A 72,089-nucleotide genomic window follows, 5' to 3' on the forward strand; every position below is an offset into this window, starting at 1 on the left:
GGTCTGGGATACTCACATGATCCTGAGACCCCGACCAGGCTATGTGACCAAGGTTCCCACGACCCCATTTAGGGATCAGATGGTGAACCTACAAGTGCTGCCCCGGGAGGAGACAGACCTAGCCTTGGTGTTGCTGTGTCCAGTGCGTGCTTTACGCATCTATTTGGATCGCACGCAGAGCTTTAGAAGTTCCGAGCAGCTCTTTGTCTGCTTTGGCGGACAGCGGAAAGGGAGCGCTGTCTCCAAACAGAGGATCGCCCACTGGGTCATTGACGCCATCGTGATGGCATATCATGCTCAGGACATGCCGCCCCCTGTGGGGCTACGAGCCCACTCTACTAGGAGTGTGGCAGCCTCCTGGGCCCTGACCAATGGCGCCTCTTTGGTAGACATCTGCAGAGCAGCGGGTTGGGCAACACCCAACTCCTTTGCGAGGTTCTATAATCTCCGGGTTGAGCCGGTCTCATCCCGTGTGGTACGAGCAGGTAAGTTCCGGGACAGCTGGCCAGGTGTACCGCTTGCGCATAGTGCCTTTCCCCTCACATGAGGTGAAGACGTGCGCTTTTGACTCCCAGTCATGTTCACAAGTTGTGATCCCTGGATGATTTTCCTCCTTAGCCCTGTGGCAGACGAGTTTGCGGAGAAACTCGCTGCCGGCCCAGTACATGTGCTAACTAAGCCCTGTACTGGGGTAGGTGCTCCACATGCGCTGTTTCCCTATAGGTGACCCCATGTGATATATCTTCTGCTAAATCGTTATCCTGTTGGTAAACTGTGTCTTCCTTGGGCAGAGGTTCCTCTGCCCCCAGTCACCGTGTTTGTAGAGCTCCTCCCCCTTTGGGTAGGACCTACCATGGGACTTCTCCACATGACATACTTCTGACAAGTAAGACCATGTGACGTATTTCCACTCAAAATCACCCCCCCCCCCCGGGCGGGTTGTCTTCCCCTTGGGAGTGACACCCCCCCGACGTAGACACTTATGGCCCCCAGCCGGTAAACAAAATTCCACTCTTTTTGGGGAGAAAAAAGAGGAAAAGAGGCCACGGCTGGGCTAGCCTGTCCCTATTTGTTGGGCAAGTTGACTTGTTCCCAAAGGACCATTAGACGCTCATAAGAGCGTTGGGGGAGGTTACGTGATGGCCTGGTGCGCTGGCTACGAGGCACACAGAGGTCTGCCCGTCTTGCACCGCCAGTCCACGTAACACAGTTCAGCTTATTGTGGCATTTCGTATAGGGACCCCTAGTGACACTACATCGACACAACGTCGAGTGAGTGACAGATAGGGAACGTCCTGGTTACTTTTGTAACCTCCGTTCCCTGATGGAGGGAACGAGACGTTGTGTCCCTCTTGCCACAATACTGAACTACCTGCTGAAATGTCCGGGACCTTGTCTCGACTCCTCAGCACAAAACCTGAATGAGTGGTTGTGAGCCAGCTCCTTTTATACCCGTATGTCCGGGGGGAGTGGCATGCAAATTCCACTCGCCAATTCCCATTGGCCTTTTTTCAAAATCAGAGGTGTTTGGGGCTACCAAGAGTGACCCCTAGTGTCACTACATCGACACAACGTCTTGTTCCCTCCATCAGGGAACGGAGGTTATGAAAGTAACCAGGATGATTTTTCTAAATGCTGTCCTCCAAACAAATACCCCAAAATCATCATATACTTTTGTAATAGCTGTTGGGTAAACAAGTGAGTGTAATAAAACCACGCTGGCATTCAGTACATTAAGGCAAGTTTTAGCTATTTTATGAAGGAATGTGTTATGAAAATGTGATGGCCAGCCCGGTCTCCACCATAAAACTGTAGCAAGAAATGTTTCTGGGCTGACGTTCAGAAATTTTTCTTTGCTTCAAACTTCTAATGTCAACTGTTTAATCATACTTTAACTTCACTGTGTGTTTTAAGTCATTTTAAGTCAGTTTTATTTTATTTTGGTAACACTTTGCAATAAGGTTTCATTTGTTAACATTAGCTAGCTAAATTAGTTTACATGAACTAACAATAAACAATACTTTTACCACACTTTTACATCTTGGTACATTTTACATATCTTTTACATCTCCAGCATAAACTAATAGATTGTTAAAATCAAAAGTTGTATATATTAAAATTAGTTAATGCACTATGAACTAACAAAGATTTTAACAAAAAATTTTATTTTTGTAAACTAACATAAACATAAATTTATAAAGATTAATAAATGGTATATATTGTTCATTGTTAGTTCATGATACCTAATACATGAATTAATGTTAATGAATGAAACCTTATTGTAAAGTGTTAACTTTATTTATTTATTTTTCGTAGAGCTATATTGCATATTTTAGCAGTCAAGGTTCCATATTAAGCAAATAAGGGGATGCAAATGTAGTATTTATTTTCAAAATCTATCTCCCCCATTATTTTGCAGTTTGTTTTAGGAAAAGCATTTATAATGCTTTTTTATAAATGAATAATTATTACAAAAATCTGCATGTCAGATGGATGAGAAGATACAAATATGCAAAAATATAATTTTACTGCAATCAAGTTTATCTATATTTACAACTCATTATGAACATCCTTGGAAATATTAAACTATTTCTGAGGGTTTTATTACTTGTTATGGTGTTTTTGAAATCTAATAATCTGTTCGAAGTCCCCCCTTTCTATATAAACAAAACAGAATGGTGCTTTATTTGCACAGTGTCTGTGATGAAGACATACAGTATCACACAGTTGTGAGAACACAGACCAGACCTTATTAAGGCATTAGGAAATGGTGTTTTCTTAAGTGAAAAACATTAAATTGCTTCCTCCGCTGGCAAATAGTAGAAACATGGAAGCATTAAATCCCTAATCCTGTGAATGATGTCCAGTTCTAGCTGTGTAGTAACTGTCACATACAGATGCAATGAAGAAAAGAGAGAAGCACTCATGTCTCACTCACCTGCAGTGGAAATTCAGCACTCAAAAACATGTGTCTCCGACACATCCCCTCAGCTAATTCTTTTCTTGAAACCTGCCCCTTGCTTTATTTATTGTTTTCTTTACACTGAAAACCCTAATGAGTTGACTTTACTCAGCTGATTGAGTAAACTCGTTCCCTCAGTTGAATTGAGTAATGGCGTCTCCAAAACTTGTGTAAATAAGTTTACCTAACTTGGTGTTCATATAGAATGAACTTAACTATTTACGTTAAGGTAACTAGATGCAAGTAGACTAAACCAGAGATTATTTAGCAGAGATAGGCCATTTCTATTAAAATGAATGGGAGAAAATGGAACACCCATAGGCAGCCAACGGTCAACGGATGTAGAAAGAAAGTCCCGCCTTAAAGGTAAAAGAGCTAATCACATTTTAGATACAGACATTGCCTGTCAATAAACTCGACAACACGCATGTGCATTAGCTATACAAGCAGAGTTTTATTGCGTAATCTGAGGTAAAAAAGTACAATTTAGGATACTAGCTGTGTCAGATTTTACAGCTGATTTGAAATATGCTCTTTGATTGTAATCTTGACCGACCATTTTGGAGATTTCAGTGTTCCTCCATTCAAGTAGATAGGAGCTGCACTTTCATGACTGGAAATAGCCTCCCGAGAGCGTCCCAAAGATGGCCGACAGTGGACTGACTCGCTAGACAGACTTTAACTAAACTCAGATTTTCTATTTAAATGTTGTTGTTTATACTTAACAATTTTAATTGAATTGGCTTAGATTTAGGTCATACAATAACACAGCTTAAATAATGAAGAATATAACTGATTTCAGGTAAATCATCAAATTAATTTATTTCTCCACTGAAATGCATAGACACCTGTTCTTCAGTTGCACATGTACAAGAAAAACTGAGATAGTGTTAACAGGGTCCAACTTGACCAAAAGGGACACAGATGGTGACATTACATGAAACAACCAGTTACAACAAAATAACATAAATAATACTGCAAAAGAGCTAAAACCTCAATGAAGTCTTTATAATATTTAAATGTTTCCATAAGTTCCCTTTGACCAAGGAAACATAATTAAATTGTTCAAGCACAAGGGATTATGGTTGTTCCCTACAGCCTCAATTTAGTAAAATCCTAAGTCTATGGATTTTTAAGAAAAATAAGTTAAAGGAACTTAGATATTTGAGTTATGAGCCCAAAACTTGACATTTTAAGTAATTTTTAGTTAAGACAATATAATTTGACCAGTAATGACAACATCAGGGTTTACAGTGAGCAGTGGTTTTGTATTCTGGTCTTAAATTAGAATTTTTTGGTGAAATACTCCAGTATCATCATATTTTGTAATTGCAATTGGACAAACAAGTGAACACAATAAAACCACACTGGCATACTTTATGATGGGGGTCAACAATGTAAAAAAGGTTGATTTTAACTGAAAGACTGATATGTGTTCTCAGGACAAGGGTATTTTAGCATTAAATTAGGCAATAACATTGATATATATCAGTGGGCAATAACCATTTCTTTTAAATATTCTCATCCAGATATACATTTTTTATGGCTTGAAAAGCTGATAACTCTCACATTCTTCTCAAATATCATACATCACAATATCAACTTTAAAATATTTCAAGATTAATGTTATTGATTTCTTCTCATGGTAATATGTTTTCTGAATTAATTACTTATGACATTTTAGTACATTCGATCAATAACTGCTGAATGCTAATGCAATTGTTTAGAATGCAATTAAACAGCACTTTGGAAAAATCAGTTTCTGCAAAGCTCACTCAATACTAAGTTAAAAACAATAAATAAAAATGTATAAAACAGTATGTCATAATGCCACTATTAACTGTTTATTGGAGTCTAGCCTTTGACCAAAAAAACAAAAAAAAAAACAAAAAAAAAAGAGGGCCAAGCACTCCATTTCAATGCCGCAAACATATCTGTGAAGAACAATTAGACCACCAAAAGAAACAGTCTGTTATCTTGACCCCTCTCCTGACTACCGGTGTTCTCCTCTTCTGGATGTTCTTCAAGCCTCAGTACACAGAAGGGGTCCAAAACTCTCCTTCAAAACAGGGTGCTTGGAGAGCCCAAACAGCTCTAGTCCTCAGTTTCAGGAAACTGGGTGCTGGACCAGCCTGAGATTCTTAAAGGAAGAGTACAAGATGATGAAAATGAGGTAGGCCTACTTAGTGGACTCGTAAGAATAGTACTTGAGGAGATTAACTGAGCAATTCATTCATACCATAAATGAAGCATGTTGTCTATTTCTTCTTTCCACCTAAAGACATGCTCTCTGTTTTCTTTTTGTGCACCTGAGGGCAAAACCTCAAATTAACCCAAGGCACAAAATAATAAAAGGCAGAAAAGTATTTTGGTTGATTTGCATTCTTGATACATAAAGTACAAGTATATCATGATTGCAGATGACATAGTTCATATATACAGTTACTTATTCACTTTAATGTTTTCATATTAGTTGCATGTGTAAAGCCCCAGGATGTGCTATGAATGGTAAGGCTGATTACCTCTGACATGGCATCATCCATCTGCTTTAGCTCTTCATAATGATCACGAGAGTCCCTCAAAGGCTGAACCATGATCTCCTCGATCTGAGGAAAGAGCTGAACACAGACAAGGGTCTTGATGTTTGATTGCATATTCAAACTCCAATTTAAAATACACAAATGGGTCTGTATTACAGGAATACATACCTTCATGACAGTCTCAAACATTGGGATGAGGATGAATTTAATGAAGCCAATCTGTGCCGTTGGTTTGGTGACTTTGTCACGATCCATAAATGGAGCAACAGGAAGACCTTCCGACTTTTCTTGATCACTCTGCCATATGAATCCAGCAGTCAAAATATGATTGACAGTACATTACATTATATATTCATGCACATACAACTCCATCTTCAAAGTTCTTACTAAATCTGTCATCATTTACCATTTACTTACCCTCATGTCATTCAGAATGGTGCTGTGTCAAGCTCTAAAAATAAGCAAAAAGTACCATAACAGTAGTCCATACAACTTGTCTTCTGAAACGATATGTAAGCGATTTAAATATGCATACACTCAAATAAATAAAAAATAAAATAAAAAATCACGATTTATGCATTTCAATTTCATAACAAAATTCCATCAAATTGAACTGGGTAATCTTTAACAAAAATAAAATTTTTGCAAAAAAATTACACAATTCAATTAGATGAAATTTAGTTTTTGAAATGGGTAAATCTTAAAAATAGGCTCAAATAACAAAATAATCAATGACGTTTGGCATCAATAGCTTCATTTACATGTACAACAATACTTTGATTATTGCAATAATCAGAGTATAAGAAATAATTAGATAAAGTTTACATGATTTGGGCAAACCTCTTCAATCCTGTTTACATGCAGCTTGCAAATACTCTGATTATTCGCTGAGATATGTGATGTTTTAATGCTTTTTTATAAATGAATAATTATTACAAAAAGCATCTTGTTGAAAATACGTATCTTTAAATACTCGCCATTGGGAAAATTAGTCCGTTTGTGAGTCTTTTTGAACGATTTATTAGAAGAACCGGTTTTTAAGTCATTTTAGAGTACACTGGTTGCTCTCTCTCTCTGTTTTTGATTCACTAAAATTAATACGTTAATTAGAGTCATTTGTTTTTCGAACTACACTGGTTGCTCTCTGTCTGTTTTTGATGCATGTGGACAGATGATTTTCTTTATTTTATACTTTGCCTATATTATATTATCCTTGGAATCAGTTATAATCAGCCAAGAAGTTATATTCATATATGCACATAAATGTAATCATTTATCTATTCTTTCATGTCATCAATGTACTTGATAATATCCAAAATGTATGCAGGGATATTAAGTATTTATTTTTATATAATGTTCAGTGACTATATTTTGTTACTCATAATACCTACATAAGCGCTAGAATTAGTTATGGTTATGATAAAAAAAACAATAAAAAAAAAAAAAACAGTTTTGTCTTAAATAGTACTGTTCGCACAGTTTTAGGCCTTGAATGTCATCAAGACTGTCAGATTTCTGTCAGGCCAAAAACATTGAGATGTTCAGTGTTCGTTATAATTTATTTTATTTCATTAATCAAATTTTACCAATAAAAAATGTTATTCCTTCTACAAACCATCTGATTTATTAAAGTTATTTCCATCTGTTGGATCATTTTGAATCAGTTTTGATACACTAAAAAGAATCGTTCATAAGAGTCATTTGTTTGTGAATCGAAATAAACGCACTGGATGTTGTTGTGTTCTGCCCATGAGGACAAGCTCATTAGAAAGACGTGTTTCCTTGCCATAATTTTGCGGTATATGGTATTTTTATCTCACCAACATTCAACTCAGAATGCAATCAGACATTCACAACTCAGGAAATATTTTTATTTATTTATTTATTTTTGCCGGGGGGGCTGTAGATTCTGCAGCAGGTGACCACCACTGCTGGAAAACAGTGCAAGAAACTGCTGTTTCACGTGAAGCCGAGAAGTGCAGCTTCTCCTGTTTCTTGATGTTTTCAAACCTATACTTGAGCGTAACATCATCCGTCTGCAGCACTGGCGCAAGCACACTTTGGTCAGAGTGGAAAAAATGCGATTAAAGCGTTTACATGCTTGTATAAAGTGATTAAGATAGGAGTACTACACATATCTTACTGCGATTATCATTACTCTGATTATTTGCATTCGTAATATTGTAATTGCATTATTCTGTTTATATGAGCTAAAGTTTAATCACAGTATTGCCTTAATCACACTGTTATCGCATTATGAGGGTGCATGTAAACGGAGCCAATGATGTTAAACCTGCACAAACAAACGTGAATGAGATTTGAGTGCTATAGCGGAGGAGAAGATTATTAACGAATAACAGGTACATTTTGGTCTTTTTTCAATCAAACCTATTGTATGACTTCAAAAGACTTTGAATACAGCGCACAAACCATATGGACTACTTTTATGGTGCGTTTTGTCATTTCTGGAGCTTGACAATCCCTGGTCACCATTCACTCACATTGTATAGTACAGAGCAGCATCAACATTCTGCTAAACATCTCCTTTTGTGTTCCACAGAAGATTGTTCTTCTTATGGATTTTGAACAGCATTTTTGGGTGAATCATCCCTTTAACACATTAATTTTCAATGCACTAGCATGAAATGAATTATTTCGCTCTGGAGATACCTGCATAAAGTACTCCTCCAGTAGACAGTCCACCCATGGCTCTGCCACATCAGTAGGTCTGACCTCATTGGAGATGTCACAACACTTGATCAAGACCATCTTCAGCTGCAAAGACATAGAATTGTGTATACAGTAAAGAGCCAGCATTTAAAACAGTAATAGTTGTTAAACCAGAGGAAAAAGCTAGGAAATGCATACACATTTGACATGCTCCTCATTGGTAAAGTCAAAGTTGTCCACTCTCTGTTTGAAGGAGTCCAGTATCTCTCCATGTCTGGCCATATCCGTCGCCAAAATAAGAGTAATAATTGCCTAAAGGAGACACAAAAATATTTCCATGCTTTTTATGGATCTTGTTTCATACAAGCAACTGTCCAAAATATTTTCCTGTTTAAAACTTACGGTAAGAGGTTTAGTTAAAATTCCTAACCCAAAGCATGAGCAATTGCAATAGCGATGCTTGCCTAAGCAACCACCACTACCAACAATGAAATCTTCTGAAAGACCTGTGGAAACCGCTTCGCACAAACATCTGGTGGATGGGTGGTGGATCTGAGGTATACCTGTCGTATCTGTTTGAAGGTGTCTGGCTCTACGTTGGCGAATATGTTGCACTCGGGCATTGAGAGGATCTGGAAGGCCACAGCACAATGATGGTTCTCCAGTGGAGAGATGTCATTATAGCGCACTGCCAGGTTAGTGCGAGCATTGATCTGGTACCTGATTGTTGAATGACAGGGAGCAGAAGACTTTTCTCAGATACAGTGATTGGTGTCTCGACAGTACAAACAATGTTTTAAAACGCACTTACAGCAGTCCCAGTAGTATTTGGACACAAATGTATGAATCTCATTGCATTAGATTACAATATATAATTTTATATATATAAATAGATTATATATATATATAAACAAATGATGCTAAACCTAACATCACCTTTTTTAAACATTTTTGCAGTTCCGTTTATTAACATGTCGGACAATCAAAAAATGTCTAAATACTTTTTGTCTTAATTTTAAATCTAATATTTTAGCATTTTAAACCTAACAAATGTCTTATTGTGAAAGTTTTTGCTTAAAAAAAAAGCAAAGCTTGTGTTATCTTTTAAATAAATGCTGCTTGGTTTGATTTTTTTGTTATCTAAATCATGATATGCAAACTTTTTAAAGTGTGTCCAAACACTTTTTAGGGCCATTGTATATTGCTCCAGCCAGTGGCAAAACAATGTGATAAAACATTAAGTGTTATAAGTGGTGATCTCTGGAAGGGGTTATATGTCAGTGACATACGTGTTGTTGTATCCCGGGTGATCCAGGTCATGACACACTGCTGCAGTCATCAGAACACACATGTCTGTCACAGTCAGCCTCTCCTAGAGAACAAAAGCAAGTAACATGTTAATCTGACAAACGCACACAAGAGCACACTCTCCGCAACACTTAATAATAAATGTTTCACAATGACCTCACCTGAAGGTTACACAAATGAATCATTCCGTACATCATCTGGCTTACACAGAAGCAATGGCGGAAGTTGTGGAAAGGGTTGTTGCGGTAATTTTCTTGAATTCCCAGCTATTAATTATCAAACGACACAATGGATCAGTTTAGAAATACTTCAGAGATTTATTTTTCAGAAATCCACTATCTTATGTAGATCAAGAATTTTCCAGAGAAAGGTCATCTTACCAGCCATCTTTTGAGAGTTATGGGGTTAATGTTGAACTCCTTAACCAGTCCAAGGTCATGATACATATACTCCAAACAGCTAAGCATCTGTAAACAACATTAAATCCATAAACAATCTTTATAACATGATATGACATTTATAGCTGGCATGTCAACTAGTGTACTGATAACCATAACCTAATTGTAATTGTACACACTCTGGTCATATACTTCAACTTAAAAAACAAAACAAACAAACAAACAAACAAACAAACAAACAAATAATGAATGTCAAAACATATCTTAACAGAAGTATTATTGTAAGATGACAAACCTCATTGTGTTCCCAATGCCAAACATCAAAGGTGGGCTTTTTCAGAGCCTCTATAGTTTCCTGAGAAAGTGTGTACTGCACGTAGACATAGGAGAATGACAAAACACAGCATTACATAATGGTTTAATTTGACTTTGTGTATTTAAAACAAAAGTAGTACCAATATTTTTTTTGTACCTTTGGGTAGCTTGGAACATCTCGCCTGGGAGACTGTTTTTTATCATCATCGGTAAAGTTGTATTTGCAGTTGCAGTTCACTCTATTTATAAAATATACCAACATAACCAATTAAAACAGGGCATATAGACAATGTCAATATATAGAACACTTTGTTCAAGGATAGAAGAAAGAGAGGCCAGGATTTTGTTCAGTAAAGTAAAGTAAAATAAAATAAAATAAAATAAAAATAATAAAATAAAATAAAATAAATTTAACCTTTAATTAAAAAATGAATAAAGAAAATTACACTTTGTTTAAGGACAGAAGACAGAGAGGCCAGGATTTTGTTCTATAAAAAAAATAAAATAAAATAAAATACAATTTTAACCTTTAATTTAAATTAAATTTAAAAAATCAGTTAATACATTTTTTTAAAAGCAAAAACAAACAAAAAAATAATAATTTTTTTTAAAGGACCAGTGTGATGTTAATACCTCACTCTTGCTCTAGAAGAAATTTCATCACTTAGTTTCTTCAGATCATTTTTACACTTCTCAATCTCCACAACTTTCAGCCCCTCCACTGTTTTAATACAATGATTCAGACTATTAGCTCACAACAACTTCAAGTAGCAGTCAAAACATGCATCATATAATAGCTCCACTCACATTCCACTCTCCTCTCCAGCTTGGCCAATCTCGTGGTCACCTCCATCTTCAGCCCATTAATCCTGAAGGCCCTGAAACATAGGTCACATTCATTAACATGCACACACAATGTAATAAGAGCATCCACACACTGATCTAAATCACAGCATTTTTATTTTCAAGAAATGCACACTCATTGTGACAGGATATGACACACGTCTCACCTGCTGAATTGCTCAGCCACTTGTGACAGAACGTTCTGAAACATGTCTTCCTTCTCTTTTGAGGGGAAGAAAAGGTGTTTATTGATAGAGTACAATGCTGTCCGTTGCTGTATTTTCTATTTATTTAAACAATTTTTACATGGCACACAAAAATGAAATTTCTTTAAAATTTTCTTTTGAAATAACGTTTTGAGGACCATAAAAGCAGTCCATATGACTTGTGTGCTATATTGCAAATCTTCTGAAGCCATAAGATAGCTTTGTGTCATATGGACTACTTTTATGATGCATTTATGATTCATTTTTGTCTAGGAAAATCTCCTTTTGAGTTCCACGGAAGAAAATAATTTGGGTTTGGAACGACATGAGGGTGAGTAAATGATGACAGAATTTTCATTTTTGGGTGAACTATCCCTTTATGCAAGTAAAATTTGTTGAGTACAAACTCTTTCCATACCTCCTCCTTGGCTTGTGCAATGGGGCACAACCTTATACAAGTTGCTAGAAATAAAGACAAAGAAGGTAGTGCAATTACTGCTTCTGGATTATTCATTAATAATAACAACTAAACTAGAACACATTTTTTTTAGTCATTGTAATTATGTAAAAATCCTTACTTTGGAGTGTTTGTAGGCATGGTAGGGTCGATAGATATCAGTGCTCCTTCCATGTCAACCAAAAGTATGGCAGTGTTTCTAGAGATAAGAGCACAACAAATTGGAGTCATTTGGGGAACAAATAACTTAAAATCAGATTAAGGTATAATTTATCTAAATTCATATATGAGAAGATGCTGACCTGGCAATACTGCATGATGAACAAAGAAGTTCTCTGATGTCACATGGGCTACAGTGTCGACTGAAAATTACCTGAAACCATCAGAAGTCACAAAGTATTATATAATAATGCATAATAAAATTAAATATTAAACGATATTTACATAATGAGATGGAAAAGATTAAGAAATATCAAACCATCCAATTTATACACCTTTAAAAATGAAGAGCACATTATCCCTTGAGACTTACCTTGCTAGGAAACACCAGTGAGGTGATTACTGAAGCATAATACTGGCATAAAAATGTGTGGGTGAGATCTGTATAGATCATATTGCTTCTGAAGATATTGATTTAACTACTGGAGTCTTATGGATAACTTTTATGCTGCCTTTATGTGCTTTTTGGAGCTTCACAATTTTGGTCACCATTCACTTCCATTGTATATACTTACTGAGAGCTGAGATATTCTTCTAAAAAATTGTTGTCTGTGTTCAGCAGAAGAAAGAAATTCATAAACATCTGTGATAACATGAGGTTGAGTAAATTATGAGAGAATTTTAATTTTGGGGTGAACTATCCCCTTAAGTGGAAAGATGTGAATTTGCCCTTGGCAGGTGTCACATGTACTTGTTTGTGTCAAAGGCACCTGACACTCACAATGGCTCTCAATGTATTTTTAACACAAGTAGTTATCCTTAAAAAGGTACATGTTGACCTTTGTGAAGGGAAGTGATCACCCTTCTATGTGGTTAATCTCCTGTTTTCAGTTACAGCCCTATACAGGTTTCATAGACCACACTAGACCGGTTTGTCCACATTTTACAACAGTGGCCTTGAAAAGTATTTGGACATTAAATATGTATGAATGTCATTGCATTAGATAACAAAATATCAAACTAAGTGGCATCTATAAATAAATGATACCAGAGCTTTTCTCAGATCTAACTTCACTTTTCTGAGCTATTTTTGCAATTACTTTTAATCAGCTTGCCCCAAGTTGATTTTGAGAGGATGTATGAAATCAGTTCCTCTCAAGTTTACACAGGTGTCCTAACAGGTGTAGTTCATCACATGAACTATGGGCATATCTACGTTCAACAACCAGAAAGTGTCCAAATACTTTATTAACTTAATTTTGAACAGTATGTCTATTGTTTTATTACTTTAAACCTAACAAATTTATTTTAGTGAACACGTTTTGCTTGAAAAGTGTGCTTGTGCTATCTTTCTTTAAAATAAATGCCACTTGATTTGATTTATTGTTTTCTAATGCAATGACATTCATTCATACAATTTTAAGTGTATCTTAAAGGGATAGTTCACCCAAAAGTGAAAATTCTCTCATCATTTACTCACCCTCATGCCATCCCAGATGTGTATGACTTTCTTTCTTCTGCTAAACAAAAATGAAGATTTTTAGAAGAATATTTCAGCTCTGTAGGTTCATACATTCTCCACTTTCATATTCTGAAAGTAAAAGTGAAGATTTATAGTAAAATAAGGTCTTTAATATTGATCTGTTTCTCACCCACACTTATCATATCACTTCTGAAGACATGGATTAAACCACTGGAGTCGTATGGATTACATTTATGCTGCCTTTGTGTGATTTTTTTTTAAGATTCAAAGTTCTGGCTACTTTTAAATTGTATTATATGGACCTACAGAACTGAAATATTTTTCTAAAAATCTTCATTTGTGTTCAGCAGAAGAAAGAAAGTCATACACATCTGGGATGGCATGAGGGTGAGTAAATGATGAGAGAATTTTCAGTTTTGGGTGAACTATCCCTTTAAGTGTCCAAATACTTTTTGGGACCACTATATCTTATAAATTCTTCAACATATCAGCAATTAGAATGCATGTTGTATTGGTACAATATCACCTAACCTTCCTATTACCTGTGGTTAATTCTTAAACAAACAGCCTTTTAGTTTTGTAATTTTGAGACTCACCTTTTGAACCTTTCCATCTGCATCCAGATAAAGAGTTTTAGGGGCATAAGATGATGGGCTGGACCCCATGATGTCTTCTGATGTTGATGATGGTTTAGGACCAGATCCTCAGTCTATAGCTACTTCCTTCTTGGGACCAGCAAAGAGCACTTTAAAAAGACAAAAATTATACAAACTTACTACAGTGGGGTAAACACATTGAAAGTCTTTTTTTTATTATTATTATTTAAACCTGAAAATGAACAGACAGTATTAGGATTTTGACACATTTAAAACAGAGAAGTTAAGATAGAAAATTAAGAAATATTTCAGATTCTGCACTATATGTGACATTAACCATGTTAACTCCTTTGTACAAAATGTCAGATTTTCTTGTTTCCATTGAATCACACAAGATGCTCTTTGAAACATTGACAGTTCATGCTGGATAAAATGGACCATCAGGTTTTACACAAACTTGTGCAGCTCGAGTGCATTCTGTTAATATAATTCTTCTTTTCACTCAACTTGTAATTATATGTTTCATATTAAAATGTAAAACAGAAGCATTTTCACTAGTGTTCTCAATTTTTTAAGCCCCATTTAATATTTTGCTTATAGTTACATAGGACATACCATATGCAAGAGCTGATTGTATTACATTAACTTGGCAGATGCTTTAATTCAGAGCGACTTATGGAGCTAATGGATCCATGGCACTATAACAGACATTTGTAGAACAATAATTGATACTGACAGCACATAAATAAAAACTGTTGACGTACCTGAGCATGTGCCATTCAGTCTGTCTGTGTGTTCACTCAGAGCTGCTGCTGGAGGTGCTGGATGCAGCAGGAGTCACTGTGCTGCTCTTTAAGTAGGAATTACTCCTCCCCTGCTCTCCAGCGTTGCCAAGGAACTGTTACAGCAGACAGCTGACTGTGCATTTGATGTCATCTACTGCTTATCCATTATAACACTGTTCCTTGTCAAGACACTTGGAATAACTATCCAAACTTACTTTATAAATAAAATGGCCAGGATATATGTAAAATTGTTATACAATTCGCCCAGGGGTCATAGTTGATGTGTTGTATTTATAGTGATTATAGTGATATAATGTATTCAAATACAGATCAAAGAACAATTCATGAAATAAAATGTTTATAGGTTAAATAGTGAGACACTGAACTAAACTGAAAGCACTGAAATCTGACAACAGACAAGTAATGTGATGCGCATATCTGTATATACAATAAAATATTTAATATGAACACCATTAAATCATGACATCTTTATTTTTTTTAAAGGCGGTGGGATTTCCTATCAAAAAGACAGAGCATATATAGACACTAACCAAAGTGTACTGTGTGAAATTTGTAATATCTAGGGAATATTTGTAAAAACCACTGGTGTGAACTGAAGGCTACGTGTCAAGAACGCATGTTACTATAAGGCTAATATCAATCAGGTATACAATAAAAATGTAAAAAGTCAGAGGCCACTAGTAAAAATGCATCTATTTAGATGTTTGTTTTTTTTTTTTTTCTAATTTGATTTTAAAAAATCATCAGAAATTATATTGGCATAAAAATGTGTTTAATTGAAGCTGAATTGACAAAATAGCACACATATAACCTGGTTTGTCCTATGTAATTATATAAGCAAAATATACACTGGGGTCCAAATGTCTGAGACCACTAGTGAAAATTTGTTCATTTTTGCATTCCCCGCCCCCCAATTTTTTATAAATTACATTTGCATTAAAAATGATAAATTATCTTTAAAAATGTAAGTAAAAAGTTTAATTAAACTATATAAGCAAAATATACAGCGGGGTCCAAAAGTCTGAGACCACTTGTGAAAATGTGAAAGTTACACTTTCTATGAAGCTCATATTTATAATGCATTAGTAATGTCTCATAATACACCTTATAATATGTTATAACTTCTCATAAATAATTGTAACGACAATTATTATACATTATAATACTTACCTATTCATAGTTATACCTTAGAGTATAATGCATTATAACACAAGCAACATCCAGTTTTATCTGCAGAAGGTATAATGTACTATACTGTATATATTTGTAATATAATTGATATGCTTTAAGTAAAATTACAAAATAAATGCCTTCTTATAAACATCCAAAATATATTTTTAAGTGTTTATAAGACATTACAAGTCATGCTGGAAGTTATATACATTACACATGCACAAAATACAAAATAACACACATTCAATGTACATTTTGAGATATTACGAAAAAACACTCGTAAAGATACAAGTTTAAAACATATCGGAAACTCTCTCTTGAGAAACAAAATATGTATGTTGATCACATATGTAGCCAGTCTTCTTGGGTGTAAACACAGATAAGAATAATAATAATAATAAAAATTCTATACTGGACTCTATACAATAAACTTTAATGTTTGTGCATCTTATTTGGAGACTCATTTTATAAATAACTTCCACTGTATAAGTTTGACTTTTAATGTATTGTATGTTTCAAGTTTATGTTATGGCTGTTTATAAGAAGATATTGCTTTTGTAACTTTGCTTAAAGCAGGCAAAGACCACTTATAATATAATCACGTCATAAAGCCTTACTTACATAATTAACTATATTAGCTTCTGCTGCATTAAAATTGGATGTTGCTTGTGTTATAATGCATTATACTGTAAAGTATAACTATGAATAAGGGAAGTCTTATAATGCATTATAACTGTAGTTATAACTATTTATGAGAAGTTATAACTTATTATAATCTATGAGACATTATGAATGCATGTATAATGCCTTTACAATGCATTATAATTATGGGCTTCATAGAAAGTGTTACCAATGTTTCTATTTTGCATTTCTCCCCTTAATTTAATAATAATAATAATAATAAAAAATGTACAAAATTCTAATTTATATTTGCATATGAATTATATTTAAATATATAAGTAAAACGATTAATTGAAGATACAGCATGCATATAACCTGATTTATCATATGTAAGGATATAAGCAAAATATATACAATAATGTCCAAAAGTCTGTGACCATCTGTAAAAAAAGCTTATTTTTTTGCATTTAAATACTAAATATTTAATGATAAAATTATATTACCAGCATAACATTTATAAAAAAATAAAAAAATAAATAAAAATAATAATAAAAAAAAAAACTGGCAGCTGTAGTTGCCAGAATAATTATGTAAAAAATACAGTAAAATGTAAACAACTTTACAGAACCTGTACATTTTACAGTTTGTTGTAATTTACATAAAAAAAAAAAAAAAAAAAAAAAAAAGATACACTTGATATTAACCTTCTGAAACTGTAAAAATCTGCTTTTTACTTTAAAATGTACTGTTATTCACCGTAGTAATTGCAAAAGGGCACATGATGACATCAAGTTCACCAATAACGGCCCTTCCAAGAGCAATGACCAATACACAGGTAGAGACAGTGCTCAGTGTCACTCACACAAACAATTAACACCATCAGGGTCACACATGTGAAATTAAAATAAAACAATAAACATTAAATAAACTACATCAAATATAACACAGAACACTCCAAAGTACATAACTGATATTTAAAATAAGAAGAAACATAACTATTCCAATAAAATATAATGAAATGTGATGGTTCATGCAGGGAATTGTGGGAATGCCCGATTATTGTTTTTTACTGTAATTTGAACAATTTACTGTAAAAAGTTAATATACTCTCTTGTTAAACAATGTAATTTTTACCATTAATTATACAGGAAAATCATACTTTTTACATCTAAAAAATTTCATTTTTACTACATTTTATTGTAAAAACTACTGTATTGTCTTAAACTATATAAAAAATGTTACTGTATATTTTACAGTTAATATTCGTTAATCAATTAATGTTTTATTTCTGTAGCATTTTTACAGTCTTTTACCGTTAAAATTACAGACATTTTTTAGTGTTTGTTTATTTCCAGGTTTAAATTACATTTTGAATTCCAGAATTTCAATGTGGTCTCAGACTTTCAGGACTCCTCTGTATATTTTTACATTTATACACATAATACTATAAAATACGTATTTTTATTTCAAAATATATACTTTTTTGTAACATTATTTTGAATACACAGTCTGCTTCTATGCTCAGAATCATTAAAGTCAGACAAACCTACAGGGTGAAGCTTGTCTTGTTAACCTGTCTACAAAATGATTTATTACAGGGTGTTTATTCACTCTGAAGTGACTCTGAAGACATGAGTATGTTTGCCTGTCACACTTCTCATTTTAATAGAAGCTGATAGGATCTATTCCCTAAAGCTGGAAAACCAGCTACCAGTACCGTCCTTCTGTACATACAGAGAATAACGTCTCAGAGAATACAACAGAGAGGTTCACTTGGGATGCTCTGAACAACTTGGAATATCAATACGGAAATACTGAATGGGGGTTGAGAAGCTGTGTAAATGTTTGTGTGCGTGATTGTGACCTCAATATCCACGGTAAGAAAGACACTGATTCACCTACATACTGTTACCTAACAGCGCATTAATGACAGGGAAACAGTGTACATGGACACTTTTGGACATAAAAATGCATGAATGTCATTGCATTAGTGACATCTACAAACAAATGATGACTGTTTCTCAGAACTAACTTTTACTAAACTAAATTACTTGTATGTGCGAATTCAGTTTCCCTCAAGTTCACTCAGGTATCCTAATTATGGACATGTTCCAAAAAGTTTGACAACAACAACAAAACAAAAAAAAGGTGTCCAAATACTATTTTTTTTTATTATAATTTGCTAAAAAAAAAAGAAAAAAGTTGTGTTTGTGCTATATATTTAAAATAAATTTCTCTTGGTTTTATATTTAGTTATACAATGCAAAGACATTCATACCTTTTTAACCGTGGTTAAATACTGTGGCCAAATACTTTCTGGGCCCACTATATTGCATGGAGACTGACCAATCAGTGAGAAAGAACGTGCTTTTATTGACATGTGTGGTTCATAACACGTGTGATATTTGAATGATCACAGACAAACAGATCAGATAAAAGGAGTATGCACTGATGGCATATTTTAATGACAGAAAAAGGTGCATTTGGATCAGGCACTAAAAACATCCTGTATTAAAATAAAGGAGGTTAGTGATTCCCACTCAGGTTCTGTGTGGATGAGGGTGTGTGTGACTCTCCTCCTCCCTCACAGCAGCAGCATAAAAGGATGAAAGTCTCATGTTACAATTTTCATATAAAATAACCCCGGAGGCAAAAAAGGCTTAAGCGTGTTGGATCAATCCATGGTCCCTTTTTGTCGTTATGCTGCAAGTAATTTTCCATCACAGGTGTGATATTCTCTTGTTCTGCGGGCAGCTCAGATCTCTTTGAACCTGAAATAAAAGCGCAGATGAAACCACTGCAAACACATGGTGCAAAATTAAACACTTCCTATTAATTCATTATTTTCCACCTCAACACACAGATCTCGGTCAGTCCTTAGGGAAGACAGTGAAAACGAACAAATCCCCAGGTAAGAATAGCTGTGACTGCTTTGCAGCCACTCAAAATAACCAACTGAATTACACTGATGGCAGGAAGGCCCAATTAATCAAAGAACCGCATCTCTTTTTGGTCATGACGATCTATTTATATATGATTTTTGGCTGCCTCTTATATCGAGTACACATAATGGTAATCAAGCAGCATCAATCCGCAAATTCAAAAGCCACCAGTTAAAAATAATCATCTGGCAATGATGACTCATTATGGAAGATTGTGCTAAAAATAATTAGGTCACTTTATATATATATATATATATATATATACACTATATTGCCAAAAGTATTCGCTCACCTGCCTTTAGACGCATATGAACTTAAGTGACATCCCATTCTTAATCCATAGGGTTTAATATGACGTCAGCCCACCCTTTGCAGCTATAACAGCTTCAACTATTCTGGGAAGGCTTTTCACAAGGTTTAGGAGTGTGTTTATGGGAATTTTTGACCATTCTTCAAGAAGCGCATTTGTGAGGTCAGACACTGATGTTGGACGAGAAGGCCTGGCTCACAGTCTTCGCTCAAATTCATCCCAAAGGTGCTCTATCGGGTTGAGGTCAGGACTCTGTGCAGGCCAGTCAAGTTCTTCCACACCAAACTCGCTCATCCATGTCTTTATGGACCTTGCTTTGTGCACTGGTGCGCAGTCATGTTGGAACAGGAAGGGGCCATCCCCAAACTGTTCCCACAAAGTTGGGAGCATGGAATTGTCCAAAATCTCTTGGTATGCTGAAGCATTCAGAGTTCCTTTCACTGGAACTAAGGGGCCAAGCCCAGCTCCTGAAAAACAACCCCACACCATAATCCCTCCTCCACCAAACTTCACAGTTGGCACAATGCAGTCAGACAAGTACCGTTCTCCTGGCAACCGCCAAACCCAGACTCGTCCATCAGATTGCCAGATGGAGAAGCGTGATTCGTCACTCCAGAGAACGTGTCTCCACTGCTCTAGAGTCCAGTGGTGGCGTGCTTTACACCACTGCATCCGACGCTTTGCATTGCACTTGGTGATGTATGGCTTGGATGCAGCTGCTCGGCCATGGAAACCCATTCCATGAAGCTCTCTACGCACTGTTCTTGAGCTAATCTGAAGGCCACATGAACTTTGGAGGTCTGTAGCGATTGACTCTGCAGAAAGTTGGCGACCTCTGCGCACTATGCGCCTCAGCATCCGCTGACCTTGCTCTGTCATTTTATATGGCCTACCACTTCGTGGCTGAGTTGCTGTCATTCCCAGTTGCTTCCACTTTGTTATAATACCACTGACAGTTGACTGTGGAATATTTAGTAGCGAGGAAATTTCACGACTGGACTTGTTGCACAGGTGGCATCCTATCACAATACCACACTGGAATTCACTGAGCTCCTGAGAGCGGCCCATTCTTTCACAAATGTTTGTAGAAGAAGTCTGCATGCCTAGGTGCTTCATTTTATACACCTGTGGCCATGGAAGTGATTGGAACACCTGAATTCAATTATTTGGATGGGTGAGCGAATACTTTTGGCAATATAGTGTATATATATATATATATATATATATATATATATATATAAAAAAAAATAAAAAAAAAAGCACGGATGTTTTTATGAAAATCTTTGAAAGTGAGTGGTGAATGAGGCTAACATTATGTCTAACGTATTTTTGTGCAAGTCATACGAGTTTGGTAGAACTTGCGGGTGAGAAATTATGATAGAATTTTCTTGTTTGGGTGAACTATTCCTTTAAGAGCACTTAAATTTTTTTTTAAATGTGAATAATTTGAGGGGCTCCTTACATATTTCATCATAAATGCATAAAGAATGAGTGTGGATGTTTACCCTCTCGTTCTTGTTGTGTATCCGCACCATCCTCTGATCTCCTTATAGACAAGCCTGGACAACAGCTACAGAAAGAGAACAACAGGAGGAGACAAAGACAATGAATAAACACCATTCCATCACCATGTAAATGTACTAAAACTTATTTTAGTTATAACACTGAAATATACTAAACTACACTGACGGCCAAAAGTTTGGAATAATGTACAGATTTTGCTCTTATGGAAAGAATTTGGTACTTTTATGCACCAAAGTGGCATTCAACTGATCATAATGTATAGTCAGGACATAAATAACATGAAAAATTACTATTATAATTTGAAAAGAAATGTTCAGGACTTCTTAAACTACTTCAAAGAGTTCTCATAAAAAATCCTCCACGTGCAGCAATGACAGCTTTGCAGATCCTTGGCATTCTAGCTGTCAGTTTGTCCAGATACTCAGGTGACATTTCACCCCACACTTCCTGTAGCACTTGCCATAGATGTGTCTGTCTTGTCGGGCACTTCTCACGCACCTTACAGTCTAGCTGATCCCACAAAAGCTCAATGGGGTTAAGATCCATAGCATTCTTTTCCAATTATCTGTTGTCCAATGTCTGTGTTTCTTTGCCCACTCTAACCTTTTCTTTTTGTTTTTCTGTTTCAAAAGTGGCTTTTTCTTTGCAATTCTTCCCATAAGACCTGCACCCCTGAGTCTTCTCTTTACTGTTGTACATGAAACTGATGTTGAGCGGGTAGAATTCAATGAAGCTGTCAGCTGAGGACATGTGAGGTGTCTATTTCTCAAACTAGAGACTCTGATGTACTTATCCTCTTGTTGAGTTGTACATCTGGCCTTCCACATCTCTTTCTGTCCTTGTTAGAGCCAGTTGTCCTTTGTCTTTGAAGACTGTAGTGTACACCTTTGTATGAAATCTTCAGTTTTTTGGCAATTTCAAGCATTGTATAGCCTTCATTCCTCAAAATAATGATTGACTGATGAGTTTCTAGAGAAAGCTGTTTCTTTTTTGCCATTTTTGACCTAATATTGAGCTTAAGACATGTCAATCTATTGCATACTGTGGCAACTCCAAAACAAACACAAAGACAATGTTAAGCTTCATTTAACGAACCAAACAGCTTTCAACTGTGTTTGATATAATTGCAAGTGATTTTCTAGTACCAAATTAGCAATTTAGCATGATTACTCAAGGATAAGGTGTTGGAGTGATGGCTGCTGGAAATGGGGCCTGTCTAGATTTGATCAAAAATGACTGTTTTCAAATAGTGATGGTGCTGTTTTTTACATCAGTAATGTCCTGACTATACTTTGTGATCAGTTGAATGCCACTTTGGTGAATTAAAGTACCAATTTCCTCCTGAAACAGCAAAATCTGTACATTATTCCAAACTTTTGGCCGGCAGTGTATACTATAATGTACTGGAACTATAATTATAGGTTTATAAAATCTGAAGTCTCACCAGACAGGCCAGTACATCAGCAGCAATGAGCATATAGAAAACATTATTCCAACCAGTGGGAGAGATCAGACCTGCCAACAGAGGCCCAACAGCTGCACCTAGAGACCATTAAACATATTACACAACATGCGACAACCATCTACAGTACATCCACAGGAGAGTGTTGGGTTTTCAAAATAAACAAAACTGAGAGCAAAAGTATGACAGTCTTTGTTTCCAAAACTTTCTTTAGTTACATTTACATTTACTCTGTCAACAGCCTATTAAAACGTTTAAAACGTTATTGAAATCGTTCAATATTCAATGGCAAGGAAAATAACTTCATATTCAAATACTATTTAAATTTTACAGCCAGATTACAACTGGACCTTCAATAAAGACCATTTAATTTCTGACTTCATGAAAAAATGAAAATGTTCTCATCACTTACCTTCATGTCATTCCAAACCCATATTTCTTTTTTTTTTCCTTCTTTATGTGATATACAAAAAGAGAATGTTAAGCACTGACAAGCTCAGTCACCATTCACTTCCATTATATGGGAAAGATCAGCGTTAACATTCTTCAGTTTTTCTTCTTGTGTTCCACGGATGAAAGAAAGTCATATTGGTTTGGAATGACAAATGGGTGAGTAAATGATAACTGAATTTTCTTTTCTTTTTTTTTTTGTGAACAATCTGACTAATTGTTATGCAAGTCATTTGCATGAAAAGATACCAAATTCCCTGCATACCTATTGATCCAGTGCCGTCAATAATGGCTGTTACAGTGGACAGTGCTCTCGAGTTTCCTCGGAGACACTCATGGGTGCCCTAAAAGATTAAAATTATTATGAAATTTACAACGCATAATGCTTGTTGCATCACAAATGTGTTTATTGACCAGTTATTGACATAAGAGTTAAAGGTCAGTGCAGGCTTATCTTCTTTTGGGCCTTTATTCATTTATTTTTTGAGACCACAAATGACCATGTGAAGAGCACATGGTGGAAAGGTGCCCAATGCTTACTAGGTCAGCTGACACTGCGGTGGTGATGAGTGCGTAAGGTCCATTCACGAGAGCACCACACCACAGCAACATGCCTAAAGATCACACAAGGGCATAAGAGGAGGTATTGGTATACAAGAGACATCGCTCTTGTAAAATAACGCATTTCCACCAACATAATGCAAAATATTACTGATTTAGCTAGGCCACACTGATATTACTGTTTTAAAAGCTGTTATGCAAGCAAGCTCAAGGTGAATGCAATGTTACATTAACTAAACCTGATATTCACATTTCAGCAATAAGAGCTTACCATGCAATAATAGCCTTAATAGCATTTTATTCCATTTAGTGCTATTACCAACTTTGATATATTAAGAACACTTACAATAAGGTTCCATTCATTAACATTAGTTAATGCATTAGGTCGCATGAACTAAAAATGAACAACACATTTTTTTACAGCATTTATTAATCTTTGTTAATGCCAGTTAATAAAAATACAATTGTTCATTGTTAGTTCATAGTGCATTAACTATATGTTAACAAAAAACGTTTGCTCTTTAATAAGATGCTGTAAAAGTATGGTTCATTGTTAGTTCATGTTAACTAATGCTGTTAACTAATGTTAACAGATGGAAACTTATTGTAAAGTGTTAACCAGGGCATGGGAGGAAAAAAGTACTTTTTTTTTTTTTGCCACCAAAAGTTACAAATGGCCAAAAAATTTAAAATGTTGTGGCAAAAATGCCCCTGTAATAAAAAAATAAAATAACCCCCCCCCCCTCTTTTGTTAATCATTTTTTATCTGTTATCTAACTATATTTAATATGCACCATAATATTCTATTCTAGGCCTTTCTAGTTATGGGTTTAGATACCAAAATTTGATATGTGACAGGAATGGAGAAAATACCATGTGTACTGTGTTAAAAAAATAAAAATAAAAAAAAATACAAATCTATTCCAGGGGCCTAATATCACCCCTTAATAAAGTAAATATTTGACACTGCTGTGAAATCACATTTTAGTGTACAGCAGCAGAATCCAGGTTTTAGGTGATAAATGGTTGTTGAAATCTTTGGGGTCTCTATACTCACCGATGGTGGTTGGCAAGCCGTTCTGCCCGATCTTATTGTACAGGAAGAGCTAAAGGAAGAAAAGCAAACATGAAATAAGCAACAGTTCTCAAAGTAAAGAGAAACCTGCTTGTGTTTACACAGATTCACAGGTAAATTCAAGCTTGTGGGTGTTGTGTGCTCAAGATTTCAGACGCCTGTCAAAACTCTGAGCAAACTTCAAGATGTACTGACAAGCACATCAGCACACTTGTGTTTAATTTTGGGATCCTGTCACTTTGTGTCTGCGAGCATAGCCAGTTTTTCTCCTTTCTTTTTTTTCAAGCAAAAAGTAACCTAAGGAGCATAATCTGTTATGATTTACATTCACCGATAGAATCAGTGCCACTGGACATAAATATAGCACTTTAAAACACCCAAAAGTCTTGCATTTATGGTCAATAAACCAGTGTAGGGGAAGGCACTTTGCAACTCATAGCAACTTATAATTTAAAGTAGTTAAAATATAGTCAAGCTATGCTAAACTACAATCTACAAACAAAAGCAGTTAAATCAATTTGAAGGAGCAATATCTTGTCAATAAATGCTTATCTACCAGATGATAAAACTGTCACAATCAGAGCAGTGTTTATCTGGCACATACCGCTACACACTCTTAGTAACAGTAAGACATTCTGCAATGTCGTGCTGAAATAAAGACTTGCATTTTGTGATAATATTGGCCACGTCTGAGCACAAATTAGGTAAAATTACAATTGCTACTTACCATAGGAGCAGCAATGATCAACATGGCACAGCAGGTTGTGGCTCTGCCTCCACTGTAGTCTGATATTAAACCAGCCAGGATGCCACCTTACAGAGAAGAATATAGACACAGGTTTAGAGAAAACATGTCCTTAAGCTTCTGCCTGAATATAAACACGTTTAACACAAAACAAACCAGCTTATTTGCTGACCAACAAATTCCATGTGCTTACCCACAATTCCTCCGACATCAAACAATGTAGACAGGTCCCCGGCTTCTTTGGGATCAAAATGAGCTGAGAAAGAGAGCACATGCAGTTTGCAAATTCTTGGAATGTATAAGTACGTTTTTTTTGATCAGAGTCGAGGTAGACCAATAATGGATTTTGCTAATACGATAAATAAGGTGGTGGGAAAGGCCGATAACCGATGAATCGGCCAACTAGTTTTTAAAATTGATTTATAGAATGTTAAAAAAATGCTTATTCTTTCCTTACTAAGACGAGCACAGACATAAGAGGCTAAAAGAATCCAAAATAAATAAAGACCCAGATGAAGTTTATTGTTCAACCAAAATCATAAAAATAACCAGAAAAAAAAATGAAGCTTTGGTACATAACATGGGACTTTTAACTTATTTTGAAATGATGTAGACTTGCCTCTGTTACAATGCTCTGTATAAGTATTAACCAATTACTTTGAACTATTTTTATATTTAAGCCGATAGTTGCTTCCAAAAAGCAACTATTGGCACCATTTTTATTTTATCTCTAGAGGCTGCTGTTATACTGTAGAACCTATTTTTTCTAACTGTAGAATCCTCCAGTGCTGGCAACACAGGAACACAGATTAATAACAAAAATAAAAACTATCAGCAACTATCGGTATAGATTTTTGCAGATAACCGATAGTTCCAAAAAGCAACAATCGGCACCGTTTTTATTTTATCTCTAGAGGCTGCTGTTATTCTGTAGAACCCTCCAGTGCTGGCAACACAGGAACACAGATGAATAACAAAAATAAAAACTATCAGCAACTATCGGTATAGATTTTTGCAGATAACCGATAGTTCCAAAAAGCAACAATCGGCACCGTTTTTATTTTCTCTAGAGGCTGCTGTTATTCTGTAGAACCAATCTTTTCTAACTGTAGAATCCTCCATTGCCGGCAACAGAGGAACACAGGAATAAAACAAGAAAAAAATACAACTATCGGCAACTATCAGAATAGATTAACGGTACCGATTAATCTGTAAAACCGATATATCGGTCTACCTCTAGACCAGAGTAATTGCAATCTAATGCGATCTAATAAAGGATTCTTACCAACATTAACGATGTATGAAGGAAGCCAGTAGAGGAAGGTGTAGCTGACCAACTTGGCAAAGAGCAAACACAAGGAGAACTCCACCACACCCTATATAATAAAGACAACAGGTTTTGCAACAATGACACAAAAACATGATATTTACTTAATGTGCACTTGTACGTAGGCGTGACTGCGCTCTGTAGTAGCTTGCACTTTTATGGCCAACTTTGGAAAATACTAAAGCTGCACTACTAATGTTACTGTTTTCTTAGGATGAATCTCTTGTTGTTTTTGTCTGATAAAAGAAAAAGGAAATCCAAAAGAATATAGCTTGACTAAAAATGGTTAAATACATTTAGAGAGAACTATTTAACCGAAAACTTTACAATAAGAAACATGCATTACATAAGTAAAGCCGCAGGTAGTTTGAGAAAGCTAAAACTTGATCTTTTGATTCAAGAATTTCAACAAACCAACCACAGAGACTCCACAGAACAGGCTGATCCAGAATTGCAGACAGATCAGGTCAATTCAATGTAAAATAGCTAATATATTGGACTAACAGCTATGAGAATAGTAAGTAACTCACAGGAATCTTAAGCGCTCCACAGAAGCTGATGGCTTCCATGTGGTCCTCCACTGGCTCTACAACTGTGGATGTGTGACTGCTGAAGATCTCCTCGTTACTGGATGAGGTCCTCAGTAGAGGTTCCTGCTCCACACTCTCCTAAAAACACAAATACAAGAGAGCCTCTTAATGGTTTACTGTGTCAGTTTCGTAAAGAACAAAATAAGAACATGAGCACATTTTTCAAACACTGTAAACTGGGTCACTTGATCAGTTTGATCTGTATAATTCACTCAAAGAACAGCACTCTCTGGCTGGGATATGACTTTTACAACTTTTAAAACTCTAATGGTTGCCTTTCTGCTTTGAATTCTCAAGCAATTTGTCAACCAACCAAGTGTCGTTCACTAAAAGGGTACTGAATGGTTTAATGTTACGTTTACTGGCTCAATTCACATTGTAAATGACAAGTCAAAAGGTAAAGCAACTAATTTATCAATTCGTTCTCAGTTTGTCAAACGTATTTTATAAAGCATTACCAAAAGACAGCTGGCAACCTCCTTGGCACCATCAGTTTGCAAATAATGCCAGGATAATATACACAGTGATATAACAGGAATCAAGCACATAATTTCAATCAGAAAATGCCATGTACTTACAATGGCTGGTAAAAGGTTATTTAAGTTTGAACCGAAAGTACACTCACTGAGCACTTTGAGGACCACCTGTACACCTACTTTTTCATGTGATTATCTAATCAGCCAATCATGTGGCAGAAGTGCAATGCATAAAATAATGCATATATGGGTCAGGAGCTTCAGTTAATGTTCACATCAACCATCAGAATGGGTAAGAAATGTGATCTCAGTGATTTCGACCGTGGCATGATTGTTGGTGCCAGATGGGCTGGTTTGAGTATTTCTGTAACTGCTGATCTCCTGGGATTTTCACACACAACAGTCTCTAGAGTTTACTCAAAAACAAATGGCCAAAAAACTTCCAGTGAGCGGCAGTTCTGTGGATGGAAAAACTTTGTTGATGAGAGAGGTCAACGGAGAATGGTCAGACTGGTTTGAGCTGACAGAAAGGCTACGGTAACTCAGATAACCACTCTGTACAATTGTAGTGAGAAGAATATCATCTCAGAATGCACAACATGTGCATTAGGACCATAGTGTTCCTAATAAAGTTCTCAGTGAGTGTATAATATTGTACTGATGTAATATTTCATACTGTGCTCCTATTTCACATTGTGTAGTAAAGACATCACTAAAGGATGCAAGTGAACTCACGTGGTGTTGAGGTGGAGTACAGTTCACATCTTCAGGTTCTAAAAAAAGAGAAACCATATGTTGTGTTTAAGACAGGACATTCTTGGTTTCTTAAAAATATTTGAGTTTGAGTAAGTTGAATAATGCTGGACATCATTTTCGTAACCAGTGAATGTTAATCGTATTTGCTTCAGATTCCTCATTGTGTTTCTGTCTTTAACTGATCTGAAACTATTTGTTCAGTTTCTATAGTGATGATAAAGGTCACAAGTGGTTATAAAATGTCATTAAAACAAACCCATCCATTTTGAAATACTGATACCTTTGCATATAAAAATGCAATTTAATTTACATAATCATTGCTTCTGTTTTCCCTTTGTTTCTCCTTTTATTCCTTTCTTTGTAGTCAATGTGCATAGTACATAAGCCAATTTCCTCTGATCTATCATGCATTACTTACTCTCAATCAAGAACAAAAAGCAGAGGACACCAGTGGAAGCGATGATAATACCAGGCACAATGAAGGACATGCCCCACGCGGACGACACATAGACACCAGCAATGAGAGAGCCCAGGATGTTCCCCACCGAGGTGTGCGAGTTCCATATGCCCATGATGAATCCACGCCTGCATGCAAAACCCATCATGAAGACAATACAACTATGTGCTTTTCTTTCATTCCAAAAGGGGTCATGTCATGAGAATCGCTTTTACCTATCTTATGAAATACAACTTCTTGATGTTACCATGAAAACTGTGAGTAAACACGGTTACTCACTGGCTTGACAAAGCCAATATACTGTTATTCTACAGACTTGGTTTAAGGTTTTTCAAAAATCCCTAAACCAAGACCAAAATGATCAATTTTAACTCCTCCTTGAGCTTTCAAGCTACATCCACCACACTTGGCACAGACCTTCAGATTGTTCTGACTCGGGTTGCTCTATCTTTTATAACTGATTGGATTTACCATTTTCTCGTAAAGGACAATTGAAAATCCCCCAAAACCCATAGATTTGCATTGACAGAACATTTAAACAGGCCAAGGCTCTGTCGTGGAATATTCTTGAAGTCCAACTGTCAAAACTAACCATCTAGAACACCATAGCAATACCTAACAACCAGCCAGAACACCCTAGCAACCACTTAATAATGCACTTTCTATTTGTTTGTCGACCTGTACAACCTTTAAACTATTAAACTATTTTAAACAAGGCTTTGTCAAATCAACATCGAAGTTTGTCTTGACAAACTTTATCAATCTAGTTTTACAAGTATGTTTACATATAAGTCTTAAAGTCACATTAACAAGAAAAAAGCCTCTTTAACCCAAATGTACAGAGAGAGGGTGATAAATGTTCATGATAAACTAAATTACAACTTAAGTTATTTGGCACAAATAAAAATTTATTTTACTAAAGTGTACCTGAGGGAAATACAGTATATATAAGATATGCCCACTTCCAAGATTTATTTTACCAATAAATTTCCTTGGAAACACAGCAACCAATAAAATGTGCCAGGCCAACTGTGGCTAGTGCAGCTAAATAACAGTATCTCAAAGCACGACATTTCTTTCACAAAAAATTGGCTTTAGATATACTAAACTGCCAATAGTTAGGGATGATTTCTTTGGAGATTTTGTGTTAACTTGCGTTTATGGAGGATGACAGTGCGATTCTGCACAGTCAACAGCACAAATACTGCGGACACAGCACAGAATATGACAGTCACTTACTTTCCCTTCCCAAACCAGTTCCCGACACATGCCACCACAGCCGGCCAGCCTGTAGTCTGCACCAGCCCATTTAAGGCCTGCAAAGGAAGGGCAAAAGAGAAAAATAAGGCAATCAGCAAGCCTTACTCGCACATGGTCTTGACATATCCAAGAAGCAAAGTAATCCTCTCCCGACGCTGTCATGCGCTAGCCATGTGACTAACAGCAACATGACTGGTGGTTTACTGTGAAATAACAAGATGGGGACATAAATATGATGGGCTAAAAGAGAACTTCAAAAGACATGATAACAATAGTCTTATCTACTGATCCACATCCATTATCTGTTATTAAACTTCACTTTGTGAATTATTTCCTGGCATAAAATGTGTTACAAGAGAAGAATCACTTCTGTTTTCTTTTGGGTTTACACATTACGAAATTCTGATCTCCTGCTTGTGTTGTTTTTTTCTTTTTTTCCTCCATAGACCAGCTCATCCTTTAGGAATCACTGGTTTATAGTTGCACAAATTGGGAACAGATGACGACATGCATCTTACCTGAACAAGGCAGTAATACCAAAGTGAGTGGATGTTCCAGTAAAAACCCAGACCAAAGAGAGCAGTGAAAAGCCCACTGAGAATCATCCCGGAGCTCAGGTAGTAACGCAGGGGCAGTCGTTCTCCAAACATCCCACTGTCAGAACAATTTACAACTAGGTGTTATACCTCAACAAACATTTTAAATTTTTATTTATTTGACAATAAAAGCAAGGAAGCATCTTATATAAATTATAATAAACTATAAATTCTCCTCCCTGCCCAGTAGGTGGCGATATGCACGAAGAATGCCGATTGCCAAAAACAAAAGAACTCTTAGGAGAGAAGAGTGCTTAAGAGGGCTGTTTGAAAGTGGAGATTTATGGTAAAAAAGGACTTAAATATTGATCTGTTTCTCACCCACACCTATCAAATCACTTCTGAAGACATGGATTAAACAACTGGAGTCTTATAGATTACTTTTATGCCGCTTTTCTGAGCTTCAAAGTTTTGGACCCTGTTGACTTGCATTGTGAGGACCTACAGAGCTGAAATATTCTTCTAAAAATCTTCACTGGTGTTCAGCAGAAGAAAGAAAGTCGTACACATCTGGGATGGGATCATTTTTGGGTGAACTATCCCTTTAACGGGATCCTGACTTGTTTTCTGCAGTGATTATAACAACATCTTATTACCGTGACATTCATAACCAAGAAACTTCAACGTCATACCTAAAGAACATGCCGATGGCATATGCAACGAGGAAGCAGTTGTCCAGCACTCCAAACAGATTGAGGTAATTGTTCTGGTCTGTATTGAGAAAGAGAGACACGAGTTAATGGATTTACACACTGCTAGAGTTTTTAGCAAACCTCAGTGCAGTTTGATTCACAGTGAGCCTGGTTTCTCTCAAGGTTATTTTTCTCCATTATCCAACATCTTATGGAGTTTTGTGTTCCTTGCCTCAGTTGCCTTCAGCCTGCTCATTGTGAGAGAAAAAGAATGAAACTCACCAAAAGGGACCCAATCACACCAGGTGTCATTGTCAGTAATGTTGAGGTCTGCTGGATGAATGACATTAGAGCAGTTTCTATGCAGCTGACTCTGCAAAAGCAAAAATACATAATTATCATAATGAAGTTGACACCAAGCAGCCCCATACAGAGCGTAATGTACTATGAAATTACAGGTAATCATGCAATTTACGTGCAAAACAAATCTGTTTTCAGGGCAGAGCTGCAATCACTCAGCCTGTTAGTGTTTAGATTCGAGGTCACTGAATTTTTATTACCTTAACAATACTGATAGGCTTTCGAGAGAGGTGGTAGCTGGTGTAGAAGACAAACGTGAGGACGAGGATGGAGAATCGGTACCTAAATCAAAGGGAAACAAGTCAAAAGTCCAGTAGCATAGGATGTAACTGCAGAGCGAGAGCATCCAAATCTACAGGCATTTGCTGCATTACATAAAACAGTCACCCAGTGATAGAAATGAAACCACATTATGTGACTTACAGGAAAAAACAGCCTCACATTTTACATTTCCTGCGGGGAACGCACACAGAGTAAAACAATTTAAGCTCTGTGCACTTTGCAAAAGAGAAACCAGCAACATTTAGGTCAAAGTACTGACTTTATTACAAGCAATGCAATAGTCCTGGTCTCCCATTATTGGAACACATCCACAATGGTTAAGAATGTGTAAATGTGACTGCGCTTATATACACAGATTTTGATATGTTGGAATGTGTACTGAACATGCTGAAATGTAAACTGGCATTGAATGAAAACATTATAGAGGAGTAGTGACCAACTTTTAGGCAGTGCTAAACATCAATACCATAATCAAAAATCATGTCTGCAAAAATAAAAGCCCTCATGATGAAGGGTCAAGCACCTTCTCTTGTTCTAACATCAAAGCCAATATTAGTTGTATTTAGCATGCAGAATGAGTTATATGTTAACATGGGTTTGCTTACTTACCAGCTGTCTCTAGAGAAAGAGGTAATGAGTTTGATGCCCGGGGCCAGTGAAGATCTCATGTTTACAGGTTTAACTTTGTTTGTATCTTTGCCTAAACGCTTTCGTAAAGTTTGTCCAAACGTTATTGATTTTTAATAAAACATTCCATTTCAAGTAAGATTTATAAAACGCGATTTTTAAACTACAATAACCGTCACGAATTTAAAATCGAGAACAATTAAAATATTCAACGAAACAAGTTGACTAATCAGAACTAACGATCCCGTTTGATCATGTTCGTTGGAAGCCGGCAATCCTAATCCACATATACAGTCGCTTTCCCATTTAAGACGTGCTGTTATTTCCTAATTCCAGAGGTGGAAAAACCTTCAAGCGCTCTGAATTTCTAAAGATTTCCATGTTTGCCTTCGCGATGGTGCGTCTGCGTCTAAAGCCGGGTGCTATTAATACCCTTCTGTCTGTTCTACAACATCACATGAGTATTCATTGATCTTCAGCTTTATGTGTTAAAGGTGTATCGCCGCCATTCCTGTTTTCCACTCTGCGGCACACACTGGAGCATCTGTGGCGTGAACATGTGATACAACGTGACGTCACCAGGGCTTCACTCATCAGCTGTAATTAACCCTTCATGTGTTCAACTGACATCTGATGTGTTGTTGATTTGTCTTGAGTCTAAAATCTGTGATAGACAGCGTATTAACAAATGAGACTGAGATGCGCTTCTGCTAATAGTGCAACACATACAGGCAAATAACATACACATACTATTATTTAGATGTCAGTATTCTTCACATTACATGCATCCTTAAAGGAATAGTTCACCCAAAAATGAAAACTCTCTCATCATTTACTCACCCTCATGTCATCCCAGATGTGTATGACTTTCTGTCTTCTGCAGAACACAAACAAAGGTTTTTAGAAGAATATTTCAGCTCTGTAGGTCCAAGTGAATGGGTGCCAAAATCTTGAAGCTTCAAAAGTCACATAAAGCAGCATAAAAGTAACCCATACAACTCCAGTGGTTAAATCTATATCTTCTGAAGCGATATGATAAGACAGATGTGTGTGAGAGACAGATCAATATTTAAATCCTTTTTTACTATAAATTCTCCTCCCTGCTCAGTCGATCTCCACTTTCACTTTCACATTCTTCTTGTGCAGGTAGGAGAGTTTATAGTGAAAAGGGATTTAAATATTGATCTGTTTCTGACCCACACTTATCATGTCGCTTCTTAAGATATGGATTAAACCTCTAGAGTCTTATAGATTACTTTTATGCTGCCATAATGTTGTTTTTTGTGCATCAAAAGCCTGATCACCATTCACTTGCATTGTATGGACCAACAGAGCTGAAATATTCTTCTAAAAATCTTAATTTGTGTTCAGCAGAAGAAAGGAAGTCATACACATCTGGGATGGCATGAGGGTGAGTAAATGATGAGTGAATTTTCAGTTTTGTGTGAACTATCCCTTTAAGGTTTTATAACTGATTTCCTTTTGTTTACTGAGTGTCTTAAATGTTTTAATAATAATAAAAAAATGTATATATATATATATATATATATATATATATATATATATATATATATACAGGTGCTGGTCATATAATTAGAATATCATCAAAAAGTTGATTTATTTCACTAATTCCATTCAAAAAGTGAAACTTGTATATTATATTCATTCATTACACACAGACTGATATATTTCAAATGTTTATTTCTTTTAATTTTGATGATTATAACTGACAACTAAGGAAAATCCCAAATTCAGTATCTCAGAAAATTAGAATATATATACATATATTATATATATTATTAATATACAAGTTTCAATTTTTGAATGGAATTAGTGAAATCAACTTTTTGATGATATTCTAATTATATGACCAGCACCTGTATATAAATGTACTATTTCATTTGCTAAAGATATGAATATAATTGAAAATGAGTATTTCAATTGCTGTCCTTATTCTTCTTTTTTATTTTCTTATTTTTTTTTGTCGTCTTTGTAACCCCTGCTGCTATGTGGATGTCTTTGGTTTATATGTGTATTGTTCTGCAAAAAGTAAAAAAAAATAAAAAAATAAAAGTGCTCTCTTCACTATTAAATAATAAAACAAAATAACCCTTCATGTTCTGTGAATTGGAGGAACAATTCTTTATTTGTTTTACCATTTTAGTTATTTAAGATTGTGAAGAATTTGCAAACCTATATGTTGAAAAAAAAAAAAAAAGGGATGTGTGATCAGTGTATTTTATTTTAAAGATATTTTGGAATGTGCAGTTAAGTTTTACTTGGAAAATGTCATATATCCTACATAAAAAAAATAGTCTCCTTGTAAACCGAATTTCTTTTTTTTCTTATTTTTTAAAAATTTGATCCCCTTTTCTCCCAAATTGGAATGCCCAATTCCCACTACTTAGTAGGTCCTCGTGGTGGCGTGGTTACTCACCTCAATCCGGGTAGTGGAGGACAAGTCTCAGTTGCCTCCGCTTCTGAGACAGTCAATCCGCACATCTTATCATGTGACTCATTGTGCATGACACTGCAGAGACTCACAGCATGTGGAGGCTCATGCTACTATCCGCGATCCACGTACAACTTACCACACACCCAACTGAGAGCGAGAACCACTAATCACGACCACGAGGAGATTACCACATGCGACTCTACCCTCCTTAGCAACCAAGCCAATTTGGTTGCTTAGGAGACCTGGCTGGAGTCACTCAGCACACCCTGGATTCGAACTCGTGACTCCAGGGGTGGTAGTCAGCGTCAATACTCGCTGAGCTACCCAGGCCCCCTGTAAACCGAATTTCTTACATTTTACAAATAACTGAATCATATGTAAACGTTTTGGGGAAATAGCACTGAAAACATAAAGGAACTGTAACACACGGCCCTCTTGTGGATTATTGGCTTTTTTTTTTAAACGTTGGCAACAGCAGACAAAAGACACCAATGTTCAATACACAGATAAATTAATTATTACTAATAATCAGAATTAACAATTCTTCCACCAAGTAAAATATTTCCTTAGGCCATTTGCTATGTTCTGAATTGTTTCCAGTACAAAATGTTATATTTCAAACTAAAATAACATTTTGACTGGAAATTAGGACTGCTGTCTGGAAAGGAAATGAATACTTCCTTATTTCCACAGACACTCACAGACAAAACGTGTAGTTTACTTTATATTCATGGACTTCTCTTTTAAATACTAAAACGTTTGACCAGGTTGATTGTTCTTCTCTTGAATGATGGTCAATGTAGAGAATAAAAGTTACTGTAAGAGTTACAGTGGGGATGCCACATATTTTCACGCAAAAAAATAAATGCAAGCAAATAATTTATTTTATAATTTTGCAGTGTTGGGTAAGTTACTAAAAAAGAAATGCCTAACTACTTCTCTAAAATTATAATCAGATTACTTCACTGATTATTTCATTGAAAAAGTAATCACATTACTATTTACTTTTAATTTACTTTCTAAAACACTTGTCAATTTTGTTTTCTACTCAACAAATTCAAAATGTCTATTTTCTTCTTGTTCGTTGTCGCACACCCTTCAGCTGTCACAGAAACGCAAACAGACGTACATATGAATTCACATTTTAATTGTATTATACATAAATACTTTTATTTTAGAAAATTTGTAACCCAAGTAATGTACTTAAAAGTAATTACTTTTTTTGAATGTCAGTAACGGTAATCTGATTACAAGAATTAAATGTAATGCGTTACACTAATTTCTGTGCCTAAAAGTAATTAGATTACAGTAACTTATTACTTTGCAATCCAATTACACCCAACACTGTAATTATGGCAGTTCAGTTCAATAAGATTTATTCTCAAAATGTACAGCAGTTGTAAGATCGATCAAATACAAGTTTATTAAGGAAAACATTAAAAATGTCGGTCACATTGGGGTATACTGTTTTATTTAAAAAACAATCAGAAAATGTCACACCATGTACACAGTAAGTAAATGCCACATAACACTTGTGGCTCTCCAATTTTAAAACATACTCAATATTTTTATTAATGACTCAAAAGAGATGACAACTAATCATTTCCTTTGAAAATGGACATGTGTAGAGGCTGCTTTACAGGTGGAGACATACTGTCCAAGACTCATTTCCTTCACATCACAGCTTAGCAGGACAGACTGCAGAGCTTGAGCATATGCTGCCAGAAAAACAAAAACACATAAAATTTATGTGCTTGAGTGCACATTTTCAATTTACAAAAACTGGCCAATGTAAGAAAAGTAGGGCAAAGTGGCCAAGGAATTATTCCAATTTAATTAATAACTGGTTGCTCTTGTTATAAAGTAAGGCTGCATCTATGATAAAGTAAATCCATGATTCCACTTCAAAATGTCTTGTAAAAATACTCATAGGTTAAGACATGTCATGGAATGTGGAAAAACAGAAGAGACCCCACATGTACCGATTGTCAACTCATGCTACTGCGAGTAACACTGTGTCCTAACTAGGTGTGATGTGTCAAGGGGCCAGCAACGAAGAATTTGCCCGTTCACACTAAAAGCGAAAATATAATCAATAAATATGATATTGTATTGCATATATAATTTTTGTTATATGTTTATGGCTTAATAACATAACTTGTACTATTTACAGGTATTTACATTGATTTGTTGAACATGTGTTAAAAATCTGCACTGTCTCTTTAAGAAAGACATTTCTGTAAACAGAGTCTTTAAATGAGCGCATGTTAACGAGAGAGGACTCGAATGGCTGTATCTCATCTGTCCTATGTGTGATTAGAATTAAATGGTTCTTTTTTGTTGTTTTTGATCAACAACTGACTGTAGAGAACTGAAAGGGTATTAAAAGAGACATTATTCAATGACAAATGGGTCGCATTTATGCTGCCTTTATGTGCTTTTTGGAGCTTCAAAGTTTTTGACCCCATTCATTTGCATTTTATGGACCAGCAGAAGAAAGAAAGTCATACACATCGGGGATGGCATGAGGGTGAGTAAATGATGAGAAAGTTTTTGGGTGAACTACCCCTTTAAAACAAGCTTTGATCTAAAGGATCTAAAGGTGCTTAAGTGCTTTTTAAATGAAGACAATTCTGGTCAATACATAATTCCCACATTTCCATATGTGTTACTTCACAGTTTAGATGACTTTTCTATAATCCAAATGGTGCGCCCAGCAAAAATAAAGCAGCTTTTTCCTCTAAGAGTCTTCAACTCATGTGAGAGTACATGATTTTAAACATATATTTCAAAAGAACATTTCTTTCGGTTTAAATGTTTAGCAATCACTGAGTGAAACTTTATGGAGCGACTGAATTCTCTCTTCTTGCATGTCATATCCTCAAAAAAAAATAAAAAAATAATAATAATAAAAAAAAAAAAATCGAATGACAATTTTATCTAAACAAGTGTAATAGAAATTGTAATACTATATACTAAGTAATATGTAATCACGATCGTACATTAAGTCTTAAGTGAATATACTGTGTGTTTTCTGTGTTTCTCTCTGTGTGCATGACTAAACTCACTCCCTGCACCTGTGGAGATAATAGTGGCCTCGCACCCCCGCCTTCAGTTGAAGCTGTCTCAAGGGTGGGGGCGGCTAACCCCAGAGAGAAACAAATGATTACTGTATGTCAGTCTGTTATCAGGAATGCTGAATGATGGAATCCAGCTGCCTCCTAGGGCCTATCTACATTGGAGAGTTTAGGGGTTGCTTCGCTCATTACCTGAGAATGAGTCCACTTGCAAGTGTGTTTATTAAATACTTATTAGAAAGGCACCTCAATCTCTGAGTCTTTTATTACAGAATTTCCACCACAAGCAATTCACCTTTTGGATTGTTGTAGAAGACGCAGTTGTTGGCACAGGTATCAGGATGGGAATCCCAGAAAGTGTCTCCACAGCAACAAAGAGGGGGCAGCTCTACTTTATCCTTTTCTAGTTTCTCTTTTATTAGAGCCTGCGTGGCATCAATGTACCTGTCAAAAAACATAAGAACACAAGCCATCATAGCATTTTAAAATAATCATGATGTTTACGATGTAGAACAATAGATTTTATGCTGTGTTTACAGTTAGGTAAGTGCAATGATGAACATACTCATAACAAGATCATTCATACTGGATGTTTAAAGTATATACCTTTTAGTCTCTTTAATTCTCTTTGTCCTGTGTCTTCGCTCTACCTCCTCTGCCACCTCCTCCTCATCCAGTCTCAATCGCTCCAAAATCAAATGCTCCCTCTCAGCCATCTCCTTTATTTGTTCTTCCTGCCGTCGCTGCCTCTCCATATTCATCTCCTCTGCTTTCCTGAGTTGTTCTTTTTCATTCTTAATCCTAAACACAGCAAAAAAGTACTCAGAGTTTCTAAGTGAAGATGGCATAATTTAAGGCTCAACATTAAGTTCTTAACTGAACAGTCTTAACACACACGCAGTCTTAACTGAATTCATGTTTCTCATGATCTTAAAGGAATAGTTTCAGAATATCTCAGCTCTGTAGGTCCATACAATGCAAGTGGATGGTGATCAGAACTTTGAAGCTCCACAAAGCACATAAAGGCAGCATAAAAGTAACCCATACGACTCCAGTGGTTTAATCCATGTCTTCTTAAGCGATCCAATCTGTTTTGGGTGAGAACAGACCAAAATATAACTCTTTTTCACTATATGTCTTGCCATAGCAGTCTCTAGGCATGACCATGATTTTAAGCTTGATTACACTTCATCGTGCTGATGCATGCGACGGGCTCTAGATGGTGCTAGGAAGTGTAATCAAGCTTGAAATAAGAATTTATAGTGAAAAAGGAGTTACATTTTGGTCTGTTCTCACCCTAAACCGATTAAATTGCTTCAGGAGACATGGATTAAACAACTAGAGTCATATGGATTACTTTTATGCTGCCTTTATGCGTTTTTTTGGAGCTTCAAAGTTTTGACCCCATTCATTTGCATTGTATGGACCTACAGAGCTGAAATATTCTTCTAAAAACCTTCGTTTGTGTTCTGCAGAAGAAAAAAAGTCGTACATATCTGGGATGGCATGAGGGCGAGTAAAGAATTTCAATTTTTGGGTGAACTATCCCTTTAAAAAATAATTTTGATCAAAAGGATCTAAAGGTGCTTAAGTGCTTTTTAAATGAAGACAGTTTTGGTTTGTATACCAGTTTTGGTCGCTACATAATTCCCACTATTATTCTAAAAAGTCAGTGAGTCGAAACATTGACTGGTAGTGTATTTCAGTGCTCAGTCATTTTACAGTTACTAGTCAGTCATGTAAATTTCTGTGCATCATAGCCTGACTAGTACAGAAGAGAAAACAAAAGAGAAGTGAGCAACAATCATGCGGAAAGGGATGGAAATAGACAGTGTTGTGACTTTTAAGTAGCAGTCAGTTTAGGAACATGTAAATGTAAGAGTCTCGTGAGCATGTGGTGAGGTTCAACCTAGCAGTTTTCTTCAGATGTTTCCTGTATTTTTGGTGCTCCTTCACTTGCTCTCTCTCAATGTCCATAAAGAGACGACGATGCATGAGGAACTGAGACTGCCTCTGAAACAATGCATTTTGTCCTTTAAAACAACCGTGCAGCTTTATGTGAATCTGTTATGCTTTTTAGTTGCATACTATGCTTACAAAGTAGTAAAGACATTGAAGACAACATTGATCAACATGTTTGTTTCTTCATTCAAAGAAGTTTTGCATGTCTCTAATAATAGAAAATATACAACTGACTACCTGACAAAACTTTTAAAGACGAGACACCAAGCTGAATAAGGTGTGATTTCCTACCTGCCTCTTTAACTCTTCCTGACTTTCATGAGGCCACAGCACTTGGGAAGATCTGTAGTCTGTACAGGAACCAGTTAGATATGGCTCTCTGAACCTCTTCTCATATGCCTGAAGTCAAACCAACACATATTCAGTACATGAACATCAAAGGCAGTTTTGTATAATAATATCATATTGTGTCAAAATCTGATTCAGAAGGCGAGCCAAATTTGAAGTTGATGTAAGCCTCCAGAGCAAGACACTTTTTACTGTTTGCATAACGTCTAGTCCACATTACAGCATATTCTAGCCAATAAGTGTGCGCTTGGATCAGAAGGGATCATTTAAGCAACAAACCACAATTTGCTTTTTTACAAGACCATTAAAAAGATAGTTCCCCCAAATAAAAAAAATTGTCTCATCATTTACTCACCCTCATGCCATCCCAGATGTGTATGAATTTCTTTCTTCTGCTGAACACAAAGATTTTTAGATGGAAAGATATGATATGTGTGGGTGAGAAACAGATCAATATTTAAGTCCTTTTTTAATATAAATGTCCACTTTCACTTTCACATACTTCTTTTGTTTTTGACGATTTGCATTCTTCGTGCATATCGCCACCTACTGGGCAGGGAGGATAATTTATAGTAAAAAAGGACTTAAATATTGATCTGTTTCTCACCCACACCTATCATATCACTTCAGAAGATATAGATTTAACCACAGGCGTTGTAGGGATTATTTTTATGCTGCCTTGATATGCTTTTTGGAGCTTCAAAGTTCTGGTCACCATTCACTTGCATTGTATGGACCTACAGAGCTGAAATATTCTTCTAAAAATCTTAATTTGTGTTCTGCAGAAGAAAGAAAGTCATACACATCTGAGATGTCATGAGGGTGAGTAAATGATGACAGAATTTTTATTTTTGGTTGAGCTATTTCTTTAAAGGCTGATAGAAATGAATTACATAGAATATCGTGCTACAAATTGGTAGCCTGTTCAAATAATGGCACTGGAGTGTTCATAACAGAAAACACTGAAATTAGCTGAAAATACGTAGACTTTGCCAACAGAAGATTGTCGCACCATATCATTCTGAAATGTTACTGTTTTGCTTCTTTGCCAGTTTAAATGAAGAAGCTGATCGTTTTGTCCCGCCAGTGGTAACTCATCCTGCTCATTTTCCTCTCCTGCATCATTTGCACCTTCAGTATAATCCTTTTCATCTCCCGAAATGTGTGATTCAGGTTTCTGTTTGTAACAAAAGGCAAATATATTAAAAATAAGACAGGCCAATCTCAGAAAATGGTTCAAAATGAATTATGCATGACTCACATCTCTTGCTGGCGATATTTTCCATATCCCACCAGGTAGCTGTGATAATTCATCTCCATCTTGTATTGTTTGACAGGCAGCAAGTCTGTGCCTCACCTGCCTCATGACTTTGCTGACCTGGAAAAAGTGACAAGAAATTAGCATTTTACATCTATATATTGCCAAAAACATGCATACAGTATAATCCATGTCAATGTAAATGACTCATACTGTGACACAGTAAATACTCGTACATGATGAGTATGCTGATTGGAAGCGACAGCCTCCATCCCCTGATCACTGGCACAGCGAGAGTTAGGACTACAAATAGCTAGCTCCCCATGTGCCCAGAATGGGAACAGATTTTTTTGAGGTGTGAGGCGCTGGGCTGCTTTGCTGGTTTGTTGAAATACTCTGCCCGCACATTCAACCTAAAAAAAATGAAGATAGCTTCACACAAAAGCGACAATGTTTGCATGTTTGCAATCACTGTGCTAAATTCTGAGAGTGGACAAATTTGGACATTGCACTGGCATGCAAGTCATATCTCTAAGATAGGGTTTGACAATAAAACAATAAAACCATCTTCTGTTACTCATTAAAGGAATCGTACCATCATAAATTACTTACCCTCTTGTTGTTCCAAACCTTTTCTTTCTTTCATGGAACACAAAAGGAGATGTTAGGCAGAATGACAGCCTCATTCACTACTCACTTCCATTGTATAGAAAAAATATGCAATGAAAGTGAATGGTGACTGAGACTGACATACTGCCTAACATCTCCTTTTGTGTCCCACGGAAGACAGAAAATCATATGGGGTTTGGAACAACACGAGGGTGATTAAATGACAGAACTGTCCCATTAACAAACATTTCTTACAGTCTCGTATGATTTCAGCAACTGCTGTTGCTTGCGCAGACGGGCCTGCTGAGACACCCGTTTGCGAACTGCATCCTGGAATCTGCGCAGACTGTCTTCTTTCTCTCGTCGGGTCTCTTCCAGAAGCTCTTCCGTGAGCACGGCACGAATCTGTCTCACACATATGGTTAGTTACACTACACCATACATGCATTGGTGTACAAAAGTCTGAGACCACTAGTGAAAATGCTTCTAATTTTTCAGTTTTCTACTTTAATAAACAAAAAATCTAATTTTGATCTATGTTATCCCAGAGTGATTTCCAAAGAGCATTGTGTTATTCAAAGGAAGCGAGGCAATCTGACCTTTTGTACAAGGAGTTAAATAAATATTCCAGGTTCAATCTAAGTTAAATTCAACTGACAGCATTTGTGGCATAAAGTGTAAGTTTAGAGTGACCTTACAGTGAGGCACTTACAATGGAAGTGAATGGGGGCCAATTTTTGGAGGGTTTAAAGGCAGAAACGTGAAGCTTATAATGTTAAAACTCATGTATTATTTGAGCTGTAAAGTTGTTTAAATCATCGTTTTAGCAGAATTACAGTGTTTACGTGTTGCGTCATCATGGTAATAGAGTTGTAAAGTTGGCTATAACTTTACACAGAAAAGGTAAGTGATTGTATCACAGTAAAATCATGTTAACACACATATTGTTTATGTCTTGTGTCTATACTTTTGAAACAGTGAGTATTTTAATGTTTACAGATTGGCCCCATTCACATCCATTGTAAGTGCTTCACTGCTTTTTTTTAAAGAAAAGGAGGAGTGAGTCGAAATTCATTTTTGTGGTAATCAAAATTATGCCATAAATGTTGTCGATTGAGTTTAACTTGTATTGAACCCGGACTATTCTTTTAACATGCTCAATGTTACAAATTTGCTCACCAATTTGATATCTGACCTAGAAACAGTGCAATATGGAAATAGAAACAGTGAAACATCCTAAATATTTCTACTTCATCTTACAATAGAGCTTTTACACATAAAATATTAAAACTTCTTTGTTTTTTTCCAGGTTTAAATAAATGACATTTTCCAATGTGGCCTCAGACTTGGACGTTGTCCAGTGCATAAGTATAACTGACATTGTGAGCACCATGCTTCAATTACAGCTCATTGCGATATCTTACCCCGGGATGCTCTTGACACTCATCTGCACTCTCTACCCAAGCGCCCACAGGCACCACAGCCTCATTCCTCTCTGCCAAAACCTTCACATCTTTGGCCTTTCTTCTGTTTGCTGAGGTTATCTTTTTATTGTCTTTTACGCGGTTTCTTTGTGCTATCGAAGAGCAGCCATTTTCTCTAGTTGTCCTTGGTTGATTCATTTTCTCACAACACTCGCTGATGTTGATAATAACTGTCAGTGGTTTTGTGGGAGTCACTTGTGGGAGGATAAGATTTCATTCGTCTAAAAGGGCGTCATTCAAATGGTGTTGTAGCGATTCGGTCACGCCTGCTGTACTTTTCAATTTGAGTTCGATGGGGAAAAGAATACCGGCACATTTTAGTTCCACGTTGATTATTATTTATTCCTAGACCTGACCGAAACAATTATTTGTAACGAGTATTTGGACACTTTCTGGTGGACACATGTTAGTGGGACATGTACACAGTTAATGTGATGAACTTCACCTGTGGTTACTCTGTGGTTGGGAGGGTTACTTTTGAAATGTATTCCACTACAGATTACAGAATACATGCTGTAAAATGTAATTTGTAACATATTCCATTAGATTACTCAAGGTCAGTAACGTATTCTAAATACTTTGGATTACTTCTTCAGCACTGGTAGATTTTTTCACTTGTTTTGACTATAAAAACTCTGCCAGTACAGTAAGACAAAATACACATGTTAAAAATACATTCTCTGAAAAACCTAAATATCTTATGCAGTGTTGTTTCTAAAACAAGATCTTGTTTTAAGGATTTTTAGATATTTTTACAGGAAAACAATAAAAAAAATTATTATCAAGAATATGATTTTTGCCCTAATATCAAAGGTCTTACTAGAAAAAAAAGAAATTATGATCCAACGTGAATTTTCTTGATAAAAAAATATGATCGTGCCTGGTAACATGTGCATGTAAAATGGCTAGAAATAGCATTTTAGCTTAGCGTAAAGCTGACAGTTTACACAAGGTTTATTTCTATTTCTTCTGCTCCAAACTTACTTCAAACTTACTTCTCTGTCTGCTCGTATGAATGTAACACATCACGAAAGTGTTTCACCGCTGTTCAAATGCACTTTGGATCACATCATTTATATGTATAAATGTTTTCCATCTGAAAGGACTAAATATTAAATAAAACAAATGACAATAAAATGCAAAGTAATCTCTTCAGTAATCAAAATACTTTTTGAATGTAACTGTATTCTAATTACCAATGATTTAAATTGTAACTGTAGTGGAATACAGTTACTTATATTTTGTATTTTAAATATACGTAATCCCGTTACATGTATTCCGTTACTCCCCAACCTTAATTCTACTAGGACACTTGTGTGAACTTGAGGGGAACTGACTTCACTCTGATACTGACACTGGGACAAGTTGGGTAGAAGTGATCACAAAAATAGCTTAAGACGTTAGTTATGAGAAAAGGTCTTGCACCTTGGTTTTATATTTTAATTTAATGCAAAATCCAAAAGAGAGGGGAAGCTTGCACACAATGTGTAGAAAAAGTCTTTCAACTTTTGAGTTTACTGAGAGGCCAAAAAGTGCAAAAAAAAAAAAAAAAAAAAAAAACCCCAAAAAAACAATTATATATATATATATATATATATATATATATATATATAATATACTTGGAAATATAAGCCCTTTCAGTATTTGGCACGGATGTCTTTACAGCTTTTGTTCTGCTGTTGGTTTACTAAATTTAATGCAAAGAAATTGAGACATTAAGAAGGAAATATAGCTGCAAGCAGCAATGATGGGCCCACGCTCAACTGGTCCATTTCCACCTGGTGGCTTTTGGAAAACAATGCAAGGTGGACACATGCATCTGGCATTTGACATTATTCTAAACAATTTTGAAGCAATTTCAATAAATATAAGAGGACTATTTTAAAGTCTGTTGTAAGAGCCACACTTCCTGCTGCCAGGTGGTTGCACTATGGCCATGACCCAAAATAGCCACATCCATATGATTACCCCCCAAGACTAAACATACATCTAAATTTTGATCTAAATCACACACTGACCACAGAAGGTATGAGACACTTCCTGTCTCCCGTTTTCGCCATTAATGCCTTGCCATGGCAACACTGTTCAATATATATCAAAAATCTGTTCACAATTTAGCATCTTCAATGTCTTGCCTCAAAAACACCCAAATATAGGAAGAATGGAATAAAAACAATTAAAGCATTGCCATGGCAACAGTATTTAAGATATCAAATATTCCTTTACAATTTTACATCAGCAGTGCCTTGACATTATTCTAAAGGATTTTGAGAAAAACAAGGGTTATTGCAAAGTCTGTTAAAAGTGACATACTTCCTGCTGCCAGTTGGTGGCGCTATGAATGTGACCCATAATAGTCACATCAATGTTATCAGCCCTCATTACCAAACATACAGCTGAATTTTCATCAAAATCACACAATGCACACAGAAGATATAAGGCACTTCCTGTTTCCTATTTTTCACCATAAATTTATTGCTTCGCCATGGCAACACCATTTGATATATCAAAATATGTTATTTAGCATCTTCAATGTCTTGGCATAATGTTGTCTAAATGTGGGGACAGTCTCATGAATCACCTAGGAGGAGTATTTAAAAGTTCAGAGACTGCAATATTAAAAAATCCAAAATGACGACTTCCTGTTTGGTGGACCTAATGACTATAATTATAAAAGTTTGGTGACTGTAGGTGAAAATGGGGGTGCTACAGAGGCCGTCTTACACGCCCATTTTCAAGGGGCACTACAGAGCCACCCGTACACGCCCGTGTGTGAACAACGTAAATTGGTTAGTGAGTAGTTACCTTAAAATATGACAATGCTGTAATATAATAATGTAATAATGTAGTTTTACAGTAAAATGTTGTACAAATCATTTATTTAAGCTGTAAAAAGAATGATTTTCCCATATAATTAACGGTAAAAATTTATATTATGTTTAACAAGAGAGTACATGTACTTTTACGGTAAATGATTGTTAAAATTACGGTAAAAAACAATTGTCAGGCATTCCCAGAATTCTCTGCGTGACCCATTACATTTCATTATATTTTATTGGAATAGTTATGCTTCTTCTTATTTTAAATATCAGTTATGTACTTTGGAGTGTTCTGTGTTATATTTGATGTAGTTTATTTAATGTTTATTGTTTTATTTTAATTTCACATGTGTTACCCTGATGGTGTTAATTGTTTGTGTGAGTGACACTGAGCACTGTCTCAATTGGCCATTGCTCCTGGAAGGGCTACTATTGATGAACTTCAGGTCATCATGTGCGCTTCTGGAATTACTACGGTGAATAACAGTACATTATAAAGTAAAAAGCAGATTTTTACAGTTCAGAAGGTTAATATATGAAGTTTATCATTAAATAATATAAACGATGATACTGCACCGTAAAATATACAGGCATCAAAATTACATCCCAGCAGAAAAGGGCTGTTATTTTTATTTTTGTGCATGTAAATTACATCAGTTTTAAACTGTAAAATGTACAGGTTGTTCTGTAAAGTTGTTTACATTTTACTGTATTTTTTATATAATTATTATGGCAACCACAGCTGCCAGTTTTTTTTTTTTTTGTTTTTTTTTTGTAAAAACAACTGGATTTATTTTATTTTTTTTTACAGTTTTACTGTGTTATTTGTGTTTCTGTCCCCAAATTATACATTTATTTATGGGTATGAATCAACACAAGAACAGACTGCACCCTTGACAATGCTTGCTCTCTACGGCCATATCCATGCATAACAAGGAGCCTACTGTGTGTTTTGTGTGAATCAGCAAGCACATTGTCCCTGCCTTTTCAGGAACAGTATGAACTTCAGTTAGAGAGACATGGTTACATAATGCCCAGATTATTATCAGGAGAGAAACATTGCACAAAACCGCATCATATGTGTGAAAGATTCCATTTAAGTCTTAAAATTTTATTTACCATCTTCATTACAGATCAACTCTACTTGTCATTTACATTTTCCAAAATAAAACAGACATGGAAAGTTTGTTTGTCAAGACAAACTTTGACTGTTGGCTTGACAAAACCTTGCCTGGAAGTTTACAACATTTTGAAGTATGAATAAGCATCAAATTAGGCGATTTGAAGATGGATTTGAGGTTTGAGGAATATAGGCCTAGCTAGCTGGTTGTTAAGGTGTTCTGTGTGGTTGCTAGGTGGTTGGTAGGGTTATTTGGCTGATTTCCAAGTTTGATGGATGTAGCTTAAACACTCTAGGAGTCAGAATGGGGTTCTGAAAATTGCTTTGTCAAGCCAACATAATCACATTTCAGTACCCAGGCATCTCTGACAGGGAACAGACCCTACCATGTTAGATAAACTGAACATTCACAAAGTGCATTTGAATAAAAAGTGTCTCAACAAAGAAAAAAAATCTGAAATGTAATGCTTTGGACCATATAGGCTACTGTGTATTTACATACATTAATGCAAATGTTTTTGTGCAGGTCAATATTTGTCTCTTTGCAGCATGTGGGCTCACCAGACTTGGTCAGTACATCAGCATCTATGTTTTTGGAGAGCCTCTGCTTTCTTGTGGAGCGGTGGATGGAACTTCAGGTTTTCTGGCTGGAGAAGAGGGCACAGGTGGTGGAGAAGAACGACTGGAGCCTCGGCTACGAGACGGAGAGGGGGCTGGTGGGCTCTGGCTGTGTCCCTTCCTCCGGCGGCGGTGTGCCGGGGGAGATTTAGTAGGAGTACGAGGGTATCTGCGAGAGATGCGTGCTGGTGGCTCGTCGGATCGAGGAGGCATGGAGCTGCTGTAGATTGGAGGGCTGCTGCCATTAGAGGTGCACCTTTCACATGCTGATGTTGGATCACCAGTTGGAGAATCCTGAAGATGTCAAGTGGTGATATATAATGATACTGTACTCATTTAAATTGTAAATTACATTACAGGATGTAATTGTTATGTATGCTGATTTTCAATTACCCTAAAGTAGGGTCTACTTTTTTTTTTTTTTTTTTCATTTTGTAAACATTTTTTCCGATTTTTTTCTTTTTGATTTTGTGGTGAAATATGACCCAGACATTTCTTCGTAAGATTCACCCTTTCATTGCAAACTGAATTTGGATCTAGTATCAGTGTACTAGGGCTGCACAATTAATAAGATAAAATAAAAAAGGGATGCTGTGATTAACTAATCATAAAAAGTTTTTACAGCGTTACATTTAGGTCTACTCCTGTTACATTATAAGTTTCTATTACAATAGATGCACTGTAACCAATCACAAGCTGCCTTTAGAAGAGCATGTTTCACATGTTGATGTTGGCTCACCAGTAAGAGAATCCTAAGGTTGTAAAGTGCATGCATTTACAGTCTGCACATGCCTACAAGCTTTCATTCTAATCATGCACTTTTGTGTTGTCAAGACTTCTGGTTATTCTTATAATGCAAAAAAATGCCCCCAAATCTCCTAACCTATTCTATATTAGAATATGTGGTGAATACATGAATACTAATATAAAATACAAAGAAATCCTTGTTTCTGAAGCACTCTGTCCAAGATGGTTCAACTTTTGCTCTCTGAATCACAGACAGCTCTGTTTAGGTAATGGACAATTTATCTCTTTGAATGTCTATTTTTAAACTTGGATGTGCTGAGAGAGTGAGCTAAATAATGATATCATAATACAGGTACCTTTTCTTTTAGGATGTAGAGTGATACAGGATTTCTACGCTCATGATCAGTCATTATTGGGATGACATCATCTAGATATATAAATGAACAACAACACATTATAATGCATACATATGGTATAACATGTCAATGAAAAGTCCTCTGGGCAAAACTTTGATGGCAGATCCATATGAAATGAATAATTTTTCATATCGGGTTCTGGAGGTGCAGTATGCTGTTTAAAGTCAATATAAAATGGCATTTGCATTGGGGGGTGGTGGTGCACCAATGCGTGCACCAATGAATCATTTACAGTACAACCAGAAACATATATTATGAGAGTAAAGAGGGTCAATTTAGATTTCATGTTGACTTTAAATTGCCCAAGGAACCCAAATTCTCAAAAAATTGGGATCCATTGATATAAGGGAAGTAAACATGTTTGCCCAGTGGATGATTACTTTCATGAAAGTTGGGCAATAATGGTCTTGAAAAAACAGAAGAATTAATTGATTACATACCCTCTGGCTTAACGTCATGATATATGATGTGGTGGTTTTGTGGAATGGATCTTGGTAACATAGTTTTTGACCTCTTCTTTTTTGATCTGCTAATGAAAGTATTTTTCAATATCATATTTATTCATACCAATATTTCTGTTAACATAAAGGAATAGTTCCCATACAAATGAAAATTTTCATTATTTACCCACCCTCATGTTGTTCCAAACCTGTATGCTGTTTTTATTTCTAAAAATTTAGGTTGTTATTATATTGATAATCTTTCCGAAGTGTACATTGCATTGCACCAGGTTTGACGTCACCTCTCACCTCAGAATCAAATGTGGTACTCCAGTCTGAATATGCATAAAGGACAATTTGATAGCTGCCACGGAGGGGTAGATTTTCAGTGAATAACGACTTTCAGTATGTTCTTCATAAAAAGAAATCACATTCAGGAGACTTAAATATAAAGTCATATGAGTCAACTACTTTTATGGTTTCATTATGGCCCTTTTTGTAGCTTGTGAGATGTGGTCACCAGGGATGTGCCCAAAGCCGAATACCTTATATGGAAAGGCACAAATAATGACTTCAAAATGAATAACAAATTCTACAGAATAATAGAAAAAATAATCGTTAGACTGATTATCCAACAACAAGAATAAGGATAGAGCGATATTTTAAATAAACATCTAAAATGACAACGCAATGTCCATTAAGCCCGTTAAGCCAATATGACTAAAGTATAAACTTTACAAGCACACTGTGTTTAAAAATTTCAAGTTTCAAGCTTATATCAGATGGCCTTGTACGTTTAAGGTGCGCAGCTCAGAAACAAATATTCATTAGACATATTATCAAACAAACACAAGGTTTAAGCGATGTTTTAAACAACTTCTGTGAAGTTAATATGACTAAAGTGTAAACTTTGTTAATGAAAATGTGCACGGTGTGATCTCAAAAATCTCACGATCCTTCACAATTAATTTAAATAACATCAAAATCATGATATAGTCATATGTAATTAATAAACCACAAAAGGCTGTAATTAAATGAAATTAATATCCTACACGTATGCTTCAGAGTGAACGACTCGTTGTTCTGTGTGCAAAAAAAATAAGAATGAACAATAATAATAGTAATAATAATAATTATTAATAATAATAATTAAAGAAAAAATATTTTATGAATTATACAAGTCATATTTGTTTATGTAAACAATAAATAGAATAGAGAAACATTTAAAAATGGGCTTTTAATTTAGTTTAAGCCCCGCCCACATCCGGTTATATCCGAATACAGATACAGATAATTTTGCCACTGCAACATATGCAAATACAGATAATGATTCTGTGTAATGTGTTTTGGTGAACTACTCTTTAAGTAAGAAAGAAAAAGGAATGAGAGGACAAAAAGAGGTTCTTACTTTTTTGATGGCTTCCAGCAAGCACACACAGTTACAAGAGTGATGAGGAGAAAGATGCCCACTGTAGACAGTATAATATAAAGGGAACTTCTTTCTGGAAACAAGAGTATTTTTTCAGTCATTTTGATTCTTAGGAAACAATGAACCAAAAAAACAAAACAAAAAACAAAACAAAACAAAAAAACAGCAAAGTTGATTAAAAGACATTGAATGTGCAATACAGTTCTTTAATTAATGATTCATTAAATGTTCCTCATTCTTACTGTAAACTGTTAGTTTGACTGGCAGGCTTTTCATGCTACCAAGAGGGTTCTCCACCATGCAACTGTAGACGTCATCATCAACCATCTGAACGCGTGTGATGTTCAAGACCTTCTGATCAGCGGACAGGAGCAGGCGAGTCTCATTTAGTAATGGCTTGCCACCTTTTGTCCAGCTGTAGGTGGTCTTGGTGCCTGTGTCGTGAGTGCAGTTGAGCATGAAATGCTCTGTCAGTTCCAGAACAGAGGAGGTGACCATGTGAACATATGGCTTTGAGATAGGCTCTGCAAAGTATTGATCAGGATGAATCAGATTATTAATGGTATCAGTGGAGTTTGCATCACAATATGAATTTTTATGAATATATGCATTATAGCATGACACTACACCTGTGGTTACTCTGCTAGAACTGACTTACATCCACTAAAAATCCCCTTGAGACCAATTATTACAAAAGTTATTGCAAAAATGAATCAGAAAAGAAGTCAACTCTGAGAGAAGGTCTAGTATAATTTGTTTGTAGTCCTCCTTGGTTTTGTAATCTAATGCAATACACAAACAATATAAGGTCAAAAGTCTATGGACACCCCCTTCAAATTAATGGGTTTGGCTATTCCAGTAGTTTCTGTTTCTGAGTTCTTTTCTGAGCAATTTGTGTGCTTCAAGCACTGAGTCAACAGTTTGGGTGTGGGTCCTTTCCTTAATGCCTTGATTTTGAAATTAAATGTTCAACAAGCACATATGGATGTGGTGTTTGGGGGTCCCCATAATTTTGGTCATAGTGTACATTTTTAATTTGTGGCTTAGGTTTCAAAATACTTTTTGGGACCACTGTACATCTCAAAATACCATATTATTTGATACCATCACTGTACCATGGTAGTTCGTCATAAGGAGACATTACCGTTTTGTAAGGATAGTAATACATAATCTCCAAACACATTGTTTTATCATTTCCCCATTATGATTTTGCAATTTCTGGTTTTCTCCAAACCTTTCGCCTGTTGAAAAACCCTAGGATCTTACCATCAACCGTCAGCTCTATGCTGCCCTCTCCAGTGAAGGTGTCATCGGTGATGGAGATCTCCACTTCATAGGTGCCCTCATCAGACAGCCTGAGGTTATGGAGCAGCAGTGTGCCATTTTCAAACACAAGGATACGGTCTCTGTATTCTGGCCGCAGGTTACCGATGATCTCTGTGCCGATAGACTGGACCACTGTAATGGGTTTGTCCCTCTTCAGCTGCCATTTGATGACAGGAGGATCCAGACTGGTACTTGAATATCGGACAGAGAGCAGAGCTTCTCCACCCACTGACCCTCTGATTACAGTCTCCAAACTGGTGATGTTCACCCCCAGAACACATCCTGTGAAACATCAACAATCTTCGAAGGTAAAACAATTGATTTATAAGACTGAAGGCATATTACGGGTTCTAAACAGGTTAAAAACTCCTTAAAATCTGCCGCCCACAACTTTTCACACTCAAATTTAAAAGCTCACCATATACACATACCGTGGACTAACTGCACAAAATTGGTCATATATATCAGAAACCCCCCCAAATTAAAAAAGAATTATTACATACAATATTATTTATTATTCATAAATAATATTGTATGTGTTTATAATCTTATGATAAACAAAGTTTTTTTTTTGTCCTAACTTTGGAAGCATGTAATTCTGCTTCTGTTCACTCTGTCTCACTTTGAAAAGTCTTATTTCATTCCACTAGATGGCAGTAAGTACTAAAAAAAAATTTTTTTCTCTACTACATTCCATCACAATATGCAAATCTGAAATGTAGGTGGCGCTCTAATGCATTTTAGCCCTCACTGATGTGCTCGTCTATAGACATTCAGTGAAATTTTCAGTTCATGCATCTCCCCTTTGTTTCATCGAATATCTTGGCCTCTGAGTGGACTAGAAGCTTAATCTAGGTGTCATTAGAAAGCTGAGATCCTCACCTTTGTGATTTTGATTTTATTATCAGTAGTCGAACACATATTTTTCTGATGATTTGTGTAGCATTCTTTTCCTGGTGGATGGCATATTTTGTTCTGGACATCTAAGATACTGTATAACATTGGATTATTCACACAAGCAAGCTCACAGACAAGTAAAAAGGCAGATAAAGTTTTTAGCTATTTGAGGCTTACATCAGCAGTGATCGGTGCATAAAAGAGATGTTTGTTAGTGCAAAACATACACACCCACTCTCTCTCTCTCTCTCTCTCTCTCACGCACGCACGCACGTACGCACGCACGCACGCACACACACACACACTTAACAATACTTTTTTTTACATTTGTCAAATAAAACGAATACATCAGCCACAATGCTAAACATACACACTCAGAAATGAAGGGTTGAGACGATATTACACTTACAATGCAGAACACGCACACACACACACACACACACACACACACACACACACACACACACACACACACACACACATGTTGGTACAGCTATCCTTATGAGGACTCTCCACAGACATTATGATTTTTATACTGTCGAAACTATAGATTCTATCCCCTAACCCTAACCCTCACAAAAAATGTTCTGCATTTTTACATTTTCAATAAAACTTCGTTTAGTATGTTTTTTAAGCGATTTGAATTATTGGGACACTAGAAATGTCCTCATAAACCACATTTATAGCATAATACCCTTGTAATTACTAGTTTGTAACCTAAAAAATGTCCTCGTAACCCCCCCACACAATCATATTTCACTCTGTGATTCTTTTGAAAATCTTTTGAACTATAGTATTAGGACAACAAAATAAACTGAACAGTAACATTCCTGAGAATGAGAGCTTTCACTTGATATATGACTGTCCATTTAGGGGCTATTTGAAAGACTTTTATATTCATATAAATATTTCCACCACATGACCTACTGTATATTGGGGCGCTAATGTGCGACGCAAATGTTTTGAGGCCTTATTTTGTTATTTTATTTAACGTGAATGCAGATGTAGTTACCTCTGAAAATTTCACATTCTAAGCTTTCAAATGATACCTTATATGCCTGACTTATGTAAACGAGGACTTTAACATTTTAAGCGTAAACTTTTTGCACAATATAGCACCCCCCTTTTGGACCAAAAAAATAAATTTTTGATTTGTTCTTGTCTTTAAAAAAAGCAAAAAATAAATGTGGCACTTACAATGGAAGTCAATGGGGCAAAACCGTTTCAAAAGTATAGCCACAAGACATAACATGATTTTTGTGTGATAAAATTGCTCACTAACATTTTCTGTGTAAAGATTTTACAACTTTTCTGTTTTTAAACTCTCCAAAAATTGGCCCCATTCACATCCATTGTAAGTGCCTCACTATAACTTCCATTTTATTTATTTTTTTAAAAAACAAGGCAGGATGAGTTTTTTCTGGTAATCAACAATATGGCTCAAATGCTGTCGATTAAGCTTAATTGTATTGAATCCAGAATATTCCTTAAATATTATTTTGTAAGTCTGATCTAAGAAACATAACTTTAGTAACGTTTTGACTGGTAGTGTACCTAAACTGTTTTTGACTGCCAATCAGTGTCGGTTGTTTTTAGCGTTACCCTTATAATTTAGTTTCCCCCACTCAAAGGAAAGACTGCACTTAACTTGTCTGTGTAAATTAGATGTTTCATTTGAAAAGGTCTCTCTCTGCATTCTCTGATTTCACTGTAATCTATTGCATAAAAAAGCCATAGTAATACTTGTTAGATCCAATTGCCAGGGCAGTACTGAAACCTACAGTACATACCAGACAATTTGCATATCCCAAAACACCCTTCTTCAAAAAAATTTTTTTTTCTAGACAGCTCCTTTTAGGTATTGATGACTCAGATCACACTGTAAGCATGTTAATAGGAGAAACAGAGAAGTAACACTCCAATCAATCACTTTTTAGATTCTTGTCATTGGCTGTTAACTGTTTGGCTGATTTACAGAGATTGTGTTTTTTTTTTGCATTCAAAATCTACTGACGGCCTGGGCCCTGAATAGATAACAAACAACTTTAGTTTAGTTTAGTTTTCTTTCTTTCTTTTCTTTCTTTCTTTTTTTTTTAAGAATATTTGAGTTAATATTAAATAAAATAACTGATAATTTTTTTTTTTTATCCCCTTTTCTCCCAATTTGGAGTGCCCAATTCTCACTACTTAGTAGGTCCTCGTGGTGGTGCAGTTACTCACCTCAATCCGGGTGGTGGAGGACAATTCTCAGTTGCCTCCGCTTCTGAGACCGTCAATCCGCGTATCTTATCATGTGGCTCGTTTTGCATGACACCGCGGAGACTCACAGCATTTGGAGGCTCATGCTATTCTTCGCGATCCATGCACAACTTACCACGCGCCCCATTGGGAGCGAGAACCACTAATCATGACAACGAGGAGGTTACCCCATGTGACTCTACCCTCCCTAGCAACCGGGCCAATTTGGTTGCTTAGGAGACCTGGCTGGAGTCACTCAGCACACCCTGGATTCGAACTCACAACTCCAGGGGTGGTAGTCAGCGTCAGTACTCGCTGAGCTACCCAGGCCCCCCAAAATAACTGATAATTAAATTGTATCAGTTCTGTGCACATTTCATTTGCTGTTATTAATATGTATTATGTATTATTATTTAATGGCATTGACCAAAAAAACAAAAACAAAACATTTTGGTTGACCACTTCACAATTTTGTATCTGTAAGGATTTTATAAGAGAAGTGAGTAATCAATATCTCAGAATGAGCTTAAATAATGTAATGTAATCAAATGCAATGTAATGCAGTAGAGATTCCTTATCCATTTATCTGATAACTAACAGACCAAAGGCACTGGAGCAAGCCTGTTGGAAACAGCCCATCTCCCTGGTAACAGCTTACAGTGCGAAAGGCCTGCCAGAGATGAGCACACAAAAGCTTGTATTGTTTAGCCCAATTTCATCCCTAGCAGCCCATGAAAAGGACCCACAGAGCAACAAACAATCAGTATGATTAGATGAAAAGCGACAAACAGGGCTCCTGATGACAACATCGGCCAATTGTACAACACAAAACAGCTTCCAAAGTAGTCATGATGCAGAGGATGTTACTAGGTTTTCATTATGCTGTAAACAGCAATATGAAGTCCTTCTAGTAACTCTTCGTCTTAGTGCTGTTACTGTATCTCCTCTCTGCTGAATGCATCCAGCAAGGCACTAAACTAGTAATACTAGACCTTTTATTGAGACAATTCAAAGCACAATATAACATCATAGGTCTTATCAAACTTGCTGGATTAAAATAATCACAGTCTAATAACATTTGGATATTCAAAATATGTTTGTATGTGGTATATCTGATATTTTAGATACATGAAGATAATGTAATATCTAGGCCTAAGTAACCATATTTACAAAGTCAACACCCCCAAAATATTTGGACACTTAAGCCACACTTAAAAATGTATGAATGTTATTGCCTTAGATTTAAACATATTTTTTTTTAAAACCCAGTAGTCTCTGCAAGCAAATGATGCTAGAACTGATCTCAGAACTAACTTTATGTGTCTGATTCATTTTTGCAATGACTTCTAACCAACTGGTGTCAAAGTAATTTTTATTGATTGTATGAAGTCAGTTCCCCTCAAGTTCACACAGATGTCTTATAGTAGCAGAGAAACCACAGGTGTAGTTCATTACATTGACTATGGACATGTTCTACTAATGTTTTACATTCAGAAAGTTTCCAAATACTTTTTGTATTTCTTTGTATGTCGCTTTGATATTTTGTTACTTACTGCAATGACATTCGTACATTTTCTGTGTGGCTTAATTGTCCCAATAAGTGTTGGGGCCAATGTAAATAAAAGATGAAGGAATTACACATGGATTTAAACTTATAAGTAATAATAATAAAAAAATATAACATATAAAATATACAAATATATAATGTTTTATTATAATATATCATATTAAATATACTGTATAGATAATATACTGTATATAAAATGTTTATATATATATATAAATCTCATAAAAAACACATTTTACTGTTATTTTCTTCTGTCTATTAATTACAAAAGCCCCAAAAGCTTGACATACGCTTTGACATGTATACAATGACACTGAAATCCATGAATGGCATGAGACATTTCATTCAAAACATACAATAAATAAGCTCTCCAAATGTTTCTACAGTATAACCTCCAGCCACTCCCACCCCATTGCTCTTCTTCAAAGCCAACAATGCAGTGCTGTCATAACATAAAAAGTTAGGCTTGTCCCTCTTACCTGAGTGAATCATAACTGCAAAGATTAAGAGCAGTGGTGCTGTAATAGCAGCTGTTGACCAAGAGAAAGCCCATTTTTCTGCCTTCATCTTGAGTCTAACTTTCGCAGTCTTCCCCAAACAATTAGCATGATTTTCTCACTCTGAGCACGTCCTCCAACTCAGTACTGCCATTCCTCGCGAGGCTGGGCTATGCCATGGCTGCTGGCACACACACACATCAAACACACACAAACAAGCACAGGCATGCACTCACACATACACACATGTAGGGTTGGGGAGTAACGGAATATATGCAACAGGTTTACATATTTAAAATGCTAAATATTAGTAGCTGTATTCCACTACATTTACAATTTAAATCGTTGGTAATCAGAATACAGTTACATTCAAAAAGTATTTTGATTACTGAAGAGATTACTTTGCCTTTTGTTGTAATTTTTTTTATTTAAAATTTAGTCCTTTCAGATTGAAAACATTTATACATATAAATGATGCGATCCAAAGTGCATTTGAACAGTGGTGAAACACTTTCTTATGATTTTATTTTATTTTTTCATTTATCAAAAGTGAAAAGATGGATATGACGTCATTGGAGAACTTTCCCTTGGGAGCTTAATAGAGGAGCTACATCATGTTTCTACAGCTTAACAAAAACAGAAACACTTTGACAGATGAAACATAAATCCAATAAATACATAATTACATGACTTGTCAATGTTTTTTATATGGTTAGGGTATGTTTACAGGAAATGCTAACCAATGTAGCCTTTAACAGCGTATAGAAAGCTACAAATAATAGATTTTCTGCCTCATTCTATGAACAGAATCCACATACAATCAGAAAAAGATGTTGCTGTGTACACTCTGTGGGGTTTTGAAGTTTGGAGCAGCAAAAAATAGTTAACCTTGTGTAAATTGTCATGTGAACATTTAGCTTTATGCTAAGCTAAAATGCCATTTCTTGCTTTTACATGCATCTGTTACCAGGTGCGATTGTCTTTATAATAAATTATATGAAGAAAATTCACGTTAGAGCATACTTTTGTTATATTATATTAAAATGTTATATTAGGGCAAAGGTGTACTGCAAAAATTTTATACTTCATGAGAATTTAAATATTGTTTTCCTGTAAAAATATCTAAAAATCCTAAAAACAAGATAAATTTACTTGAGTAGCAAAACTGCATAAGATATTTAGGCTTTTTTCAGACAGTGTATTTTTACAGTGAGGTATATTTTCTTACTTTGTTTACTTGTTTATAGTCAAAACAAGTGAAAAAAAATCTACCAGTGCTGAAGAAGTAATCCAAAGTATTTAGATTACGTTACTGACCTTGAGTAATCTAACAGAATACATTACAAATTACATTTTACAGCATGTATTCTGTAATCTGTAGTGGAACACATTTCAAAAGTAATCTTCCCAACCCTGCACGCATGCATGTGTACACACATTCACACAATAAATGCACCATGATGGCATGTTTCAAGTCACTGAATGGGTCTGTGTGTGTAAGGGATGGTGGTGATATGTGTGTGGGGTGGATTGTTGTTTGCTGTAGCCTCACAGCCTGACTGTGTATTGCATTTCATAAATAAATGCTCCTTTGACTAATTAATGCAGTCTCCAATAAATAGATTGGTAACACTTTACATTAATGTATTCTTTGTTAAGTGTTTGCAAAGGGGTTCATTAATAACTAACACTTAATAAAATTTTAAATTGCATTAATATGCAGTTAACAACATGAATAACTAAATACTAAATACAAAATAAACTTATTCATACTTTCATATGAATCAAAATCATAAAATGCCATAATTCATGATTTACGTCACAATTCAGCATATATAGACTTTTATAGTGAGATAAAAATAAGTGATTGTCATTTTGCTACATCCTGGTTTGTGTTTATATCAATGTTGTCAGTTTCCTTGTCATGTTGATGTCAAAGGAATGATGCTACTGTGAGTGGTGTCCTAACTTACCTAGTCCTAGTTACCTAAAGTCCTCTGAAAAAACACTTTTCAGGTCTTTATGCTCATTTACAGCATATAATAAATCCTCATGACCATTAAACCATACTGAACTTTATGTACATAGGTTTCTTATGTTGGCAGCTCCTTAATAGGTTCTTCATATGTGTCCACTTTACATTAAGGTCAATTTTCATACTAATGTTGAATAAGTGTTATTAAGCATTCATGGCATGTGGGGTAAAATAGCTCACTACTGTAGATATTTCATGAAAGTCACCCTTTTTATACATGTTGTTATAAAAGCATATCAATAATTTGTAATATATTTGTACCTGAATTATTAGTCATTAATAAACCCCTTTGTAGACCCTAAACTGCACTCTGTAATTTTTTATTCATGACGCACGATCATTCAAACCCAGAAGTGTTCAGTTACCAGTGCCATTGTAGAAATGTACTTCTCACATTCAGCCATGATGAGTGTAATCCATGAGTGAAGGTGTGTAATTTCAGGACACTAATTCAGAACAAAGGGATAGTTCACCCAAAAATTTAAATTCTCTCATCATTTACTCACCTTCATGCCATCCCAGATGTGTATGTCTTTCTTTCTTCTGCAGAACACAAACAAAGATTTTTAGAAATAGATCTGAGAAACAGATTAATATTTAAGTCCTTTTTTACTATGAATTCTCCTCCCTGCCCAGTAGGTGGCGACATGCACAAAGAATGTGAATCGCGAATAACAAAAGAAGAAGAATGTGAAAGTGAAAGTGGAGATTTATAGTAAAAAATAAATAAAAAAAGGATTTAAAGATTGATCTGTTTCTCACCCACACCTATCATATCTCTTCTGAAAGATATGGATTTAACCACTGGAGTCATTTGGATTACTTTTATGCTGCATTTATGTGATTTTTCGACCTTCAAAGTTTTGGTCTCCGTTCACTTGCATTGTATGGACCTACAGAACTGAAATATTCTTCTTAAAATCTTCGTTTGTGTTCTGCAGAAGAAAGAAAGTCATACATATCTGGGATGGCATAAGGGTAAATAAATAAATGTAGAGTAAATAATGAGAGAATTTTCATTTTTGGGTGAACTATCCCTTTATTCTGAATTAGTGTCCTGATATTACACACTTTCACTCCTACTTTAAGCAAGTAGTTTTCAGCTGGTCATGTGATCATAACATGGCAGACCCAACGAGGGAACCCTCTCTATGTAGAATAAATCTGCTTTTAAAAGGTTACTGATATGACTGGAATAACCTTAAACATATGTTTCAAAATGACTGTTCATTCTTTAAGGAGTACAACATATTTTATTGGTGAAAAACAATTACTGAGTGCACCTTTAGCAAAGCGAATATTAATGTAAAGTGTTGCCAAAGTGTTCTTATGCGTTATAAAGCAACATGGATAATTATGCAACAATTATCATATTTATTACATAAATATGAAAAATAACAATAACAAGGTAACAGTATTGTAATACTGTAAATATTAATATGGCAGTGATATAATTTAGTTCCTTATCATATACGTAATGTAGTTTAGATAAGCATGGATGATATTGCCAGTAGCAATCTCTTTTATTAAAAATAACATGGTGCTGAGCCCTGACACCTACTGAATATTCTTGTTGTTTCAGGAACACCCCTCTGTCTGTGGGGGAGGGCAAGCAATAACAATACGCTCTGAGCAGAAATTCCTATTTATGCTGATTTAGGTCCTGACCTCCCAAAGAAAAGAGATCATGAGACATTTTAAGAGAAGCAGAAAGCAGATTTGAGAATACTGTGTACATATACATATTTGACAAATAGAATGGATTTTTTTTTTTTTTTTTTGTCAACATCAAGATGTTAGATTACTTTTATAAGCCTATAATGTCTATATTTTAGGTGCTGTAACTGGTCTCCACTTTTTACCATCTTTAATCACCTTTTTGCAATTCACATCTCCTGCTGTGCAGTGGGCAACAAATTATTGTTTTAAAAATGTCCCCTGTGGAGCCGGGCCTGATTTTATATGCCGTGTCACACTTTAGGACATGTCATGCCAACTGATCAAATGTAGGTAGTCCAGAAAGGTTTTGCTCTCTATTCAGAATGTTTACTTTATGTTTTGGAATGAGTGGAAGAATTCAGTTCTGACAACAGGTTTTAGGCTGTACAATAAAACTCAGAAATACAAGGAAGAACAGTTGAAGGTGAACATTACAAGTCACCTGAAATGTAATTTAAAATGTCTTTTTATTTAAATGTCATTGTTTTGTTATTTATTAACAATGCCAACACATTATTTGCTTAACTTTATTTAATTGTATTTATTTTAAACACTTAAAAAAATGTGTATGAGTTTACAGTAAATTCCTGGCTACTAGTTGCATGACATTCACAGTATATTTTACAGTAGCATTTCTACATTTTATTACAATTAAAATTCAACTGTAAACTGTGACCAAGAAATTACTATAATGTAGCAGTGCTTTGTTGTAGAATCACAGATCATCTATATTTTTGTTATCTACAGTGATTGTTAGTTGTCACCATCGTTGAGTTTTGTATGCTGATTGTTGATTTTTTGCATGCATGGTTGACAATTCATGATAAAATTTCAGGAGTGATGAAACCAAACCATATTATAGCCTAAATTAGCAAACATCCGTTCCTCATTGTTCATTTAAAATGACACTTTTTCTTTACATTCAAATGCATTATATGGAGTACTTTATACATGATGGTCCGACATAAAGTCAACCACTAAATTGGCAAATTTTCTTCATACATCACAGTACAATACATTGTGTTCTTAAACACAGTTGCACCAACTGGGAGAAAAATTAATTAGATATAAATAAGAATTTGTTGTGTTGTGACAGAAAATGATCCAGCCTGCATTGATTTTGCAGTAAAATACTGAAAAAAGTATTTTATTGTAAGAAATTACTGTTAAATCTTGTAAAATCCTGGCAAATTTTACAGTGCAGGACCAATTTGATTGCATCAAAAATGGTTCCAAAAAGAACAGTATGTTTTTTAGTACTCTTGAATAAATAAAGTTCAAGGGAAATTTTATTCCTCATGTCATGACCCCTTTAAAACCTTTGTTTCATGCTGTAATGTTTTTTTTTTGTTTGTTTGTTTTTTTTAAACTGCACAAAAGTTGCCCAACTCTCTATTTATGTCCACCAAGAACTATTGAAGGAATTGTTCCCATTTAAAGTTCTGGATCTACACTGTCAGATTAAACACGGCTTAATATTGTCTTATTTTTCAAAGCTGTAGTAAAGGGTTTGGTTAGACATTTATGGTAATTTCCAGCAACTTGAAAGATGCATAATTTTTTTTTTTTTTTATGCAATTAATGTAAACATTTTATGTAGACGGCTGTGTTTCATTGGGCATGTTTGTACAGTGCTGCCATCCACTGGTTATAATGCACCAAATCTGACCCTCCTTCTCTAGGATAGCCTTGCTAGTGTTTCCACATTTGCTGTCTTGTAATCAGGACCATTTCTGAGAATATGGGGGCCCTGAGCAAAATTCTGCTTAAGATTTTAGTATATTTAAAAATAAATAAATAAATAAACAACCTTGTTTGCAGGGTCCCCTGGTGACTCGGGGACCCTAAATGGCTGCTTATACCACTGCTAGAAACGGCCTTGCATTTAATGAAAAGAACAAATGGAAATATCTTTCTACATATCTATATGCACACACACTCCAGAGGGAAAATAGCAAGATTAGAGAACTTTATCAAAAGTGAAATTCACATTTATGTTCTCAATTCACATGAATGACTACATATACCTGTATAAAGGGAGTAATTAAGACAATGATGTTAACAGTTCATTTTCCATCATATAAGCCAGTGTAGGTGTAATAACTTCTTGTCATTAACAAGCTCATATATCAGCATGATGAACATTATGTTTTATGTAGTAAACAAACGACATAATTACCAATACAAAACAGAGATGAAAAGTAAACACATGAACCTACAGAAGCAGGAGGCAACAAAGAGGCAGATTTTGTCTGCGTTGCCATTGGAAACCTGCGTAAAAATCATATTTCATAACTCTCCCACCCCCGGCTGAGTCCCTGGACGTGTCAACGCGAGTGGGAGCAAACGTGGGTGTTAAGTGGCCTCAGAGGCTCCAAAGCAACTTAAGGCTCTCATCCCACAGCTCAATACGTACAGAGCTAAAACATGCAGGAGTGGAGATTCAGTTACAGCTCGTGGATTCAGAAATGCTGGAGTTGTTGCTATGATGAATTCCTTAAGTTGTGATTTGCTTTGATGTGAATTCTCTGCCCTTAACTGCCTGTTTCTGAGAATGGATCTTGAAGAATATTTTAAGCACAGAAAACAGTATTTATTTATTTAGATACATCATTATGTTAAGGAAAAGAATGCAGTATTTTCTGGTAAAAAAAAAAAGAAAAGAAAACTTTTGTAATACGCACAAGGAGATTATTGAACCTTACAGAAATGTACAGCGCCATTTCTCAAAGACAAACTCTACACTTTACACATACATTTTCTTGTTGCCAGGTAGCCTTAAAATGTGCTTGTATGTCGCAAGCCTTTTTTACATTTAATCATGTGCAGGGTATGAATTATAGATATCTACAATGCTGAATTTTTGACATCAGCAAATAAATTTGTGTTAGTGAATACAGTTATAATATTAGAACTAGTAAAATACTTGATATCAAAAATGACATCATTACTTGCAGAAATACTCTATTTCAAAAATGGAATGTCAACTAGTAAAAACATACTCATATCTGTAATTGCAATTCACTAGTGGAATGTCACAATAATCTTACATTCACTCCTATTCAAAATGCAATAACAGATATTTATATTTAATTGCTCACTAGTTGAAATTCCAATTTCACATTAAGTACTGTATCAGTTATGTACTTCTTACTAGTAAAAATCATATTTATATAACAATAATTACATTGTTGCCAGTACTAATATCCATTCCGATATAAGCAATTGATTTACACCTAGTAACAATGCAATATCTTTTTTTTTGAATCTGTACTATGGCAAGCCCTTCTGACTTGAAGTGTAATTTCTACTAGTGAAAATGGCAGTTCTTGATATCAGTAGATACATCTGCACCAGTAAAAAGTTAATTCTTGATATTAAAAATGACATCATCACTCACAGAAATACACATTCTTGATATCAAAAATAGTATTTCCAATAGTAAAAACTGTAATCCTTGATATCTGTAATTGCATTTTTACTAGTAGAATTTCACAATGATCTGTCATTCACTCCTATTCAAAACACAAATAGAGATATCTACAATTAGTTTCTTAATAGTTGAAATTCCAAGTACACATGGATACAGCTACGCAATTTTTTATATCACCACTTACATTGTTTCTAGTACAAATATACATTCCTGATATCAATAACTGAGTTACAACAAGTGGAAAAACCAATATTTTATATCTGTAAATGTGTTTCAACGTCTGATTGATATTTCAGATATCTGGAAATGGATTTCATATATCAATAAATTGCAGTAATTAAAGATATCTAAAAAGGCTTTCTTACTAGTAACATTCACATTATATATATCAGAAATTAACATTGCTCAGTTCAGTTATTGATATCAAGAATGAAGATTTGTATTAGTAACAATTTAATTATTCATATCAAAAATGATAATTTGTACTAGTAAGAAATGCATTGCTGATATGTGAAACTGGAACTTCAACTAGTAAGATATTAATTGTAGATATCTATAATTGTGTTTTGAATGGAAGTGAATGACAGATCATTGTGAAATTCTACTAGTAAAAATTGTACAGTTTTTAATATTGGAAATTCTACAACCTCATTTCCGAAAAAGTTGGGACAGTATGAAAAAATGCTAATAAAATAAAAAAGGAGTGATTTGTAAATTATATTCACCCTTTGCTATATTGAAAGCACTACAACTACACATTATATTATGTTTTTCCTTGTGAATTTCCTTGTTTTTTTATGTACAGTCATTTAAAATCAGATGATTGCAACACACTCCAAAAAAGCGCTGGCTCAGTGGTTAAGGCTCTGGGTTACTGACCAGAAGGTTGGGGGTTCAAGCCCCAGCACCACCAAGATGCCACTGTTGGGCCCTTGAGCAAGGCCCTTGACCCTATCTGCTCCAGGGGTGCTGTATCATGGCTGACCCTGCACTCTGACCCCAGCTTACCTGGGATATGTGAAAAAAAAAAAAAGAATTTCACTGTATATATGCAAATGTATAATGTGTGACAGAATAGTATATAGGGAGCCTCCTCCTTCAAGACAGCCTAGTCCTTCAAGAGATTTGTCAATTTGCCAACAGATGCTTCACCAAGTAATCCAGCATTATGAGAACAATGTTCCCCAAAGACAAATTGGAAGAATTTGTGACATTTCACCCTCTACATTGCTCAATATAGTTAAAAGATTCAAGTGTGTAAAGGGCAAAACAAAAACCATTTCTGAATGCGTGTGATCTCTGATCCCTCAGACATCACTGTCTTAAAAAACATCATTCATCTGTAATAGATATCATGGGCTTGGGATTACTTTAGTAAAACTTTGTTAGTCAACACCATTTGCCGCTGTATCCACAGATGCAAGTTAAGACTTTACTGTGCAAAGCAGAAGCCATACATCAACACTGTCCAGAAGCGCTGCTGACTTCTCTGGGCTCGGTCTCATCTTAGATGGAAAATAGAACAGTGGAACTGTGTTTTTTGGTTCAATGAGTCCACATTTGATTTTTTTTTTTGAAAAACAAAGCCGTTGTGTTATCCAGGCCAAAGAGGAAAAGGATCATCCGAGCTGTTATTAGCGTCAGGTCCAAAAGCCAGTGTCTGTATGGGCCAGGGGTGTGTCAGTGCCCATGGCATGGGTAACTCACACATCTGTGAGAACACCATGAATGCCGACAGATGTGTAAAAATATTGGAGCAACCAGCACCATCTTTTCCAGGGATGTCCCTGCATTTTTCAGCAGCACAACTTCAAACCACATACTGCCCGGGTTTCAAGTGCATGGCTGGCTAAGCAGAGAGTGCGGGTGCTAGATTGGTCTGCCTGTAGTCCTGACCTGTCTCCAATTGAGAATGTGTGGCGCATAATGAAACACACCATATGGCAACGAAGACCCCGTACAATTGTGCAGCTAAAGACCTACATAATGGATGAATAGGGGAAATTCCCACTTTTTAAACTTAACAAACTTGTGTCTTCAGTGCCCAAGTGCTTAATAAATGTTATTAGAAGAAATGGTGATGTTTTACAGTGGTGAACACTCGACTGTCCCAACTTTTTTGGAGCGTGTTGCAATCATCTGATTTGAAATTACTGTACATTTTCAGAAATCTATGAAATTCACAAGGAAAAACATCATATAACATGTAGTTGTAGTGCTTTCAATATAGTGAATATAATTTACAAATCACTCCTTTTTGTTTTTATTTGCATCGATCATACTGTCCCAACTTTTTCAGAATTGGAGTTGTATTTTTGATTTCAAGAATGTATAGTTCTGTGAGTGATGACTTCATTTTTTATACCGACAGTTAACATTTTTACTAGTGCAAATGTAATTACTGTTATTTTCAAGAATTAGCATTCTAACTAATGAAAACTGAATTGTTGATATCAACAATTCATATCCTGCGAATTATTACATGTCAAAAGTGCTTGACAAATTGTACATGTTTTTCAACATGTTAGATTTGGTAATTCAGATATCTGGAAATGGATATAAAAGCCTTACAACATCTTAAAATGCTTTCTTACTAGTAACAATCACATTACAAATATCTAAACTTATCGTGAAACATGGTGAAAATCAAACTCCTGATATAAAAAATGAGCATTTTTATTTTGTTATCAGGAATGGACATTTGCACTAGAAACAGTGTAATTACTGATATCATAAATATTTCTTTTTACTAATAAGTAGTACATTGCTGATATGTGACATTTTAATTTCAACTAGTAAGAAATTATAGATATCTGTAATTGTGTTTTGAATAGGAGTGAATTTCTACTAGTAAAAATGCAGTTACAGATGTCAGTAATTGTTTTTTACTAGTTAAAATTCTATATTTGATATCATGAATAGGAATTTCCGTGAATATTGACATCATGTTTGATATCAGGAGTTAACATTTTTACTAGTGCAAATGTAATGACTCATTTCAATAATTAGCAATTTCACTACTAGTAATTCCATTGCTGATAACAAAAATCAGCATTTTAACTAGTAAAAATATAATTGTAGATATCTATAATTCACATCCCACACATGATTAAATGTCAAAAAGGCATACGGTAGCTTGTATGTGGTAGTATTTTTAAAAAGCCAAAAGAATGTGTTTTTGTGAATGTGTTAGTTTACTTAGTATACTAGTATATATTATTAAAAGTCAAAAATATTATTTTATATGACTGAATCAACTTGACTTTAAAACAACAAAAGGTAGAATTGCATGCTTTTTTTCTTCTGTAGAACACAAAAGGAGAATTTCTGAAGAATATTCACACAGCTCTTTTCAGTACAAACACAGTTTTTATTGACAATGTCTGTGAAGCTCTCAAAAGGATATAAAACAATATAAACCAGAGTATAATGGCCTCAGAAGACAAATATAGTCGTACAGATTACTTAAATGGTGTTTTTGTCCTTAATAGAGCTTGACTAATGTGGTCACTATAATCTCTCATTGTATGGAAAAAAGCAGCATAAAGATTCTTAAAATTATCTCCTTTTGTGCTTCACAGAAAAATAACAGAATACAAGTTTGCTATTAAATAATGACAGAATTTACGGCACATTTTACGTTTTTATAGTGTTCTTCCTTCTACTTTTGGATCCCTAATTTTTAACCACATTTAGTGTGTCTTTTAAACACCCATAGCTTGCAGCAGCTACCGCTTTTAACAGTTTAACAGCTAGATATCACTAAGGAGGCAGAGTAGATGTATTAAAAAATCTGTCTGGGACAGGGCGGGAAGAGATAATTACAACACGCTCTACTTTCCCCCGTCCATTGTGAGTTGTGTACTGTAATTAAAACATGAGTTCTGGAGGAACTGTTTCACTTCCAGCCAAGAGCACTCTGTGGGCAGGATGGAAAGAATGGGGCCTCAACAACATAACCTGCAAGTCAAATGTCTGTTTGACCAATGCATGTAAAACCATTTAGCAATAATGACAAGGATGTGGTCCAGCAACATTTCCATATACATCACATGTACATTTATGCATTTGGCAGGTGCTTTTATCCAAATTGACTCACAGTGCATTCAAGCAATACATTTTATGAGGATGTGTGTTCCCTGGGAATTAAACTTGTGATCTTGGCGTTGATAGTGCCATGATCTACCACAGCAGCTACAGGAACACATAAGCTGAAAATATTGTGTTGTACTAACAGATGATCTGATATGAATGGACAGGTACAGAACCACAAATGCACCAAAAATATTTGCAAGGCAAGGCAGCATGCAAGTGAATTTGACCAAATCCATTTTTAATGAGCATCTGTGTTATTTGAATGCTACAATCTCACTGTTTGAAATATTGATTAAGCAGTGGGAATACTGCTCACATGGATTTGAAACACTCACAGTCTGGAAATCTTCTTTTTTTTTTTTTTTTGGTGTATCATATCCTCTATGCATTGCACGTTTAACTACAGTGCAATGCATATTTCTGCTTTACAAAGGCAAAATGCAGTAACTAAATATTTTATCAGAATTGCGTTACTTGACATTTGACTTGTTTTGCGCAAGAGAAAATGAGAAAATGGATTGTAAAAATTGTGGTTACACAAAATCCACATAAAAATTGTGAATTCGGTGATAGGAGGTCAAAAGTTCTGCTTCTAAAATCGGTCTGTGCTTACTGAAATTCTAACCACTGCCCCCAGTGCCCGAAGCTGGAAGTACTGTTGAGGTGAAATGTCCACAGAGTGTTAAAAGGGAGTTGTATTTTTAATTGTAAATGATTTAATGTCAACAGAAATGCATATTTTATTAACTCTACCCCAAACCCAAAGTGGAGTAAAAATGTAATTTTGGAACGAAATTGCAACCTCCAAATCATGCTCATGATTTTTCATGTGAACGCGATTACTTCCTGGTTTCCATGGGACCAGAATTCGTGTCTCGGATGTCAGTAGCACTGGAGGGAAATGTAACCACAATTGAAATTATGCAAAAATGTCTGATGGGGGATGGGGCTTGTCAGTAATTTGACAGAATTGGGTTGATTTCAAAGTACTCGAACATTCGGAAGCAGCAGGTCAATTTCCAATGTGTACATGTTGCACTTTGAAGCTATATTTCTCAGTTTCAGTGGTGATGTAGTTACTGCGTTTTGTCATGCATATTTGTGATGTAAACTAAATATCTGCACGTGATTAAATAACAAATATATTTGAGCAGCAGCAAGTCACATTTATATTACTGTAATATCAAAAAAATATAAATAATAAGGGGACCAGTGAACACCGAAAGCCAATATGTGGAACTTAATTTGCTTTATTAAACAGGCATAAACAAAATTTATGCTAGAAAAGACATTGACCTGTAATAAATAGTAAATGCAGTAACATTGACCTGTAATAAATAGTAAATGCATACTTGAATATTGTACGATTCAGTACAGCCAAAGAAACAAGCGCAACTTCAAACAAATCAACAAATCTCCTGACAGAATATTTGGCTTGCCTTGCTTGAAGCAACAAGAAAAACTCTTAAAACCTTGAAAGCTGACAAATCACTAACAGATTTCTATCTTAAAATGACTTAAATGTATAATGCCATGCTGTGAGACTTTTTCAGGCCAGAAAAAGCCACTCAATTGCTAAAGGAAGAAGAGAAAAGTGTGCGAGTCTGCTGATCAGCTGGCAAACTCAACATGTAGTTTGGATGTTGATGCTTTCATAGCATACACTGAAGGGTTCTTTTTGAACAAAAGAGCTCTGGTTATTGCAGTGATGTGCTGTCAGGGTGGTGGTGATGGTGGTCTTCTTAGCTACTTCTGCTCACGTTGTTTCTGAAAAAGATGACGCACCTTTTAATGATGATAGCAAACTGCTAAAAGATGATTATGTATAGCAACATTTTTAGAAATGACTGTCAATGTGTTATATCCCTGAGCATAAAATATTAAGAAGATTTGTTAAATTCAAACATCACATTGCATCACTCAGTGTCATGTGTTGATGCATTTGATAATAGGTAAAGCAAATTCCATCATATAGCTTCCTTTTTGTGTAAAAGCACATTACGAATGTTACAATACATAGGCAATACAACTGAGAGGGTGCTCCCATGACATTAACTGAGTACCGTCTGTATTATTGCTTAGCAACAAGCAATTAAGGCGGTATTGCTTAGATACCATTTTATCCATTCTTTGGTCTGCTCGGGAAAAACTGATTTCAGGCACAAACAATTGCATGGAGTTGGTGATAACATTGGCTCCCAGGAATCTTTAATTGGCAGTGTTCTTCCAATAGACAAAAGATTACAAGTTAATAGATGACTGATTTAGATTTAGGTTTCAGGAGTTAAAAAAAAAAAGAAAAAAAAAAAAAAGACCATCAGGCCTCAGTGAGATGATAACAATAATTAAAGGTTGGTTGATGGATTTAAAAATTGCACTCATTAGTTTTTAGTTATTTAATTTTTTTTTTTTTTTTATAATAGAATAAATTGCCCAAGGCATTGCTACATTCTGACTGGTTGACACAAGTTTCAAGGGTGTTTAATTTTCTTTAACTGCAAACTGCAGCACACATCAATTAGTTCCAGATT

At 35.4% G+C, this 72,089-nt stretch overlaps 4 protein-coding genes across 6 annotated transcripts; all 4 read right to left on the bottom strand.

The window, feature by feature from the left end:
* Positions 1-3,769: 3,769 nt before the first annotated feature.
* Positions 3,770-14,055, bottom strand: pde9ab (phosphodiesterase 9ab). Its single transcript, XM_051670180.1, has 19 exons — positions 13,938-14,055; positions 12,002-12,072; positions 11,821-11,898; positions 11,661-11,704; positions 11,204-11,258; positions 11,001-11,071; positions 10,827-10,914; positions 10,351-10,432; positions 10,174-10,248; positions 9,861-9,947; positions 9,642-9,746; positions 9,462-9,544; positions 8,736-8,892; positions 8,371-8,484; positions 8,173-8,277; positions 5,671-5,799; positions 5,482-5,580; positions 5,202-5,265; positions 3,770-5,102 (listed from the first exon to the last, which is right to left on the bottom strand). The coding sequence occupies exons 1-18, from the start codon at positions 14,004-14,006 to the stop codon at positions 5,221-5,223; spliced, it is 1,557 nt and encodes a 518-aa protein (XP_051526140.1). The 5' UTR covers positions 14,007-14,055; the 3' UTR covers positions 3,770-5,102; positions 5,202-5,220.
* Positions 14,056-18,890: 4,835 nt separating this feature from the next.
* Positions 18,891-33,526, bottom strand: LOC127424738 (glucose-6-phosphate exchanger SLC37A2-like). Its single transcript, XM_051670168.1, has 18 exons — positions 32,952-33,526; positions 32,261-32,342; positions 31,983-32,073; positions 31,701-31,779; positions 30,991-31,126; positions 30,452-30,528; positions 29,174-29,340; positions 28,735-28,772; positions 27,464-27,601; positions 26,892-26,982; positions 25,800-25,862; positions 25,589-25,674; positions 24,844-24,892; positions 23,766-23,839; positions 23,491-23,569; positions 22,758-22,855; positions 21,295-21,359; positions 18,891-19,308 (listed from the first exon to the last, which is right to left on the bottom strand). Exons 1-18 carry the CDS (start codon positions 33,008-33,010, stop codon positions 19,293-19,295), a joined length of 1,488 nt encoding a protein of 495 aa, XP_051526128.1. The 5' UTR covers positions 33,011-33,526; the 3' UTR covers positions 18,891-19,292.
* Positions 33,527-36,756: 3,230 nt separating this feature from the next.
* On the bottom strand, positions 36,757-44,376 carry ccdc15 (coiled-coil domain containing 15). Of its 2 annotated transcripts, none has more exons than XM_051673953.1 (10): positions 44,103-44,376; positions 42,934-43,083; positions 42,306-42,482; positions 42,073-42,189; positions 41,896-41,988; positions 40,755-40,862; positions 40,411-40,514; positions 39,108-39,302; positions 38,797-38,945; positions 36,757-37,142 (listed from the first exon to the last, which is right to left on the bottom strand). In XM_051673953.1, the coding sequence occupies exons 1-10, from the start codon at positions 44,298-44,300 to the stop codon at positions 37,024-37,026; spliced, it is 1,410 nt and encodes a 469-aa protein (XP_051529913.1). In that variant the 5' UTR covers positions 44,301-44,376; the 3' UTR covers positions 36,757-37,023. The 2 variants fall into 2 exon arrangements, with proteins under 2 accessions (XP_051529913.1, XP_051529903.1); XM_051673943.1 differs by having other exon boundaries at positions 36,767-37,142; positions 41,824-41,988.
* Positions 44,377-47,047: 2,671 nt separating this feature from the next.
* On the bottom strand, positions 47,048-58,430 carry hepacamb (hepatic and glial cell adhesion molecule b). 2 transcript variants are annotated; one of them, XM_051674036.1, is made up of 7 exons: positions 58,259-58,430; positions 53,018-53,359; positions 51,994-52,275; positions 51,731-51,824; positions 50,323-50,408; positions 49,823-49,893; positions 47,048-49,013 (listed from the first exon to the last, which is right to left on the bottom strand). In XM_051674036.1, exons 1-7 carry the CDS (start codon positions 58,344-58,346, stop codon positions 48,687-48,689), a joined length of 1,290 nt encoding a protein of 429 aa, XP_051529996.1. In that variant the 5' UTR covers positions 58,347-58,430; the 3' UTR covers positions 47,048-48,686. The 2 variants fall into 2 exon arrangements, with proteins under 2 accessions (XP_051529996.1, XP_051529986.1); XM_051674026.1 differs by having other exon boundaries at positions 50,323-50,411.
* Between the last annotated feature and the right edge of the window lie 13,659 nt (positions 58,431-72,089).

Source organism: Myxocyprinus asiaticus, chromosome 3 (assembly GCF_019703515.2).
Source record: "Myxocyprinus asiaticus isolate MX2 ecotype Aquarium Trade chromosome 3, UBuf_Myxa_2, whole genome shotgun sequence".
Lineage (NCBI taxonomy): Eukaryota > Metazoa > Chordata > Actinopteri > Cypriniformes > Catostomidae > Myxocyprinus > Myxocyprinus asiaticus.

Bases quoted from the DNA above. Each gene is read 5' to 3' on its own strand.
- hepacamb (XM_051674026.1), bottom strand. From the start codon at position 58,346: ATGAAGGCAGAAAAATGGGCTTTCTCTTGGTCAACAGCTGCTATTACA. The intron at 53,360-58,258 runs GTAAGAGGGACA...GATGTTTCACAG, and splicing joins TGCAGTTATGATTCACTCAG to GATGTGTTCTGGGGGTGAAC. The intron at 49,014-49,822 runs GTACCTGTATTA...TGACATCTTCAG, and splicing joins TCTACATCCTAAAAGAAAAG to GATTCTCCAACTGGTGATCC.
- pde9ab (XM_051670180.1), bottom strand. From the start codon at position 14,006: ATGGGGTCCAGCCCATCATCTTATGCCCCTAAAACTCTTTATCTGGAT. The intron at 11,259-11,660 runs GTATGGAAAGAG...TCCCCTCAAAAG, and splicing joins TTGCACAAGCCAAGGAGGAG to AGAAGGAAGACATGTTTCAG. The intron at 9,545-9,641 runs GTGAGGTCATTG...TTTGTTCTCTAG, and splicing joins TTCATTTGTGTAACCTTCAG to GAGAGGCTGACTGTGACAGA.
- LOC127424738 (XM_051670168.1), bottom strand. From the start codon at position 33,010: ATGAGATCTTCACTGGCCCCGGGCATCAAACTCATTACCTCTTTCTCT. The intron at 30,529-30,990 runs GTAAGATGCATG...CTTCCTTTGCAG, and splicing joins GGTATTACTGCCTTGTTCAG to GCCTTAAATGGGCTGGTGCA. The intron at 28,773-29,173 runs GTAAGTAATGCA...CTCTTTTTTTAG, and splicing joins CTTTTTGTTCTTGATTGAGA to AACCTGAAGATGTGAACTGT.
- ccdc15 (XM_051673943.1), bottom strand. From the start codon at position 44,300: ATGAATCAACCAAGGACAACTAGAGAAAATGGCTGCTCTTCGATAGCA. The intron at 41,989-42,072 runs GTGAGTCATGCA...TGTTACAAACAG, and splicing joins AAATATCGCCAGCAAGAGAT to AAACCTGAATCACACATTTC. The intron at 39,303-40,410 runs GTTGAACCTCAC...TGCTGTGTTTAG, and splicing joins CATCTGAAGAAAACTGCTAG to GATTAAGAATGAAAAAGAAC.